The sequence below is a fragment of the Cygnus olor genome, chromosome 1 (genome assembly GCF_009769625.2).
Source record: "Cygnus olor isolate bCygOlo1 chromosome 1, bCygOlo1.pri.v2, whole genome shotgun sequence".
NCBI lineage: Eukaryota > Metazoa > Chordata > Aves > Anseriformes > Anatidae > Cygnus > Cygnus olor.
Genome location: NC_049169.1, coordinates 106491107 through 106563195, shown reverse-complemented (window position 1 = coordinate 106563195; position 72089 = coordinate 106491107). Strand labels below are relative to the sequence as shown.

Here is a 72089-nt window from a genome sequence, read left to right as displayed (position 1 = left end):
TTATTGAAAATGCCTTTGAGTGGTTTGAAAGTCCATTTTCTTTGCAACTTTCCGTCAGGTATTTATAGACATTGATAAGATCGTGTTTCATACTGGTATTCCTTTAAATGCATATTTTTGTTTCTTGAAAGGTGGGTTCTCATAATCCTGCTCTCTTAGGTTATCTCCCACTATGAGATTATATGTGGACAGTCAGTTCAGGGATCTAATGATAATCTCACTATTTTTTTTCTGGGATTTGAAATTTAGGTCAAAAGTACTAACGGAATGAACTGACATTTCAATTTGAATTCACTTCAATGCAATATTTTGTCTAGAACAGTTTGTAAGAGTACCATAATAGCTGATTGATTCCATTAAAAAAAAAAAGAAAGGAAGAAAAACGAATCCCACAACCCTGTTATTAAGGGCTTTCATAGTGAAACCTTTTATACTGAAAACCCCAACACAACCTGGAATTATTCAAAGAGACGTGCAAAAACATAAGGAAGAAAGCTAAGTTACTAGTAGCCAAGAGAATAACATTATTTTTTTATTATTTATTTTATTTTATTTTATTTTATTTTATTTTATTTTATTTTATTTTATTTTATTTTATTTTATTTTATTTTATTTTATTTTTTTCAGACTGACATTAGTCAGACAGTAGTGATTTTATTTACATTCAACATTGGATGGACCCAGTATATGGAGGGCCTCTGTTGTAAACTTGTGAAAACTGTCAGTAGACAGTTGTTTTCTGGTCTTTTGAAGTGTTGGGTTTGAAGTATTTCGGTTTGTGCCCTCATACCCTCAAAAATGGGGAGAATGCTTGGAATTTTCTGATCATTCAGAAATCTTTCAGTTAAGTCTGAAACCTGAACAAATGGAATTGGTGTGACAAAAACAGATGTATTTTGCTTTCCTTCTTTGAACAGACTTCACAAAAACAACCGATTTGTCCCTAGTGAAGTCACTCTTGTTTGAGACTTATGTGCTAATCTTTTTTTGCAGAAGAAACATTCAGCACAGTATCTGAACAGAGGTAATTCAGATTCACTGAGCTACCAAACAGGGAAGCAAGTTCAGTAGTTCTCTTTATAGTGGAAGAAGAAAACTGTTTCTGAAGTGATGTGATTTAAATTCTGTTGAATGCTTTTATGTCTTAATCAGTCTTACTCTCAGTGTAACTATTGCTTTCACTCCGAATTTACTTTAATTTTTTATAAATAAATTTAGATGAGCATGAGAAGGCAAAGCATATTTTATTTGCAACTATATTGGAACTATGTGGATGATAAAGATCCTTGACACTAGCTAACATATGTATCATAATATGTGGACAATGGAATGTGTGTGTGTGTGTGGGGGGGGTATTTTGTCTCATGCTGGATGAGCTTCTGTTCTGGTTTTGGCTAGGACAGAGTTAATTGTCCTCCTAGTAGCTGGTATGGTGCTGTGTTTTGGATTTAGGATGAAAATAATGTTGATATCATGCTGATGTTTTAATTGTTGCAGAGCAGTGCTTACACCAAGCCAAGGACTTTTCAGCTTCTCACTCTGTCCTGCCAGCGGGCAGGCTAGGGGTGCAGCAGGAGCTGGGAGGTGACAGACCCAGGACAGCTGACCCAAACTGGCCAAAGGGGTATTCCATACCATATGGCGTCATGCTGAGCAATTAATTTGGGGGGGGCTGGCAGGGGTGGGGGGGGCTGGCTGCTCGGGAATAGGCTGGGCATTGGTCAGCGGGTGGTGAGCAATTGCATTGTGCATCACTTGTTTTGTACACATTGTTAGTAGTAGTACTATTATCATTATTATTATTTTTTTCTTTCTCTTCTGTCCTAATAAACTGTCTTTATCTCAACCCACAAGCCTTTACATTTTTTCCAATTCTCGCCCCCATCCCACTTGGGGTGGAGGGTGAGCAAGCAACTGTGTGGTGCTTAGCTGCTGGCCGAGTTAAACCACAACAGCTTCCCATCTTGTTTAATGGAAAGTATAAGTCAGAAGTTGTATTTTTTTAGTATTTTTTAACAACTTTTACAGATGTGATCACTAGTTTTTCAACATTTAACAAACTTTATTGAAACTTAGTTGTTTATTTTTTCTTTCTTTTTGAAATGCTTTCATATATCTTAAACAAATTTATTTTAATTTTGGAGATAAATGGCTTAGCAATATACTTGGAAGGGATAAGGAATGTTACTGAATGTTACTGAAGGCAGCATTACCTTTTTAATAGGAAATTAATTTTACCGGCTGTCTATTGTAGGTTGGTATATGCGAAGTGAAAAAACACCATCTTCTTACAATTTTAAATAGAAAGTCATAGACTAGGAAATATTGAAGTCTAAAACCCTTCATTCATTTTTAAGAAATATAAAAAAAGTGATGCAGTGTCAGCAATGTTTGAAGTCTTAAAAGTGTGTTAATGTTTTGGCTTTTTTTTTTTTTTTTTTTTTTTTACTTCATCCCAGTAGCATGAAACAAAGTTAAAAGTAGTTAAATAATTTTACTGGATGGCCTAAAACTGCAGTAAACAACTATAATCCACTCTCAAGCTGAAAATTTATATAAATATATAAATATAATTAATAATGATTAACTGAGTATAATTTACAAAAGCTGTAGGGCAAAACACATAATGAAGTAGTGGGCTGCCTCTTCCTCCTGAACAATCGGATGTGTCTCATGAAAAAATTGTGTGGCAAATGAGGGAAGGACCATGGTAAATGATCAGTTTTTTGTTGTGGATAGCCATAGTAGAGTAGAATTGAATTTTGTACAACTAGCTGATTCTAATTACATTTATTTGTCATGATAAGTGAATGTCTGAACCCTAGCTTGTGTTGCATTCATGCAGTTAAATTTCTAAGCCTGGACCTTAAACTCTGCTGTGTCTCCACATGCTGTGCGCAGAAATCCTCTTTATTCTTTCTGTAATAAAACTTACAAATTGCAGACATTTCTGTGGCAATTTTTATCGCCAATTGTCATTGCAAATGACCAGCTAGAGCTAGCTTTATACATATATATATAATTTTAATTAAAAAAAAATCTATCCAGACAGCTGTTGAAAGGACCAAGGATATGTTACTCAGTGTTGGATATGTAAAAAACTGAAGATATAGATGTCACACTTCACACATACCGCAGCCAATGAATTCAGAGCTGTGTGCAACTGTGGCTGATCTAAGCTATGGCTACTGATAAATGTAAAGACTCATCGTAGGCAAGGTAACAGAAAGCACTTTGCTTCCCAAGCAGGCCAGCTGCTCACAAACAAGTGCTCCATAGGGAAAATAATTCAATTCATATAATCATCACTGGCTCAGGAGTGGAAATAAAAGAAGAGAACAAAGAAGTGATGAAAGTTAGAAATTGGAGGGATTGACAGGAGGTTGGGTGGCTTTGCTAACACCCACAAAGCATTGATGGCACTTGTACATTAGTCTTTTGCTTTATTCATAGTGTTATTAATTTTTAAAGAAGCATTAAGATATTATAGCAGTGAATTAAGATAATATAGCAGTGAAATATGCTGTCATATTCACTCTGAATATGTTTCCCATTGTTTTTTAGCTTTAACCTTGATCTGCATGTTCACCACATGTGGGTATGTATTTGGAAGTCATTAAGTTATTGTCTATGGTAGCTGAAAATGGCTCAACAGTTTGTGAAGCACCTTTGCTCATAATAAATGCTTTTTGTCTACCCTACAATATAAGTTTCAGGGAAGGTGTAGAAAGAGAAGGATAAAGGAGGAAACGACATAAAAAGCAAAACAGCGCAAGCAAAGGCTATTGAAGAGTCTGACAGCAGAATAGAATTGATGAAACCTTTGGGAGTTCCCACTACACAATTTGGAAGGCTGCTACACATAGAGACAATCTTTCAGAGTTTCATCTGTTTTTATTCTGCTGCACAGAACTAAAATTTTACTTGAATATTTTAATATTACATCTTTTTTTTTTTTTTTTCTTCATACAAAATAAACACCAGGTCATGTTTCTCAGCAGGGTCATTAAGAAAACTACAATGATTAAATCTGAATGAATGGTGTCATACTGCAGAAAAAGGTGTAATGATTGAGTAGCTCACATTCTTGATGATATATTACTTAGATATTGTTCCTAACTGGTATCAAAAAAGCTACTGGTGTTGTGATATTACCACCATCAGCTTATGCTGCAAGTCTTGAATGCATTCTGTCAGCAACCTTTATCCATCTGTCAATAGGTCTAGGGTAGGGTTGAAATCTGGGAGCTGGGAAGTGTTAACAAAATAGGTAAGAGCAACAGAAGTTTCTGCTTCCATGTATGTTGTGAAGTCACCAGGAACAGGGAACCACTGCTCTGCAATGTAACAAGATACCCATCATAGCTTCCTGCACACCATCTTGCTTTTTGTTGAGTGACTTCTTTCAGTTTATGTTTGTTCTTCTCAGCATGGATAGCTTCTAGTCTAGGTAAGAATAAAGAAAGGTCAGTCCACTACTCCTGAAAGGCTGATGGCTCCTGAAATGAAATATAGAGATTGCAGAACCTGTAGTCCTAGAACATCTCCAGGTTCTTCTCAAGAATGAGTTGACAACAGTTAAAATTCACTAGGATAATGAATAATTGCATAGCTGCTTATTTAATTTACTTTCATCCACTTCAGTTGGATACTTCTCTTACTCTTCTACTATTTTCTCCCCTCTAAGTGCTTATGATGAACTGGAAAATCATTTATGTTATTTCTTATGAAAGTCTGTGTAACAGGAAGGTGAGAAAAAGTATTTCAGCTTACTCATACTCAAAGAGATAAGATCAACTGGTGATTAGCAGAAGCAGGAACCAAACCCAAGCAATTCAAACAGTTCAGTATGGACCTTCCAAGGAGTTAGAAGAAAAAAGTGGAGACATAGATAGGAGATGTTACTTCCAGGTTTTTACTGGATGCTTATCTTCTGTTTTACTGAGGTTAAGGTGAGGTGCTAAAGGGACAAAGATCCCCATTTACTTGATTGCCAGTGCTGTAGGTGGAGATGGGAGTGGACTATAAATTGACCTCCGAAGAATAGTGTCTAAAGTCTGAAGAACGAAGTGGCTAATGATTACAAACATAATAATGGATGGCACTGCATTCAGAACTGTTGACCCGTTATATAGTGCCAATGGCTTTCTTTATTTTTATGCTTCAGGATATGTTCCTGAGTAGTAAATGGATTTTCCTTTTCCCAATTAACTAGCTATTTTATAGTGATAGCATAATGGGGTGTGGGGACAAACAAGACTTTAATCCAATATATGTGTGTGTGCTACTACCCTTCTTCAACTTTCATGCACTTCAGAATCCCTTAAGATTCTGGTGCAAAAAACCCTAAAACTAAAAGAAACTGAAAAAAAAAGAATAAATGAAAGTAATTCCAAAACAGATATTGTCCAGAATGTTTTCCCAGAGGAACTATAATAGCTCCCTTATTCTGACTGACTGCAGCAATGGATGTAGCAAGAAGTTTTCTAATAGGAAGGAAATGCCTGGAACTTTAAATAAAAGGCCTGCTGAATAAGTGTAACATTTTAATAACATTTTACATTTGGTTTACTTACTGACAAACAGCACATAGGCGTAGGCAACAAAATTAATTAGAATAAAATGCTGCTTTCTTTCCAAATCATGATAAAATATGTTCATTCTGAAAAAAAAAATACTGATATAAGCCAAAATTCCTACTTTTCAACAACAACAACAAAAAGAATCATTTAAATTTGGAAAAGCTGCTGCATCTGTACTTTAGTTTGGCATTAGAGCAGTCTTATGCCAGAGTGGGAAAATTTTACATCCTTGTGGACATTTTACCTTGCTGGGCAGCTAAACCCCTCCACAACAGCCAACAACTTCCCGGCCAATGCAGCAGTGTCACACCAAAGTTGTTCTAGCTACAAGTGCAGAGCACAACACTGTATGGGCCGCTGCAGGGAAAGTAAATTCTATCCCAGCCAGACCCAGTAGAACCCTACTTCTTTCTAAGGGTATTTCAACACTCATCTTGCAATCTTCAGTTTCACCGTATACTCTTATAATTAGATTGGCATTTTATTATGAAATTATTTTTGCTTAGTTGGTCTTGTTGGAGCTTTCCATTTTGTATAAATAACTGATTTTTATTTAGCTTCCCCTCCGAGTCAATATAATCACTGTATTGTTTATATAATTATGACCTCTAAGCTCTGCCTCAAACCTCTTTAAAAGACAGCCATACCTCAAAGGAGCTGGGGGGAGCCACCCACTTGTGAGCTGTGCTGCCTGGTTATCTGCATTCAGCTGCCATTCAGAAGCTGACATTTTGAGGAATCTGAACTCTTACAGCCTCATGAATCGGACAGAGAAGTGATTGAGGTGGATAGGCTCATTTACACGGGCTGCTTCTGCATTTAGCTGAGTTGAAACATCAGACCTAAGAGTTTTTGCTTTTGGAATAAATAGGTTAGCTGGTTTGCAGCCAAGAACTGTGACCTTCTGTAGTACATGCATCTATGAAGTATTTCTGATGAAAACTAGGTATTAACCCTGAAATACTGTGTTTGGTGTTTGAATTATTTCTCATGTATTAGAAACAAGATCTCAGTTAAAGGGATTTATGTTCTATTTGGTAGTCTGCACTTGCTGTTACATTAAATAGCTAAAGCTAGGAATCTAATTCTTGCCTAAGTACTGAAAAGGTGACCTCTTTACAGGGCTGTCGAGTGCCTGTCTCCCACTAAACTCAATAGAGAACTGGTAATGTTCAATGCTTGAACTTGTGTCTGTCTGCTTGATTCCTGGAAGATCTTTAGACACGTAACGTCTCGCAAACATACCTTGAGCTAACTTGGCTATCAGTATTGATGTGACTGTAGAACGAAACAACAACAACAAAATCTCTTATTTTTAGTTACTTTTAATGTTATTGATTAAAAGTATGGTGTGTTTTTTTCCAGAGGCTCAGTGAGTTCTAAAGCTGTTTTGCTGATTACTCTGAAGACAGGTCTCTCCCTGCATTCAGCTCTCTAGTTAGGACATGATATCCATGAGTTTGCTTTTCAGGATAAGCTGGATAGTTGGGTTTGTAGCTAAATGAGTACACATACACACTTTATAATATTTTGAAAATTTCTGTTAATTTTTCTTCTCCTAGGTTGATCTCTTGCTTTGAATGGCAGTTTGATATTCAGATAGACTTAAAATACCATTAAAATTTGTTTTTGACAAACTTTTTTTTTGCATATGTAGGGTATATATAGAGAGATTTAAAATGGTTGTTATTCTGAAAGCTTCTTGAGTGTTCTCTCAATGCAATATTTGTTTCAGGTAACACTGAAACAAATTTGACCATTAAAGTATTTCATGAAAACCATTTCATATAGGGATGAGTATTTGGTAGGGACTAGTAATGATGAGAACTTAAAGAACCAAACTAAAAATGTAGTTCTATTTTTCTTACCTGGTAACAGTGTAGTGTTTAAATAGTACCATTTATTAGCTTCTTCATATTTCTGCCTGACCTTATTCTAACTGCTGAGTTGAATATAATTTACAGACTTGTATTGTGTTCAGGGATATCTATAACGATTAACATGAAATTAGGAGGAGAGAAATGAGCCTCTACAGTCTGAACTAAACTAACACCAATAGTAAATCTACAATATTCTACTCATATTCTCCGTGGGACATCATCAGAATGGCATACATTTCATATTGTCAATAGCCATTCTTCTTAATATATGTGAACTGTCAAATCAATATACTTCAGAGTCTGTTGTGCATGATTTGGCATGGATATTAGCTGAGATAAATTTCAGAAATTCTAATTTCGGAGTATTTCTAATGAGAAAGAAGGCTGGAATCTATGCACAGCAATCTGTGCAGGTTTCATTTGGCTTTTAGAGTTCCTAAGTGATTTCTTTGAAACTGTCTGCCAAAACCTAGCCACTAGGGTGCAGATATGCAGCACAAACCACGATGGGGAATGCATGTAAACGTCTCACCACTTCAAAAGGCATTTTTCTTTAAATGCTACTAACATTTTGACAGTATTTCGAATTCTGAAAGTTTTTATTAGTTCTCAGAAATAAAAACCTTCAAGCTTTCTGTCTACACGTTAATATTTGAATAGGTTTCTGTTGTAAAATGTGTTTGATAACATAGTTTACAGATGCATCTTATTAATGCAATAATAGCGAAAAGCTTTTAAAGCATCTGGACTTACTGCAAAGGCATAAAAGGTCAGGTACATTGCATGTGACATTGTAGTTAAAATTGTAGTGTTATTTTCCTTGAAGCAGGACTGTTGTTTATAACAACATAAGGAAGAGGATGCTGTTGCAGCTTCATTGGTAAAAACAGGGCTCAGGTTTTGTAAAATGGTCAGAAGTAAGAACTGGCAGTGAATCTCTCACCTACAGGTACAATTTTGCTCTGAATCGTTGTTTCATAGTTCCAACTTTTATTTTTGTTTTACTCGTTAGCACTGGAACAAAAGGACTGTAACACTTTCTTTATTGTGTCATATTTAAGATGGGGATGTGTTTATTTCTTGGTAAAGAACCATTATTGCTGCTGCAGAAAATAAAATTAGACAGCCATTTTGTGCTTAGACAGACTCACAAACAGAGAGCAAATGCATTTTTGCCATTTGTAATTTTATTAGTGGTAGTAAACACTGTTATTGATGCCCGACTATTTTTTTTTTTTTTCTCAGAAGAATAAAAAGAGGTCAATGATTCTGGTACAAATGATGCAGTTGGCATGCGCTGTGGATGTGAAATAATGTCTGGCCTGGAGATAAGAATACGTATGTTCCTTGAGTACTAATCCTGTCCATCAGACTAATGTTCTCTTTAGCAGTACACTATCCAAACTGTTCCATCTTTGTTTTCATCATGTACCACATCAGGTGCTCTCTTTATACATTGTTATTCCTTTTCTTTCAACCTGTTTACATTTCTGAAGACCTCATTTGCTGCAGTGTTTTTTTCAGCTCCAGCTGATGCACACTGAAGGTGTGCGCCTGCTCTTCAGTAGACAGTCTGCCTTGGTTGGACCTCTGGCTGCCATTCAGTCCTGCATTTTGTCCTCGCATGTTTTTTGTGATGCTTCCTGCCATCTTGTCTTGTTATCTCTTTAATGACACACAGTATTTGGAGCAGGAAAAACAAGAATTTTATAATTTCCAAAGCCCAGACATACCCTAAAAAGACAAAACAACCCTTTACATATGTTTTACCTCTGATGTGTTTTAGTGTTGCTGACTGGGGAACATAGCTTTCTTAGTTTTCCTTTAGCACATTTGCAGTTTATTTGTTCCTTGACTTGTCTGCTTTGAGTACATACTTTTTCATTTCCATTTTGAATATTTATCCAAAGTTTTTCTCAGACATATAGCCAGTGGTAATGGCTGTCCTGTTTTATTTTCTCCTCTTTCTCTCCTTTTGGAGATTCTGTACACTCCAAATCCTGCTGAAGGAGTTAGAGAAACCCCTTTTACATAGGTTGCAACTCGGTGTCTGTTTTTTATTCTGAGGTGTTCACACTTAGGTGATATTCAGTAAGTTGAGTACTATGGCCTTGACAGTGTGTAACTCAACTTATTTTTGCTGAGATCATAGTTATGTTGTATCTGTGAAGTAACAGCTTACTTGATTGTGCATATTTGGACTGCTAGAAAGAAGTATCCAGCTGAAAATTTATTTTAAAATATCCAGGTATACAGCATAAGCATTGTATCTGCTGGCGCCAAGAGAAAGATATTTTGGTATCCAGTTAAGAGACATGCCTGTAAATGCCTATGTAATTACTCAGTAGTGGAACTAATGGAGTGCTTAAGGGTTTAGGATGGGGTGCTGCATTTGCTGATGCTAGTGATGTCTGTAGAGACAACTGCAACATAAGAGTTTTCTTTTCTTAGACGTTCTTTTTTCTATTGTGTTATTGAAACATTTTTCTATTTCCATTCATGCTGGACACAGGCATGTAACTGATACCTGATAACCTTTTGGCAGAGGTTTGAATTTCCACTCACTTGAAGCTTTGATGGTCACTGAACATGAAGGGGTATCCTAACTCAGTGGCCCTCCGTTTACCAATGCAACTTTCCATGCAAATCCTTGGAATTCCTATATAAGAAGCCAGTATGGAAGAGCTACATCTTTATTTCATCCTTTCATAGTCTTGAATGGGTCTATAGGAAGGATATTGACTTACTCAGCAACCATATCGACATATCGGCATTAGAAAGACTAAGTTCTACCTTTGTCAACAATTGTAAAATAAAGATAGCTAGTTTATTGTGATATTTAGATGTTAAACTTCCAATCTCTGTCTGAAATTTCAATGAATTTTCAAACACCTCATGCCCATAAGTGAAAGAAAACTGGTTAAAGCTCAAATGTGTGATAAAGAACTGTTTTATTATTATTATTATTATTATTTTCCTTCACTGCACCACTGCACTGCAGGTGTATTTTGTTGTTGTTGTTGTTGTTTTGTTTAGTTTTGTTTTGTTTCAGAGTTATAAATTGAGATAAACTCAGTAAATGATTTGGCACTGCTCTTTGATGTATGCTTGCTTACTTGCTTTTTTATAGATTTCTTTTAATCTCTCTGTCTCTATACATACACCTTCCCTCCACTTTTTTATTTTAAGAAATTGTATTGATGTTTGTTGCAAAATGCCTTGTGCAGTAAGATCTCTAGCAGGATATATGACTTTCTATTTGCTGGGGATATTTACATTTACACATTGTTGCTTCTTGATCCTAAATTCTTTCATATCTTTATTTTCCATTATTATTTTTGTGTTGTTTCTTTCATGTATGTTTGTCTGATCATGTAAAAAGTTATATGTTACTTACATTTATTTAATTTATTTTCTGGACTAGAGGTTCTCCCTCTTTTCTAGTGTCTATCCCTCTGCAACCAGTGAAAAGCAGCAATAGCATGCCTGATATGGAAAGGAAAATGGTTCATATATGTGAATAACAAACAAATATATGTAAGGTTTACTCCCAGTTGGTGTGGATTTTGGGTGAGTGACCTTAGAGAGTAATCAGTAGAACTATTACAGTCTAAAGCATTTGTTGGTGCACTGTCATGCCATGTTTCTTGGGCAGAGACTCTGGTGATTTTCACTATTGCTTAAGCAGAACATAATGCAAGTTTTATGATTTCACTAAGACGCTGTAGTTAAGTTGTTTCTGTCATGTATCAATAACATCAACAGAGGATTAAATCAAATTTTCTTTTATGCTACTTTATTTGTTTGTGGGTCTGCTACAGGAATTACCTTGCAGAACTGATTTGAGTTGAATCTTATCTATTTTAAAAACAAAAATCCAAGTCTTTAAATTCAACTTAAATTGATTTCCTGACCTTGTTTATCCTGATTTAGTTGTTCTATTTTACTTGCACAAAAGAAGCAATAGTATAATATTACAATAGCAAAGGTTAAAAGAAGCAGAAAGAGGGGGAGTTCTCACAGACTAACAGGTGAATAGATTGCACTAACACTTGATAGTGACAGAGGCATGCCCCATTCCCATCTTGCACACTTCTCCTCACACATCTCATCAAACCAGATTCTTTTCAAAGCCTGTGCTTTAAACAGTAGTAATTAATTTAATCTGAATAATGTTATTTTGCATATTAATATATTGTTTATTTATTTTTCCATCCACAAGACTGGATAGATCTTTGCGAGCTTACAATGTTTTGTTCATGCTTCTCATGTGGCCGGTAAATGGGCCATTAAGTCTTTTTAGGCCTTTTAAGGCCTCCACATCTGAATAGCAACTGTTTTTATATAGACCAAAAATGCTTGATAATTGTGAAATGGGAGGAGGAGGAGTGTTTCCAGATGCGGAGGGCTGGCTGTTAGTTTGTAATTATAGTCACCCCCTCTGGGGTTTTGAACCTGATGATATCTGTAAAACCAAATCTTCAGGCTATACTGCTTTTTAGGCTTCCCTGACAAGTCCTTTTCCATGTCTCTTCTGTATCAGACTGACATTCCTGCTTCATGGTGCCCTGCCAAAGTACTTTGGGTCCATGCATGTCCATAAGTACCTTTGGGAATTTTAGTAGGCAGTTTTAGAATAATTGAAAAACATTTTTCACTTATAAACATTTTCACAGTTATGATTTTTTTTATTGAATATGTTCCTGGACAGTCCTGTTTGTCTTCCAGCATTGTAGTCACTTATGTTTGTTCTTCTTTACCTTGCAACTTTTTGCTACATGCATGGATCCTACATGCAACCACACATACCCCTGGTGGTCCCATTGCTGACATACTTTTGTAAAATTCTCACACATTTTGCCTGGCTACACTATCATAGTGCATAATTACATAACCTTGTTTAGTATGTCTATAATTGGACTTATGGCAAGCTAATATTAGCTATATACTGATAAATACATTTATAATTTATAGGTGTTGCTAGCCTCTGCCTTGGCTATAGGGCCTTGTTTAGTCAAAATTCAAATATCTCCAAAGATGGAGTTTTCATAACCTCTCTGGGCAACCTGTGCTACTGTTTGACCACCCTCGTGGTGAGAAAGCTTTTCCTAATACCTATTCATTGCCTCTTGTCCTTTCACTCCAAAAGACTGTTAAACGCTGAGATGAGTCAATCCTCTTGTATTCATAACAAAATAAAAACTTTAAAGAAAAAAAAAAAAAGATTTGGTCGGTGTTTACAAAGAACAGACTTCACCATTGGAATCACACTGTGATATCTGCTGGGCTGTATGCTTATTCATCTGTTTAGAAACAATCACAGAAAAAACGAGTAGTTTCTGAATGATTTAGTTATTCTGGGCAAAACATTGAAATCCAGCATTGAGGAAATGCAGCAGGATACTAAGTGAATGGGGAATAGGACACAGATTAAATCTAGTATCAGTAAACACAAAGTAATGCTTGTGGGCAAAACTACTCTAACCATATATTTGCTTTGAGATTCTCCAAATTAGCTAATAAAAATTAGCTAAATAAAATAAAATAAAATATTGCTTGAGCTAGACTCATCTCAGCATTTAGCAGTCTTTTGGAGTGAAAGGACAAGAGGCAATGAACAGGTATCAGGAAAAGCTTTCTTACCATGAGGGAGGTCAAACAATAGCATAGGCTGCTCAGAGAGATTATGAAAACTCCGTCCTTTGAGATATTTGAATTTTGAGAGAGGATAGGAGGGAAAGAATAGAGCACAAATATAAACAGCAAAACACATCTCTGCAAGTCTATTCTGCACCTGTGTCTTTGATGTTGCTAGCACTGACGTTTAACCTTCCTATTGGGAAAAAAAAAAATGGACAGGGAAAGTAAAAAGGATAGAAGATAAATGTAGAGAATGAATTTATACAATCATAGAATCATTAAGGTTGGAAAAGACCTCCAAGATCATCTGGTCCAACCATCTCCCTACCACCAATATCACCCACTAAACAGTGTCCCTAAGCACCACATACAACCTCTCCTTAAACTCATTCTCCTTTTGTGTGTTTGATGATAACAATGTTCACACAAGTGGTTGAACGCTCAGTGATTCCTGTGGTACTGATAACATAAGGAAGCTCTTTTTCAGGAGCCAAACTCCATAGTCCTTCCGATGCAGCAAGACATCATCTCACAAAGAACTTTGTCAGCTATTCTCAATAAGGAAAACAATAAGGAAGTTTCTCCTTTGCTGGTCACTTTTAGTGATGAATGTACACCTCCTGTTTAACCTAATACAGCAATTTTATGTTGATTAGCAAACAGTATGAAATGAAACATAGAGTGCCTTCAGGATATTGACTAAACAGATTAAACAAGGCAATTTCAGTGTTTGAACTAGTCTGTCAATCTGGTACAAATAAAAGACAATTGCTTTTCTAGACCTTCTTTTCAACTTTCGTTCATCATAGCAGGGGATCATTCTTTATGTAAACTAACAGTATGATCCATGATAGTGGAAATGACCAGTGTAACTTGGAGATGGTTGCCCATTAGTAACCCAGTAAATGATATCACAAGTTTTCCCATTAGTACATGGCATTCAGGGGTGACTAATTTTCTTTAGTGTAAAAAGATGGCACATTTTCCAGGTGCACTGTCATGAATTACTTTGTTATGCAGGGACAGAAGGATACCAGAAGTTCGTATTATTACTTCAAAGCATAACTGCAGCCTAGGATATTGCGTATGCTTTATTTATTTATTAAGGCATTGCTTTCTAAAAAGTACAGTTCAGACTTGATAGCATAGAAGAATGGTGCAATCAGGTAAGAGGATAGTTTTGTAGAAAAGAAACTATTCTTCAGAGCTTAAACCCAACTCCCTCAGAAACCAGCACTGATCACTCTAACTCCTCCTCAGCCCCTCCTCAAGAAAAGTAGTCAGCATTTTGCTCCATATAATGCAAATGAAATTACTTTGAAAAATCTTTCCTTTTTTATTTCTTTTTGATCAATACTGTCAATCAGAAAATGAAATATAACAAAGTCACTTAAAAAACCTGTGGAGCTTAACCCTGATTCCACTTAACACTTATGCTTTACAGTATAAAACTGGTGTGATTTTGATAGAGGGATTCTTGATACACATGTTCACTGAAAAGTAGTACGAAAACTATAAAGTTTTACAGCCATTTCCAACTTTTTTTTTTTTTAACTAAACTTCTCCTATTCATAAGGGAAGGAAAAGTTGAAGGTAGAACTCTAAAAGAGCTGTATGAGAGAGGTTAGCAAAATCTGAATTACTCCTTAAAATCAGTCATATTATTGAACTGCTGTTCAAACAGTAGCATTTTGACAATTCATGATTGCTATGATGGTCTTTAAAAAGTAGCTATTTTACTATATTCCAATAACTATAGTGATGCTCTGAAAAATTAAGAGCCAAAAATGTTAAAAAAAAGAAAAGGAAAAAAAAAGAATATCATTTAAGTTAATCAACTTAAATTGTGAAGTTAATGATAAGTATATTTTAATTTTCTCTCCTTTTATCAACTGTTCTGTAGCTCTAGGATAATTCATATAAACCTTGAAACTAACTATATATATTAACTGTTCATAGGTTATTTAATACTGATGTTCAGAACATGCTTAAACTCTAAAACTCAGAATGGTGTTGGAGAAGGAAGTGTTTGAAAACATGGTATTGGTATTGTAGCCTTTTATTAGCTGCAAAAACACACTGCATAAATAATGATCTTGGCTCTTATTTGCCATACTTGTATGCCAGAGTCTGGCTTTATATTACAGTTTATTTAAAAAGAGATTTTTATTTGTTATAATAAAGACAGTAGATAAAAACAATTAGTTCATAATTTTGTGTGTAATATGAAATTTGGCTGACTGAAGAAGTTATGAATATCCTTTTCTCAGCTGTGGATCCATCTCAGGCAAGCTTGGAATGTATAACATCTTTAGATTTGATTTTGTATGTCCTTTCACATCGAAGCTGTTTGCCTACACATGAAATAACAGTTGTCCAAGATTGTGTGAAGGAGGTAGAACCAGCGTGTATATGCATATATAAACGTATAAAATACATAAGTATACATGTTAACCAGGCGATCAGGCCCAGTCAGCATGGGTTTATGAAGGGCAGGTCCTGCTTGATGAACCTGATCTCCTTCTATGACCAAGTGATACGCTTAGTGGATGAGGGAAAGGCTGTGGATGTGGTATACCTTGACTTCAGCAAGGCTTTCGACACCGTTTTCCACAACATTCTCCTCAAGAAACTGGCTGCTCGTGGCTTGGACTGGCGTACGCTTCGTTGGGTTAAAAACTGGCTGGATAGCCGGGCCCAAAGAGTTCTGGTGAATGGAGTCAAATCCAGTTGGAGGCCGGTTACTAGTGGAGTCCCCCAGGGCTCAGTACTGGGGCCAGTCCTCTCCAATATCTTTATCGATGATCTGGATGAGGGGATCGAGTGCACCCTCAGTAAGTTTGCAGACGACACCAAGTTAGGTGCGTGTGTTGATATGCTCAAGAGTAGGAAGGCTCTGCAGGAGGATCTGGATAGGCTGGACTTATGGGCTGAGGTCAACTGTATGAAGTTCAACAAGGCAAGTGCTGGGTCCTGCACCTGGGGAGTAACAACCCCAAGCAGTACTACAGGCTGGGAGATGAGTGGCTGGAAAGCTGCCTGGCAGAGAAGGACCTGGGAGTATTGGTTGATAGTCGGCTGAATATGAGCCAGCAGTGTGCTCAGGTGGCCAAGAAGGCCAACAGCATCCTGGCTTGTATAAGAAGCAGTGTGGCCAGCAGGTCTAGGGAAGTGATTGTCCCCCTGTACTCAGCTCTGGTGAGGCCGCACCTTGAGTACTGTGTTCAGTTTTGGGCCCCTCGCTACAAGAAGGACGTTGAGGTGCTCGAGCGAGTCCAGAGAAGGGCAACAAGGCTGGTGTGGGGTCTGGAGAACAAGTCTTACGAGGAGCGGCTGAGGGAGCTGGGATTGTTCAGCCTGGAGAAGAGGAGGCTCAGGGGTGACCTTATCGCTGTCTATAAGTACCTTAAAGGAGGCTGTAGTGAGGTAGGGGTTGGTCTATTCTCCCACGTGCCTGGTGACAGGACAAGGGGGAATGGGCTAAAGTTGTGCCAGGGGAGGTTTAGGTTGGATATTAGGAAGAACTTCTTTACCGAAAGGGTTGTTAGGCATTGGAATGGACTGCCCAGGGAAGTGGTTGAGTCACCATCCCTGGAGGTCTTTAAGAGACGTTTAGATGTTGAGCTTAGTGATATGGTTTAGTGGAGGACTTGATAGTGTTAGGTCAGAGGTTAGACTGGGTGATCTTGGAGATCTCTTCCAACCTAGACGATTCTATGTATATATGCACATTTTGTCTAGGAAGATTTAGCAAGCCAAAAATGCTACAAAATTACTGCTATTTTAAGGCATAACTAGCAGTGAGAATTTGTTTTGTTTTATTTTTTTTTTTCAGTGTAATCTGGAGCTGATTTTTATATATATTCTTGTTATCAATCAATATTTTGCTGTAGTGTTTTACTATTTTCTTCTGTATGGTTGGGGATGAAGAACTGATTAATAGCAGTGCCAGGCAAGAGGGTAGAAAATGCTTCTCAGAACTGGGGTAGTGAATTGGGCCTAGGGCAAAGGACTGGGACTTAGAATGACAAGAGGCTGAACAGATTGCTTTCTCTCAGTAGTTATCAGCGAAACCTACTGGCAAAAGATAGACTTTGTTCACATTGAGCTGTGGTACATCTCAAATATGGTAATCTATTGTTTCTGCAGATTACAAGGTTAGCTCAACGTGGAAAAGATTCACTAGAATCCAAAGCCTTGGTCTTTGCTCATTATCTCCCATATGATTCTGGAGTTTGCAGATTATGGAGTGACAGATCTTCAGGGCTCGATTTCCTCTCCATTCTTCTTTTTTTTTTTTTTTTAATCCCAGAAAGCATATCAACATAGGGAAAAATGTGGTGGTATATTTACATTGAAGGTTCTATCATAATGTTACAAAAAGAGAAGGCCGATATTATGTTGGGAAGGATTCATGATGCTAGTAGTTTTAAAGTAGTTTGTTATGTAATCCTTGCCTTGCCTTGCCTTGCCTTGCCTTCCTTTCCATTCCCTCTCCCTTCCCTCTCCCTTCCTTCTCCTTTCCTTTTCTTTCTTCTTTTTCTCCAGGTAAGGTAAGGCTTTTTGTATTGTTTAAAAAAAAAATTGATGAACTCTGGTTTTCAATTGGCCTCCCTGGATACTTTAGTTTATGCATAAATTTTCAGAAGAGGATAAACTGAAATATTGATTAAAATGTTATGAAAAAGTGGGTATATCAGTTAACATTTTTCTGTCATTTCAATGAGTTGAATTTTATAATTGCGTTGTTCTAAAATAGCCTATATTTTCCCTCATAATTACTTATAGTAATGAACAGGTTTAGTAATCTAATCAGCAAGAAAATTCAAATGGTAAACTGGTAAATCACAAAAGAGTCTTATACCAGCTAAAAGAGAGGCTGGTTAACTGGGCTGTCCTGGTAAACCTAGACACAGATCTATAATCAGTTCCACTTAGAAGGCACAGTCATTTTGTGTCTGCGGTGTTTCTTCCTCATTTGATATAGAGATTGGAGAGCATACTGTGCCTTGGTTTGGAATGAAAACAGGTCACACAACATACAATGAAATCAGGAAATCGAGTTTCTGCAGTGGTCTGATTAGTATGCAGATATCAAACCTCAAAAACAATTTCAGCAACCCTTTCTTCCCCTGCAATCACTGTATTCCAATGGTGAATTCTAATTCATCACTAATGTTAGTGCTGAAAACAAAGCAGAATAAATAATACCCTCTTGCTCACCAGTAAGTTGAATAAACCTTCACATCTGCAGGAACTATAGATTTCTTCCCTAGTCAATGAATGTGATTGTCCATGTCTAATTTGCAAGGCTTCACTTCCACTGTGCCTTCAGGTATAAAAAATAACATTTCCACTTTGTTTTTTTTCCTTAGTAGTCTCATAAATTCCCTTTAAATGCTTTCATATTTATGTATTTTTAATATAGGGTCTCAAATGACAAACGAACTGAGAGCAGCCCTAACACCAAACAGATTTATTTAATCTTTATCACAAGTTAGAATAGCTAGAAATCTAATGATCATTTATGTGGCTTTATAGCTTAAAAAGTTGTTTGGATATGTTGATGATGGCTAACCATTGTCATTACAGTTCATAACAATCAGGAGACCAATTAACTGTTTGATCCTGTGCACATAAGAACAATCAGTGTTCAGCAGCAGCTAACACTACTGTCTTTTCTTTGACAGTGGCCAGATGAGGATGCCTCAAAGGATATATGAGAGTGCAGGACTGTACAGTACATCCTCCTGTTTCAAGTGATTGGTTAATTAGTAAGTTCACTATTTTCTGAAGGATGGTTATCTATTGTTAAAATGGAAAAAAACATAACAAACAAAAAAACAGCTCCCCCCCCCAAAAAAAAAAAACAAAACAAACAAACAAACCAAAAACTCCAATAAAAAATCCAGCCTAAAAATATCTGTGTATATCTGTGTGTGCCTTTCCATTTATTGCATATGGGACATAATGTAAACAAGAATGTAAAGGAAAGCAAAACTTGCTCTTTTTTTTTTTTTTTTCTCTCTTTTATTTATTTATTTATTTATTTATTGAGGAAGCAAATTCCTGCATTTTGGGTCTGAAAGGCATTACCATCTTGCAGAAAGTTACATGACGTCATTAAAATAGCACCTGACATTAAATTAAAATGATTCTTTTTGTTGTTGTTGTTGTGGTTGTTCTATTGTCTTGTATGTGTATGTTTTGTTGTTGATGTTGTTGTTTTGTTTGTTTGTTTTGCTTACTATGACATTTTGTTTCCCTCTTATCCTTCTATATTTACCAGAAATCATCTGGACTATATATTCAATCCCAACACATGTGACTTTATAATCTGCTTCCAACTTCACTACTGAGATTTACTGCAGTAGAAAAGCAAGTCTACATAACAAATGAACACAAAACTATTTAACTGGATACAGAACTATTTAGCTCACATCCAATCTGTTTTCCTTTAAAATTCAACCATATTGCTAATGATGTCAGTTTCTGAATAAGTTGACAGGTAAAATGTAAACTGGAAAACTAGTGCTTTGGTTTTTATTTTATTTTTTCCCCATCTAAATTTACATTGCAATGAACTTAAAAACAATTCAGAATATTGACATGTAGCAGCTTTTATGGAAACAGAAAAATGGTCTGTAGGCATAAAAATTATGAAACTAAAAAGCCTTTGCAAAACAAAGCATCCATATCACCAAGATGGGAGTATTATAATTTTTTTCACAGAATGTGTTCTGTTAAAAACAACAAAAAATCCCAGATCTACTAGGTTTAATCTCAAATAATATCAAATACATAATTCTTTTTAAAAAGCCATGAGTTTGCATACAATTTATGAGAATGCTTAGGTACCATTTTGGTCTGTCTGCTCTGAATACCTTTAAATAGAAGTTGAATATGAAACTGAAAGTACTAATTTTCTGTATATTTAGACCTGGTATGTTAGATGTTTTGAACATAACATATATTTTAAATATGTGTACAAATTAAGATGCATTTAAATCCTAAGGTTCAGTCATCTAGATGCAGTTCATAGTGGTCACATTCTGTATTTCTTAATTAGACAAAATGGGGAATTCTTAGGTAAGACCTGAGAAATAGATTTAGATAGTTTAAGAAATAGATTGCAGTCTCTATCCCTTATTTTTGACATAAAGCCTGTTTAAATTGCAAGTGTGAGTTGATACATCACCCTGCCCTTTTTTAAAGCAAAAGATTGGACAGCTGCAAAAACTCGCACTGAACAAGACATGGCTGTCTTCCACAAATCTGCTGCTCCCTGTGAGACAGTAGCTCCCAATCCCACCAATTTCGGGCCAACTTGTACTGTGGTGAGCAACTTCATCTTTGAAACAGTGACTTCCAGGTCAACTACACTGCCTGAAGCAACTCTACAGGTGCTGAGAGCAGCAGCAAGGCCAGGAACAGCTGTCTGACCTGGGCTTGCCTTTTTGTGAGATAGGCTCTTGTGGGTCTCCTGAGTTCAGAACTCTGCAGGAGCTGCTGCCTCACCAGAGAGATGTCTAATATGTCTTTTTCTTGCAAATCAGTATCTCCCATTATATAATGGGAGAGAGCCATGAGACCCTCACGTAAAGTATCTTCTTTTTGAAGTGCTGAAGGTGTTGCCTTTTGCTCTCCTGATGACTTGTGAACTTGGTGGGGTTGGAGGAGTCATGTCTTACACAGGAGCAGGGCTGCAAGCTGTTGCTGAGGATGATATCCATTCAGGAGTGGAGTAGGATCACCAGTCTTTCCATGTGTGAAATGCCAAGTTACTGCTTATTAGTTGATAATTCTCTGTATTTATCTTGTGCAAGGTACTGAATTCCCAGGGCAATTTGGCACTGTATCCATCTTTTAAATATTTTTTATCTCAAGTTCAGAGCAATATATTTGATTTTCCAACCATTTTGTCAATAGGAATGTCATTAATAGAGCTACAGAAATTGTCAACAACAAGAAATATCAAAAGAAGGTGTGTGGTAAAAATGTCTAGAAAAGGCCTCACCAGACCAAAATTACCATTGGCAAAATAAGAAAGAAATGGTATCTGAGGAAATGATGTCCATCTCTACGAAAAGCTCCTTGCTGGAATATAACAAGTGCTCATGGGGCAGGAATGCTGTCAAATTCTTTAGTGAATCCAGCTCTCCCCAGGCTAACACTGGTGTAAAAGTCTACACAGGTTCATTCTTATAAAATGAAAGTGAACTATGGGAAAGAACTTTATCAGCTGAAGCATTTTTTTAACTGTTCTCTGTGCTATGTCTATTCCTGTTACCTGTGATGAAACAGTGGCACTAATGGCTATGAACAAGTAATTCTTTTACCAAACCTAAAATCTCTGGGTATTTTGCTAGTGTGGAGAGCAATTCTCAGAACCAACATAATGTCTTGTTTTATGTTTTGTCAGCACTCTTGGCATCTTACCAATAGTTGTGAATTGCTACTTCTTTGTCTTACAGAGAATGCTTCGTTTTCATCCATTTTGATAGTGAGCAGCATTACTGCTTTTTGAGACTCTACAGTAGGTTTTATACAATTATGTATATTTTTATAAATATCTGGTCAGACAGGAGTTGTATTCTGTGCCATTATGTATGTAAGGACAGTTTCTTTTTAAACAAAACAAAACAAACAAACAAAAAAGCAAAGAAGAAACAATCAGAAAAACAACAGCAACCACAACCACAATAAAACAGTTACCAGTTCAAGCAAAATGTTACTTGAACTTTCTTACTTGCCATGTGAAAATAACTGTCATAAGTTTCTGAGTTGTATCCAAGAAAGGTAGTCAAGTGGGAGTCTTGGACTCTGGGAGTCTTGGTGGACCTGCTCTTGACAATGAGCCATCAGAGCAGAGGGCAAACAATGTCCTGGACTGTATTAGGAAGAATGTTACTAGCAGATCAAGGGAGATGATGCTTCCCTTGATGAGGCACATCTGTAATGCTGGATGCAGAGCTGGGTTACCTAGCACAAAAGAGCAGGAACATACTGGAGTGAAGCCAGTGAAAGGCCGCAAACACGATTAAGGGCTTGGAACATCTCATATGAGGAGACAGAGCTGGAACTGTTCATCCTGAAGCAGAGAATGCTCAAGAGGATCTTATCAAAGTTTATAGAGACCTGGTGGGGGGAGTAAAGTAAAAGGAGTCAGACTTTTCTCAGTGCCATCCAATGACAGGAGAAGATGACAGTGAACGCAAACTGAAACATAGGAAAAAACATTTAAACATGAGAAAAACAAAACAAAACAAAACAAAACAAAGATTGTGAACACAGTGGTACACATTGCTAAACAGGGTTGTGGAGTCTGGATCCTTGGAGATATCCAAAATCTGACTGGATGTGGTCCTGAGAAACCTGACATAGCTGACCCAGCTTTAAGCAGGGGGTATTTTTTGTGCTCAATTGAATGCTTTGTTTTTAGTCTTTTTTCCCCTTGCAATTGCATCCTTATTGTGAGAAGGAGTGATATTCTGGGGACAGTGAAGTAACAGAGCAGTAAAATCAAACAAATCATACTGTCTGTTAACATAATGAGGTTTACTGTGTTGCTTAGGAACAGAACCACTTTCAATTGTCCCTCCAATGTCCAGTTTGTACACGGTAATTTTCAGTGGTGTGAAATATTTATGACACCTTGTTTAGAGCTTTTAGACTTTATTACATCAGATCCCCATGATGTTTCACAAATGAATGTGTTTTCTTTTATAAACTTTTTAAAAGGTCTTCCCATCTGGAAATACACTTGATGATAACCTTTTCAGGCTAAATTAAGATGAGTTCATTTTGATAATTTTTTATTTCACTGGTAATGTGCTGTTTAGTCACCAGATAATGGGGCTTTTCATAGATGATGATAACTCATTATCCCAATCTTCTAATAGAAATGCATCTTATAATAGGTGCATGACTGCTATTCTTGATTTCATTTGAGATCATGTCTGACAAAATGCATAAAATATGGTGTCTTTGTTGTCCGTAGGGCAGCTTGCTAATAGACAATGTCCAAATCATTCACTGTGAAGTCCAGATGTGTCCTGTTTGCCCTCTACTGAGAGCAGAACTTTTTATAGTCTGAAATACAAGTTAAAAGTGTATCTATTAATAACAATGAAGAAGTCAGACCTCTTTTATTCCTTACTCATCTGTGTGCACATGCAAGACCAGAAGAAGACATTTTGTCGGAGGTTTATCTCTAATTTTTGTTATTCTCAATTACCTAGGGCTTTCAGCACTTTGTACCTCTTACTCTGTTTGGAAATTCAAGATGGGAACATTTGTCTTAAATTTTGATTTGATGATGGAAGGACTTCAAGCAATTCTAATTTCTGAAAAGGTTTTCATGTAGCATGTGAATATAGCTGAAAAGAAAAAGATCTATCTTCATAAAGCATACAGCAGATAGATCTGTTCTTCTTGAGCAAAAGCAGTTGTTTTGGCCAAGAAAACAGAATTCCTCTAGAATAGAGGTCAGACTGAAATTAGTAGATTTTGGGGGGGGGTGCAAGAGACTTAGTTATGCACTACCCTACTGATATTGCATAATATGCAATACGTGGCATTCTGAACCTTCGAGTTCCTGCAGGAGTTTTTATATTTCCCAAGATTATGATGCTGTGGAGATCAGGAAAAAAATAAATATTGTAATTATATCTACTGCAAGGAGTGCAGGTTGTGGTTTCTACAGTTTTATTTTTTCATTATGTTTTCAAAAAGAGCAGGAAAACAATTTTTACAGAGAGTCTTCCTCTGTAATGGTTTTCTTAGAGTTTCACCAGTCTGAATTTCAAGCAAATCTTCCTTTGCAAAGAATGGCAGGCGTATTTTTGTCTCTATTTTCAGCGCCATTAACTTCTATTTGCTTCAACTCACTTGACTACTGAGTTAGGGTTGTTAGGTTGACATGCTTTGTCAATCAGAAAAAAAGTTGCTGTGGCTCAATGTTTAAAATCAAGCTCCTTGTTTTTGACATGTTTGATAGATATCAATAAACAGAGATCTATGAAGAACAAACAAAAAGTTTGAGGGAGGCATGAGATTTAAAATATATCAATGGAGTATACATGCATTTAATTAAGAAGTTTATCCACACTATTAAACTCAGAAAATTGCTTAGTCTAGACTGGTCACTGGTCTTTTAAAAAAGATTACTTCCTGTTTTTTCTTTGCCAGTATTTCTCAGTTTTATTCCCTCTTTTTTATTTTAGGGGGCTCCCTTTTTTTTTTTTTTTTTTTTTTTACGGGGCATTCTTTTAATTTGTCCAAGATAGACTCACCTCACACTTTGTTCTCAGTGGGTCTAGGTAATTTATGTTGATGTCCACTGCTTTCTAAGCACTCTGACATGATAGGTATGCAATAGGGATGGACTATTTGTAATATTTTTCAGGTATTTGTCTATAAATATTCTTACTCTATCCCTTTAATTTTACAGAAGATATTAAAAGATAAATGTTCTTACAGAAATAAATAACTGTATTATAAACCAAATCACAAGGAAACAGCATCTGTTGCTGCACTGTGCCAATATCATTGAAATCACTTTCATTGTTTGGTGATCTAGTTGCTGCTGCTTTAAGCTGGGCCTGCTCTGAGAAAGAGTTTGGACCATATGACTCTAGAAGTCCTCTGCAGCCTTACATAATACAGGATACCAGGCAAGACTCAGGTGTAAGATCCTGAATTTGTTCTTAAGCATTTTCTCATTTGCCCTGTGTGTCTTTTGCCAATAGCACAGCCAAATTCATATTTGTAACTTTACTTTCCTGTTCCTCTCCTGAACTCTGTCTAGGCCAGGTCTTATACTCAGACAGGAACTTACACTTCCAAATACTGTTCACTGCTCCTTCTATAAAAATAAAGAAGCCATTTGCAGGTTAGATTTAGTATCAGCCTTCATACCTGTCATCTATTCCATCTTTTATCTCCAGGCAACATACTCTTTTATGCTACATTGTGGGAAGGATCTGCTTTCTGGGCTACTCTTGGCACCAGGAGGCCATTTGATCACTCATGGTCCTGAACTTTTTGTGCATGCAAGTACATCTAAAGAACAGGATTTCACAAATCATATGTGCCGACAAGCATTTAATTTAATTTTTATTTTTTTAAATTTAATTTAATATAATTTAATTTCTTCCATGGACAGGAATCCATTTACTTTCATTCAACTGCATTTTCTCTCTCTAAGAAGCTCCAGTCTCCTTAGAGATTTAAGCTTTTTCACATTTCTGCAATCTTTGCAAGTTTCTCATCCTCTTTTTGAAATACAAATCTGAAGCGTTGATTTGGAGTTAATGGAAAGAATTACTGCCTTTTTTCTACATACAGTATAGTTTAATCCATTGAGACTTTAAAGTGTTTCTAATAAATTTGGAAGACATCAATACCTTCCTACTAAAACTACAATATTCTTTACTGGCAAGCTATGACTTAGTAAAGAAAACTCAGAGTTAATGAAGCATGAAGGAGCCAGTTATTTGGTTAAGCAAAATTAGTGCTCACTTAATGTAAAGCCAGAAAAAATCTAAATGCATGTCTGTAATTTAAGTGGTATTTCACTTCTGTAGATATCCTTGTGTTTATTTTTTCTGGGATATGTAACAGGTATAAGTTCCCAGAAAATTCTAAGCAGAGAGGAATTTCTAATGTGATTAAAAGGCATTGCATGGGGTATAAAATATAAATATATGCGTAAGGGTTCACAGCTCTGTAACAGGAACTTTATTGTGTAATATATAACATGTAATATGTCATGCTTGATACTATAAATCACCCATAAATTCCTCTGAGCACCTGTATTTGCCTTCCATAGTAGCACCCGCATGTCATAAAGCTAGAGTAATATACATCTGACACTTTAGATTAACTAGAATGTGTGTTTCCAGGAGACAAAGAGACTGAAGAAGCTCAACAGTTTTAGGAAAACACATTTTGTACATTGCTATTGGCATCATGCTCACTTTTATATCAAAAGATACGTGCAGAATTTTCCCCTATAATTATAAACCTACCTTCTGATTATAATCTTCTTTCAATTAAAGTGCCAATGCTTTAAAATAAAAGATGAAAAAGCCCAACTTTGAAGTCTGTAATTGTGTCTCATCTTCTATTTTATCTAAAAATATATCTGATCTTCATAAATCATTCTATTTTTAATAGAATGATTTTTTATTTTTATTTTTTTTTTTAAATACGTAAAAGTGTCTTACAGTCAGCCAGATTCTATCATGTTTCTTAGTTGTAGCTTGTTAGGTAATAGCTAAATTCAAGAATTTTTATTCTCTGTATATACTTAAACATGGAAACATTTTAATGATATCATGATATCATTATTTTAACTACTTAATTAAAAAAATAACGTCAATATCATTAATCTAAATTTTGTTATTCTCAAATTCTGAAACAATTCAAAATGAAAGGGAAATATAGCCTTTTTTTTTTTTTTTTTAATCATCCTTCAAATGTTCCTATCTATCTTTCTGTCTGATCCTTGACACACTATCTTTCCTTCTATCTGTTTTTCAGGTCTCCCAGAGAGGTTTTGAAGTCACCATTCTTGGAGATATTCAAAAGCCATGTAGATATGGTCCTGCACAACCTTCTTTAGGTGGCCCTGCTCTAAAGGAGTGTTGAACCAGATGGCCTCCAGATGTCTTTTCCAGCCTCAACCATTCTCTGATCTCTGACTCCATTATTGTACTAATGGTTTACCATTGCAGTGTTTGGAGCAGTAAGGACAGCTTTTTATCTTCTTGGACTCTTCCAAACACTGTATTTATTTATTTATTTATTTTTATCTTCTTTTCCTCTTAGTTTTTCTCTGCTTTAACATCAATCTGCTGTGAACATTTCCTGGAAGTGACAGTAACATTCTGCTGAGCTGCTTATTACATTTTTGCTCATCTTCCTTCTGTGGCACTGTGACACTTAAGGTTGATATGTTTTTGTATTGCATGCATTATTGCAGGTCCATGGTCATTCTTTTCAGATTCTTCAGTCAGATTTTGCTTTTGCCATGCAGCTTCCTTTTTTTACTAGCTTCAGTTTTTTACTATTTGGTGGAAAGTCATAGCTAATTTGTGTTTAACTTTAGGTTTTCTTCTATTCAGTGCTCTTTCCGTCTTTTTAGTTTATCCCCCTCAATTTTTAGCCTAAGTCCTGCTTAATCCTCTCATGCAAAGGTTAGTTATCTGGTTGCTTAAAAACTTTTTGAATATTTGGTAGCTAGATAGTTTTAAAAAAAACATCTTTTGGAATACACCTTCAGCTTGTCTGACTTTATTGCTTATATTCCTCCTCTATTTCCTGATTTGGCAATGAGGTCTTTCATGTCCTTGATATAATGATTATAATAATTATTATTACTATAATGATTATGACATAAATCCTTTCTGTTGAAAGAATGCAAAGGCTGCTGTAAGAAAATGAGGGATCAAACCAAGTCATCATGGTCCTAACAGTGACAACTAATAAATGTTTTGATAAAGAGTAGGTAGAGTGATCTTTTCTCTAGTGTTGCAATTCAGCAATCAAAAGTCTGGGAGTAAATGACCAGGTGATCCAAATATATAATAGCTACTGGTGGAATTAAAATCACCTAAATCTTCTCTGACCATACATATTCCTTTGACCTCCATTAAATCTGTTGATAATATTTTCTACGGTTGAATTACACACTGAATAAGAAGGTCCTTTGTGTTAAAATGATGCCAGGCAATTTCAGTGTCTGTCTCTGAGAACTAATCACTCCCTCCCTATTCACTTATTCATCTTACTCACCATATACATTGTAGGTAGCACTACCCTTGCCCTATTCCTGAATTTTCTGGATTTCCTGAAGTGACCTTGGACTTCTCTTGTTACTTTGCCTTGGCATAAATCTTGCTGGATGTTGATAGACCCCTTTACAGTCACCACTCTGCTCTGCTCACTTACCACTGGTGCTGTGGGACTGTGCCCTGTCAGTAGGGACATTGTCTACTTTCATGGTTGTTCTTGGCTCTGAGCTTGCTTTCCCTTAGGGAACACACTGCTTTTGCTATTCTCTGACAGTACATGTAATTAAATGGTTTGCACTATATAATGCAGTATTATGGTGCACATTATTTCGTATTTATTGATATTTCTTTCTAATCTTCAAGTCATTTGAGAAGACCACTCTTTCTAATCAAGAGGAGATGATCCACTCATTCTAATGACAACAAAGAGGCTTCCTCTTGTTAATCATCATTTTTCAGCTGCTCTTTTGGAGTAAGCTGTCAGCGAGCATATCAGAGGATCTGGATTTCTACATGAAAAAGGCAACACTTTCAGGTTAGAGAAAGCCTTCAGAATCAATCCTTTTTCTTAAATGCTGTGAGGGCTGAGCTATCAGGTTGTAAGTTAATGTTAATGTTGTCAGCTTTGTTTTCTCATCAAACCTTAGCACTAGCCATTAAGAAAAAAAACACAAATATAAATATGTGGCTTTCTGGGTTGGAACAGGAGAAAGGAAGTCATACTTGACAGATATTATTTTCTTAATTTAACTTGAATTTGAAAATGTATATTAAGTACTGCAGCAATGACAGCAAGAGATAATAAGACCTAAAGTGCAAGAGAACAGGAGGAAATATATCATGTATTCCTATGAAGTTCTCAGGAACAAAGGGCAAGGAACAGTGATGATATTAGCTAAGAAGCTAGGGAAACTGACTGATGTATGGCATAAAGATGTGTAAATTCTTCAAAGGGGTATGAGACTTTCCCTAAAGTCCTTATGCCTTAAAGGATATAGCCCTGTCAGAATTCCAAGTGTTTTTTGTTTTGGTTTGTTTGTTTGTTTTTGTTTTTAATCCCCAAATGAAGGGAACTTTCATTTTCAAACACCTGAACAAACAGAAAAGTCAGCTTTGATTTTTGATTGTAGCTCTTGCAAAAACAGAACAAACACTAGACAGAAACTGAATGCTGCATCCCTTAGCTTTATTTGTATTGTGTTTTTGTTTGTTTGTTTGTTTGTTTGTTTTCCTCACTTGCTCCACATATTTCTTCCTCCTACTTGCTTATAGGAAATGCAAGTGACTGTGTAGTGAAAGACTTATAACTCTGTGTCAGCTGTTCCCTAGCGTCTCTTCTCTAGTTTCTCTTATTCTTTACATGACAGCTGAAATCTGCCCTTTTAAAACTGTTTAACTAGCACAACTCAAGAAAACAATTTTACCCCTTCCAAAAAATATTGAATATGGATGCAGATGCATAGCAATGCAGGAAGCTAACAAAACCAAACCAAAACAAAAACTGCTGGATCTCAGAAAACCAAACATTTTCATGTTTAGTATTGCATCCCAAATAATTAGAGTAAAACTTAATGGAAGCATGAACGCTTATCCCATAATACTAGATACCAAAGATTTGTCCGTAATGGGTATCTCTGGAATTACAATCATAATCAAAACCTGGCACGGTTAGCAGACTTAGAGAGCCACTTATTTTCTGTTAAGTGTCTTTGTACTGTCAGCTTGGGACATTTCAATGATCAGAAGCCCAAATGTCTCATTTCTAATACACAGAAGCAAGGAGAAATACAGTTTTGAGGGGATGAATGATAACATATTCATTCTGGCATTGTGGTAGGACAAGGACAATTCCTGGAAAGCTTACAATATATGCTTCTGGGTCTTTAGTTCTACTATTTGAAGTTTAAGGAGTTAATAAGTCAAAAGTAATAGGTAAAATGTAAGAATGTAAAGAGGTAATGAGATAGAATTACAAAGATGAAGAAAAAAAGGAAACAACAAATGTTAATTATCTTATTCAAATTGTACTGTCAGTTTATTTCCTTTAGTAATTCTGTTCAATGGGTGACCATTCACTTTTCATGCTCTCTACACAAAATGGACATAGTGTGGAGGGTTCTTTTAGTACAGGTTTTTAAATTCCATTGACAGTATTTGGATGAAATGGCTCAAGAAATTTTATTTGTACTCCTGTGGTAGGTAGTTTTCTTTCCTATCAGTGATGCCCTACACTGACTTCCTGAATTTAAATAACAAACATATCTGAGATCAAGAAAGTGGAGCTTAATAAATAAAATAGTAACTGGCTGTAAAATCCAATCTGTCATCTAGATCTGTTATATGCAGTAAAATATATAAGAGAAAAAAGTATGACTTTACAACCTTATATTTGAAGTTTGATAAGAGGGCAGACATAAAAGTGTAAACCAACACTAAAGGTAGGATTTTTTTCTTTTCTTCTTAAGCACCTAACTACCCTATCTTTCTTAAGGCAGAGTATAAAATTCCATAATCTCTGACAACATTTGCCTAACTTATATAGAAGACTTATTAAGGCAACGATTTTTCCTTGCTTGAGCAAATTAGGACATTCAGCTCAGGAACACTCACATTAAAGAGGTGTTTGACTGGAATGTAGTTATCTATTAAAATGAACTATTTGAAAGATCTAGAACTTTGCAATAAGGGTGAAAAGTGTGGGATCATGATTCCTCATGGTGTAGCCCCAGACACTTCTCTGATTTACCACCAAGAGTCTTGCAATTCAGTATATCACACTTTGATGATATGCTAATAAACATGGGAAAGGCTACTGCTTGATGACAATTAAATAAAAAATTAGTTACATCCATTTCAAACCTTGAATGGATATTACTTAGCTCACAGTGGCTGTACAGTCATAAAACATTGCAGAATTTTGAACAGTTTTTTTAGATATGAAAATACTATCTATGATATCGCTCATCTTTGCTAAGAATAAAACAAGCTTAAAGTATGTACATTCATGGCAAGACATTTATCTCTAGGAGCCAGATTTGGCACAAAATTTCAAAGTATAAAAACTAAGTTTACAATCTACCTATGGTTTTCTTGCAATAAAATTTGTAGTATTTCTTTCTCTCTCCATTTACTTTAACAACTAGGTAGCTATAGACAGTGTTTAACCTCTACATATTCTTTTTATCAGATTCAAGTACTGTAAGATAATTCAGGGGAGTAATGTCTGAGTGAAAGACATCTAATATGTTATTTATTGACCTCCTTTAACTCTGTGTTCCTTGCTTCAATCACTTGATTGTTTTATTTTTCCAACTCTGCATTCCAAAAAAGTAAATTATCAGTCCATCAGTGCAACTTGTTATATTTATCAGCATTAACTAAGACTACCTGGATCATCTGTCTCAGTTGAGGTAGTCCTCTAATTTCTTATTTTCATCAGAAACTGTCATGTTCTTATCAAAGTGTCACAAGTACTATTCAAAATAAATTTGATGTTGTTAATGTACAGGTATTTTCATCAACTAGGGAGGGTCAAATTTGATAGTCTGCATAACAGTTTGGTCTCTGTGTTTATAAAGAGGTTTCCTACTCAATTCTAGACTTTAGGGCATTTATGAGGCCAGATGGACTGTTAGATTATATTTTCTGAACTGTGATCCTATTCCTTGAATAGTAATTTTTGCTGAAAAATAAAATTTGAAGAGGCCAAATACATTTTCAAAAACAGGAAATAGCTACAGGTATAAAAGTTTTTTTTTTTTTTTTAATTATAAAATGTTCATTCATATATTTTTATAATAAGCTATTAAGATAATATCAAATTTTAAAAACACTGAATTAAAGTAAGAACAGAAGGAAAAAGCTGAAGGGTTTACAACAAGCAAAATATTTTGTATTGGCTTGAATTACATGCTTTGGATTGTCCTAAATCTACATTTCTGAAGAGGAAGTGGTGTAGGAAAGAGGAAATCTATTTATATTGTGATAGGAAATTCTATTCTTCACTGAAGTCAAATCACAGACAGTTATATTTTGTCTAATTTAGTTTATCTGGCAGATTAAACGATGACCAGTGTTTGATTAGTATTCTGGGAGTTGTAGTTTGTCTCTTTTGTATTTGAGACATCAAAGGTGAGCATGGACATCTTCCTTTTCGTTTGTTACGGTGATTAATCACTCTCAGTGCAGTGAAATTTGCACTCAGGATATTATTCCTGCTCATTTGAAGGTATGTGTGTGTGAAAGTATCTAACAAAAGTAATGCTTAGTTTCTCTGATGACCTTTCTTTGCTATGTTTAGTTTCTTTGAGGACAGTCAAAACTTTTTACCAATGATAATGTTTTTATCCATTAGATCTTCATTTGGTTCTTAACCATCTCATCTTAGTTTACTTGTTGTCTGTTTTGAATAATTTCAGCCAAAGAATTTACTCAGTAACTCGTTCTACTCCCTCTTTATAATTCCTATTTAGCTGTAGCATTTACCTTTCCAGAACAATAAGACCCCTAAGATTTTTCTCTGGAGATATGATTGCAAATTATACCTAGATTATATTTTAACCTCAGAAAGCTCCAATGCATGCTTTGTTTAATAGTCAAAATATATCAAAAACTGTGTCTGAATTCCAGTTCTTCATAACATTCTTTTCTCTCCCTTCCCAACTCGTTTTTTTTTTTTAAGATCAACTCTTCAGACTTAGATTATACACAGCTTCTGTGTTTTCACTTTCTGCACCTTCTGTTTAAAAACTTCCTCTTGTAATTCCATAGTTCACAACTGCCTGCCTTTTGCTCAGCTAAGATTTACAGCAGTCTGTTCATGGCATATACCCTTGCATTCTGTGATGTATAGTAGCAAGCTGAACACTGTCTAGATGTTATCGAGGTTAAACAGAATTTCAAGAGGAATCCTGAGTATGACTCCATCAGGTCATTGTATATTATTTGCTGGACTTGAATATGTACATCAAGAACAGAGAAAGGGTTCTCTCTGAAGCTATGATGCCTATTCCACGTGTCAACAGTTTGGAAATAACAACAATGGGAGATGGCTCATTGAGTCATCTCATTGTGATTTGACTTGAGTGAATAATGCGGGCTTTTTGTCTGAACCCTAGCAATCATCAAAAGGATATTCTGAGACAGCAGTACTATATTTCAAGCAGATTCTATATCTCATTTTCAGGTATTAGTAATTTTATTGTTCCCTTTAGGAAAGACAAAAATCGACAAGTCGGATTAGATTTGGAATTGTGTAAACCTTTCACTCACTACTTTTCTAAGGCAACACAAATTCAGCAAGTGAAATGTTCCATGCAAAGGATGGTTTTGGATATTGTATTGTATTGGATATTATATCCATATACCAACTGATGATGTACAATAGCAGTTTCAGCCAAGGCAGAATGTGATCAGAAAGACCTCAGGTTGACAATACTAGACCAGTTTATCACAGAAGTGTCACAAATATCAGTCATTCTCATTAGATGGAGTTAAAACCAGTGAAGTATAATTGAAGCATTGTGTAATAAAGTGCTGTGACAGCAAAAGGCAGGACTGTGTAATCTGTCCAGCTCTATGTCCCAACAAACTTGTCATCTCAAAGGCAGATGCAGTCAAAAACTGAACAAAATAAAGTTTGAGCAAGAAGGATTTATTGACTGAAATGCAGAGTACAGAAGTACCTTTTTTTCAGCACAACGTTGTTTAACTCATGAAAGTACCTGTAAGATGGCCATATATATTGCATCAAATGAAAGAACATTATAAAGCCATATTCATCCTTGAACTAGGAAGTGTTAAACATGTCAGGGAGCAGTATGTGAAGCATACAGTATTACCAGAAGAGGAGATCACTGACAGAAAAGGATAATCTATTTATGTAAGACTTATTCAGAAGAGAATAGATGGATCCTGTAATGTGAGAATAACACCAGTGGCTTATAACGGCTGTCTGTCTAGAGGTAAACAAAATAAATTATGACTATTTTGGGATCTCAAAGACACTTTCACTGCAGCACATTTTATTGATGGTGGAAGACAGGAACATTTTTCTTAACAATATAAAGCTGAATCTGATTACCTGTTTATAAGAATCACATAGAAGACTTTCAATGAAAAAGATCTAAGCTGGTCAAGGGATACATTGACCAGATATAAATCTCCATGTAGAGAATTTTATAGCTGGATGGAAAGTGTATCAAAATCCGTTATGCTCAATTTCATGAGATTCCATATCTAAAATATCAAATGCTAAGTAGTGTTTTTTGTTGTTGTTGTTGTTATTTTTTTGCTGCTGCAGATATCCTTATTTACTGATCTTCAAGATTTTGTCCCTCTTGAAAAGAAATCCATCTTTGTTCCTCATCAGCCTGAAATCTGTTTCTCTATCACTAATTATTTTAAGAAATGGTCAGTTGCATATCCCATGTGAAAGCAGAAAAATGAGTTTGGCAATTTTAGACAAGTAACAGGAGAAAAAAAGATAAATTCAAAATGATTAAATTAAAATTTTCTGAGATAGATGTGCCAGGGGTAGGGATGGTGCTTTCACACACATTTGTATGGGTTATTCAGGCTGGATATCAGGAAAAGGTTTTTCACCAAGAGGGTGCACTGGAACAGGCTCCCCAGGGAAGTGGTTATGGCACCAAGCCTGCTGGAGTTCAAGAAGTGTTTGGACCACACTCTCAGACACATGGTCTGATTGTGGTTTTTTTTTGTTGTTGTTGTTTGGTTGTTTGTTTTTTTAGGTTTTATGTGGTCCTTTGGGGACCCACACGTTGGACTTGATGATCCTTGTGGGTCCCTTCTAACTCAGGTATTCTATAATATTTCTGGAGTTTAGCAATTCACAATTGTCAGCTTTAAATGAGAATGACTGTACATTCAGTGAGATGCTCCACAGCTCATCAAAAGATTTATGACAAATGAAAACAGAAAAGAATGTAACGTGACACACAAGCTACTGTGTATATTGCATCACTGGAGAGCTGGTATGCCTGAAAATAAAGGAAGATTGGTCAACAAATAGAGTGGCTTTATTGTCTTTTTTTTTGTTTTCAAGTAATTTGTGACCAAAAAAAAAAAAATAATTAACAGGTATTGGTTATCCTCCTGTACCATTTCAGAATTCATTTTCATTTTTTTCTTTTTTTCTTTTTTAATTGTTATTATTCTCTTCCTTTTGTTTTGTAAATTGTGACGTAATTTCCAGACCGTTCTGAATGCTTGAATATTTTGTACTCCACAAGGGCAGAATGATGGTCTGAAGGGTGCAGAAGGATCCATGATACACTTACCTGGGGTTTAAGCTGTCTAGAAGTCAGACAGCTCTTACCTGATAACAATATTGCTGTGTGAGCACAACACTCAGCAGACAGTACAAGTATCATCACTGTGCACAGTTACATATCTGCTTGGTTTTGAAGTTGCAGCTGCTGCCATGAAAATACTTGGGCTATGGTCAAAAGGTGGCAGAGCCTGTCTTTAAACATTTTGTGTATATACATCCTTTGACTCTTTGCAGACATCTAGTCCCTTTAAAACAGTAGAGAGACATATCATTCTGCTGCTTCTAAATAAATACTTTTGAAACAACTTTGGTGTTTTTCATCTAAGCTACTTTGTATGGTTGAGAAACTGCTTCTTTTCTATTGCTTCTTCTTAAAGCTGACATCCTGCCTCTAAAATATTGCCCTCTTTAGAAAGATGGCATATTACAGCAGTGGATGAGGTATTTGCAGAGCTTCTTTAGGGTCCTTGCATCCTACCAGCCTTAGCTCCCAAACTGCAAAACTAGTCCCTTCCTATTCCCAAAAACCAGGAAAGAAAAAAATACATATTTTTTACTCTTGTGTTATTTCAGATTACACAAGGGATAGAAACTAATAGTCTTCAAGTGATTCCTTGAGTTTGCAGACCTATAGTAATTATTGTAGCCACACAGGAGCTTGACAGACCAAATATTAAATGTTTCTGGATTAGGGCATGGTAAAGTACATGAAAATTGATATTTTCTTCCATTCCTATAGCTTGCTTGTACACCAGCTGTTCCTGAAAGAGGGAGCTTTTGGCCCTCTAAACATGTCTCTCAACTGCTCAATTTCTGATTAAAGGACTTTACAGACAACTATTAAAAAGAGAGAAAGAGAGAGAGAGAGAGACCTAACTATATCAAACATTCTGCGTATCAGATTGCCGGCCCAACTAAAACGTGGTCTGAGTTTTCAGTATCATTGCTTTAATGGACAATGTACTACTAAATTTTAAACAAGCTTAAATGTATTTTTGATCTATGCATTAAAATTATTTATTTCAGTAATTGATCAAAGATTTCTGCTTTTCTCTTTTCATTTTTATTTCCTGAAACAGTTTTGTGTCCAGTTACACTTTTCAATGTTCACGTATCATTTTCTGTATTCAGTTAATTACCTAGCATTATATTTCTCATTCAAAAATAAGTGTTTTATAGGAGATATTTTGAAGGCAAAATAACACCTGAAGAAGCCTATTATGTAATGTGTTCTTTATTTGCCAAGGGCATTTTTCTGATCATCACTGGGATAAACTTTCTTAGAGAAACAGTAACTCTCACATGCACACACACAACTCTTCTAGTTAATTGTTAACATATGCCACATTTCTGTGCTTTGTTGTACAAGCTCTCAATCTTCTGAGATCCCTGCATAAAATTAAAAGTGCCTAAGATGCTGATAAAGAAAGGGTAATATAGAACAGACTGTATTTACTGGGCAGCATTTATATATATGTACTTTAAAAGCTGTGTCAATAATGAATGTTAGCACTGCATTTTCTCATTTTCTTGCTTAACTTTCCAAGCGATACATGGCACAGGTAAAAGAAGGAAAATGCTCATCAAGTGGTGCATACTGGTGGGACGCTAATGAAATCTGATTGTGTTTTTTAGTTTTCATTCCATCATTTTCTTGTCTCTCTTACAGTCTTCACCATACTTTTGTCCTTCGTCTAGAGTGAAATCTTGCAGTTCTTTCTTTCATGCTGGAATTCACAAACTCCTGCCCATTCTGAACCAATGTTTACTTCCCTGAGAGTGTGAGTATTTTAGGAATCTGTTTCTCATCCCTTGAGATAACTGTGACTAGTGGCAGAGTGAATGACAGATGTCTTGACAATACATTTTATTTAAGACTAGGAAGAAACAACAACTAGAGAAAGGCGGACTTTAAAATAATAAAATTTATGTGTCTCTATCATACCAGAGGTATTATGAGCATATGAGTGAACACGACAGGCTTAGCATTTTGTGCTTGATCCCATGGGTTCCTGTGTCTTATGTGTTCTTTCTCTGCAGACTTCCCTCAGGAAAAAATGTGTAGTTAGTAGCTGTGTATGAATTTATTTATCCACCTTGGAGTATTTTAATCCTGAACTTTTTCTGACTTCCTTCCTCCAGTACATTCAGCTAGTTTGCAGGCTTCTCAGAAGAGCAGAGTAAACCCATTAAACTGTTCTGGCTGGTTGTTTCATCAGAACAATCCTAAAGCATTGGAAGCCAGGTGTCTATAAGAAAAAAAAAAAGAATAATCCTTCCTAATAGGGATGTTGCTACCTTGGCAGAATCCCAGCTACAATCCTCCTGACCACCTAATAATGGCCCTGAATTTACATTACTAATTTTTCATGAGCCTTTCTTGAGAGATAAATGAAAAACATTTCTAGGTGGAGTGCCTGTGTTTGCAACTGGTATAATTAAGAAGATAGTAGCAAAATTCAGAGTAATCTGAGATTACGCTGTCACAAGCAACTCATAGTTTTACTTGCTAGTCTTGCACAAAGCAAAACAAGAAGAACAACAACAAAAAAACAGGAATAAAAGTAACAGAAGAATGCAGCAGAAAATACCATTCCAGAAGCAAATTGTGAATGTTCTCTTTCATCTAAAAATTTTATGTGTCTACAGTCCAGTGTCTTGACCAGCACACGGTTGTCTCCATGGCTTCAGTTTTAATCCAGAGATGATGACCTTAAATCCTGCCTTACTTTTTACATTTACATTTACAAATGTTCATGAAATTTCCTTTTCTTAGTAATGCATTACTGCTATATATATTTTTTTTTAGAAATGGAACATGACATAGCTAATTTTTTGATGTTTTATTAAATATCTTAATACTTTAAATAATAACAAAAACCTAAAGAGAAGTTCAATGAACCTCTATTTTAGCATTGTGCACTGTGATTTAATAAATCAGCAGATATAAAACAGCATGATAATTAATATTGAGATATTAATCTATTGTTATGTGACAGATTTCTTTTTACAGGGTGTAAGCCACAAACTGAAGCCTTTTCCTGAGTAATGTGAATTGGTTGTAAAATCCTAATTGTTAGTAATCTGTCAACCCATTCTCAACCTATGTATTTTGAGAAGTGATACCCATTGATAACCATCTATAATTAAGAGTACAATATATTTATATTATTAAGATAAGTTACAGGAAAAGGCTACCTTTTTTTTTTTTTTTTTTTTTTTTTTTTTTCCAGTTAGAATCAGGGCAGGCACTGGGGTCACTTTGGACAATTAGATACTCATAATTAGATAATAGAGATTTTACAGATGCAAGAATACAGCCTCTCTTTTAATTTGAAAACATAAGGATATATTTCACCCTGAAGAGTAGCTGAGCCAAAGGCTTCTAACTCTGAACTTAGGGGGAGTGTTGTAGAAGCTTTCTACTGATCTCATATCTTTTACAGTATCTTTATTTTAGTCTGAAATATCAAAAAGTCTCAGGAGGATGGTTCCAACAAGGAAATGGGAAGTTCATAGAGAAATTCTAATGAAAACACCAAACTATTTATTGAAGACAGTAAGATCATTTTTATACCATAAATATCTTTTTTATACATTATAACACACAAACTAAGGCTATTTCCTTTCAAGGTAAAACCTAGAGAAGGAAGAATAAAACTAGAGAAGGAAGAATGAAACCCAAACAAACAGGAGCTGGTACATTTATAAGTTTCAGTGGGAAAAGCAGTAACCTCTTTGTTCTTCCTTATTTAAAAAAATAATAATTTTTGATCAAAAAATAAAAGTAACATACAATGGTCTGAGAGCCAATGTCTGACACTGTTATCCCCGGCTGATATAAAAGACGCAGAGACTTCAGTAAAGACCCTAAATACATTAAGAAAATGCTTGTAGGAAAAAATTTCTAATCAGAACACCCAAGAACCTAAACAAAGGCCTTTGTGCTCAAGAAACCTGGTTGCTTTTCCTCCAGCTGGTCTGAATGAAAGACACTACACCATATTATAAAAGTTATCTGTCTTGTATCCATAGTATTGCTCTAATCGGACCAACAATATGGAAATGATCACAAGGTTTGCTTGGAATAGGGGGGAATTGGGAAGGATGGCACACTAAACTGAAGGTGTAATTTGTTTTGGAAATAGGCAGGAACTGCCTGCTGTGGACTGCTTTGCAGATAGCTGTTTTTTGTCTGTTTGAGAGAAAATGACACATAAATGTCTGTTTCAAGTGTTAAAATTTCTGCTTCAGAAATTCTTTATTTATACAGTCTTTGGTATTTTTGGTACATCTGCATATGATAAAACCAACCCCTGCAACTCTCACTTCTGAAGGCATTCTAGTGTCCTCTGCTTTAGTCTGGTAGAGTTCTGAAGCCAAACAATAGCTCTATAAATTTGAAAAATCTGACAAGCTTTTTGCAGAGCTCAGTTGCTATTACCAGAGTTAATGGTAGACAAGAAAAGCAGAAGTGTAACACTCACCTCTGTCCTGAGAGCCAATCTGAAGATTCTTTATAACTTGTCTTACTGCAGATGTACATTAAAATGTTAGCTAAAGAGTTGGAGGAGGGTTGTTTTTTCTTTATTCTTTTCTTTTTTGGTTGAGGCAGGGTATGTGTGTAATTTTTCAGGGTCTTTTATCTTCCAGTAAATAACAAAATATTTGGAAACTGACTTGCAGGATGTTTATAACAATTGTAGTTTCAAAATTGGATAAAATATAATGCATTATTTTGGCTGTAATAAATAGGAGGAACTTGATTATTTTGAATTGTTCTGTTCTGAAATACTCTGTTTTGATATTTTCACAGTAGCATATATTTAGTATGTGCTAAAATATTTACTTAGACATATGGAAATTAAACATTTTGATTTTCCTTTTGAAATGACATTTCTTTAAGCTACAACAAATTTGACTTGTATTAAAAATGTAGAAAAAAGGAGAAATAAAACAAAAGAACTTACAATGTTGTTTTGAGCTAAATCTAGAATCACTTTTTTCCTTTACCAACATTTCTAAAAATATGCTGATTTAGTATAAATTTTTCTTTCTCTGTTCTCTGCTCTGCTACAGAATAGAAAAACAAAACAAACAAAAACAAACAAAAAACATGTAGCTTTTGTTTCCACGTTTGATTCTACTAATTGGTAATAGAAAAAGGAGGTGAGAATTTGCAACCTGTGAGTAAATTTCAAATCCAGTAAATTTCAAATCATCTCCCTGGTCACCAATGACAGGATGAAAGAGAATGGCACAAAGGTGGGCCGGGGGAGGTTCAGACTGGACATTATGAAAAATTTCTTTACCGTGACGGCGGTCAAACACTGGAACAAGCTTCCTAGTGAGATGGTTAATGCCCCATGCCTGTCAATGTTCAAGAGGCATTTGGACAATGCCCTCAATAACATGCTTTAACTTTTGGTTAGGCCTGAAGTGGTTAGGCAGTTGGAGGTCCCTTCCAAATGAGCTATCCTATCCTATCCTATCCTATCCTATCCTATCCTATCCTATCCTATCCTAAAGATACTTCTTACTTCTCTTTCTTATCTGTTTGTTGATTTCACAAGTGGTAAGAGAGGCTATCATAACACTTTGCATACATTTTTATAGTTCAATTTCTCAAGTAGCTGAGGCTTGTTGAAAACAAGTGGCTAGGAAAAAATAACTTTAAAAGTAAAGTGCAGATTCTTCTGTCTGTTAGAAAGAAAGAAAGTTTATAAAATTTCTTAGAAACTCTTAGGGGCAGTATTTCTTTATGCTCTCTTTCTGTAGACAAATATAGGTGAGTTTGAGTTGGAAAAAATTACAGATGGGGATTGGACAGAGTTTTTGAGCGTGGAAGCCTGCATATGTGTGAAGAGAAGCAGAACTTCCATGTGTTTTGAAGAAATGACATCTGGAAAACATCTAGAGAAATTTTTCTGTTTGTGAACTAGTTATAGTGAAAGTGAAGTCTGAAAGAGCAAAACGTGATGGTCATGATGAGCAGGGGAACGCAAAAAGTAATGAAAAATACTAAGAAACTTATTGGTGAATCAGAGATGTACGTGTCTGCAAAGGCGAAAGGAGAGGAAGGGAAGGTAGTAAGACAACTGCAAACTAAGATAACTTTGAAGGCAGCCGAGCAATTTTATGGCTCATTGATTAAGGATTAAGTATTACTTTATATGTGATTTGGTAGTACATAGCTTGGATATGTACTTGCATACATCCGATGTTTTGTTGCTGCTAGCAGCTGGTTGGTTGCTTACATACAAAGTGGTGGTATTTGTGCCTTTTTTTTTTTTTTTTTTTAATTAATGCAGTAAACACAGTTTACTTTATTATTGGAGAAAATTTTACCTGGGATAATTTCTCTTCAGTAAAACTGTGACATTCTCATAGAATGCTCAGGTAGAAGATGAAAATAAAATTATATATATATAATGATATACCATCTGACAGAACATTTTAAGCATTACACAATTATTTTCTATAGATTGCATGCCTGCAAATCGTTAGAATTATGGTCAGCCTTTCTGTACTCTAAAGACAACTGATGTAAGAGTCTGCAAAGCTGACTCTTTAGCTTTTGGGTAGCTACAGTAGGAAAAAATGTACAATATTAACAAAGTCAACACAGTTTTCATTATTAAAAAAAGACTATTTTTAAAAACTCAGATGATAAGAACTGATGTTCAAGATCAAATATACATAGAATGTACTGCAAATAGATGACATTAATAGCTAAACCAAAAAAATGTATTTCAAATATTGCAATCATATGACTTTTAGAGGATATTTTTTCTAAAATTCATACTTCTGAGTGTTCACATTACTTATTAAAAAAGAAATCCAAAAATCCTTACCTGAAGAAAAACATTAACTTTCTTTCTCTCCCCTTCACCAGCTGGAGAAAGAAAAATCATATTTCCCTTTCTGATGTTTCATGAATTCTTGATAGATAGATATGTAACTTATATTGTCCAGTTATACAACTGATTATCCAGTTGTCTATGTGGCTTATATGTATATGTATGTGGTGACAGTGTTATATGATAAATTTGCAGAGCCATATGATAAACAAATGTTGTTTATAAGGCTTCAGCATTTATCACCTTAGCAAGAGATTAAGCTCTGGTACAGCTATAAGTGTTATGACTTGGATTGGAATGAAAGTGAAATAAAGATGATGTGACATCCATGAAGTCCTTGAAGAAGGATCAAAGGAGGCTACATTTAAATTTTACACAGTTTCTCTTCACTGTCGTCCTGCTTTTTTTTTTTTTTTTTTAAATTTTGGAAAAAATAAAAAGCAGTGTTATGATGATTATGAAGATTATAAATATGTATTTGAAGATAGAACATCTGTAATTCAGTACATTTTACTACACTGCTTGGAGGGACATGAAATCTTCCTTTATTTTGCATTCATTTCTTCCCAACAAAATTAGAATCATCCAATGAAGAACAAACAAAAGATAGCCCAGCTGCTGCAAATCCTCCAGCCTAACAGTTCAACAATTCTAAACAGAGATCAATCAATGCAATTTTACTTACTTGATTTATCTATAGAAGATCTCAGAGCTTGAGGATCACCAGCCCAAATTGAAAACAAACAAACAAAAGTTTTCGAGAGACTTTCCAGAGATATAAATCATGTTAGTATCATTGTTATCAATGTAAGGTGCAAAAGTATGGGCTATCAGAAACAAGGTACAGAAGTTGATACTTTGAACAATATCCAGTAAAAGGATGCAGTGGTAAAATGGAAAAAAGCTACACAGAGAAATTATGGTCTCTTGTCTAAAACACGGGGAAGATGTAACTGAGAAAATGTATTGCTTTCCCTATAGAGCCAGAGGATCTATACTTTTGTTCAGAATTGCTGGCATGGACAGAAAGGTATACAGAATGAGCTACTTGCTAAAGGCTTTCAGTAGCTCAACTTTATTAGCAGTTACTCTGGGCTTTGAAGCAGCTAATATTTTTTTATGCTATTCTGTGGGTCACTGGAACTTCTGTGACCCATAGACATGTTATCTCATCCTGACTGGAGCCAACAATGTAAAATTGCAGATACTTTGAACAGGATGTAAAATCCATCTCAAACAAGCTAGTTGTATTCATTGTGCTGACAGCTTCCAGCTGAGGTGGTATCACTGGAGCAGAAAAATTCTGGTGCTGGTAAAGAAGATGAGGAACAAGCAAAAAAGAGGATTTTAGTTGGGGTTCTTGAATCCAGAGATAAAGGAAAGAAGGGGAATAAAAATCTCTAGGAAACAAAACTTTTACTTTTTATTTTTTTATTTATTTTTTTTAATTTTTAAGAGAGGCAACTTCTGTGTTTTTTGAAGGCTAGCACTGACTTCCTCATCAAAAATTCAATGATAAGAGTACAATATTCACCTCCTATAACTGAGCCCCCTCTCACATATGAGGAATAAAAGAGAAATTGAGTCAGAAGTGGGGACTCAGGAAATATGACAATTTATATGTCTGCGTATATATATAGATGTACATATTTTTAATATTACTTTCTGTAATCTTTTTGCATAGACTTACTGCATCTTTGCTTTTTGAATGGAGTAGAAATACGGAAGCTTCATGGCATTCTGATACCTGGAAGAACCGTGTATAGAAAAATACAATTTGTTATGCATTTGAAAGAAGTGAAACAAAAATGAATAAAAACGGAAATAAAAGTGTTTGAATGTATATTGCACTCATTACAGGTGCTTGAATGGTCTTACTGTCTCTTCTTTTAAACTGAGCAGTTTTGTTATTTGACTAGACAAGACCTTTGGACCTATTCAGTAATTATACTCATCTTAGTCTTTATATGCATATTGCAAGACTCCTAAATACCTGTACCTAAATACAGAACATACATGTTATCTGAACCTAAAGTAAAACAGAATGCTGCATTGCCCCTGTGACATTTTTAAAAAATAAGCCATGTCACCATGTTACTAGATTAAAAAGGAAAAAATGGTAAAAAAAAAATCATATATAGATAATTCAACAGGAAGTTTGGGGAATCTGAAAACCAAGTAAGAAAACTATGTGAGAAAAAGGAAAAAGATTAGTTTTGTGTGCCATCAGCTGGAGAAGAGCTGAGATGTGTGTAGTCTGGTAAACTAGGAACATAAGAGGAAGTAGTCGTACTTGCATGTTTTTTTTTTTGTATGTTTGTTTTTGTTTGTTTCCTTCCTTCCTTTTGGTTTTGCTTGGGATCAGAAATACCTGCTGGTTTTCATGCCCAGAATTCTGAATTTCAATAAGAAACTAAATAAGCAAATAATAAGGAAATAACAAAAAGGTATTATTTACCAAGAAAAACTGCCTTGTCACTAAGTGAAACCCATGCATTTCCCTGTGTCAGGTCTCGAGCTGTGTCAAAAAGGCAAAGGAGAACAGCAGAAATAATGCAGAGAAGAGCTTACAGCTGAATTACTAATGCATTTCGTTAAAGAGCTCAAATTGTAAAGAGGATTTCATTGTCACATGATGAACAAGTAATAGACATTGCCCTGAGCATAATTTTAATCATTTTTCATTTGTTCTATATTGTAGCTTAAGTTAGGGAACTGGCTCTCTTTCCATATAACATTTGAAGCAGTGACATGAGTTATTGATTTATTTATTTAGAATGTTATATGCCAGAAAAATCTCAGTATAATGAACATATATCAATTCCATCACCAATGTGGGAGAAAACATAATCAGTAGGGAGTAGAAAGAATATTACAGAGATTGTGGTTTAGCAACAGAGCAACATATATTGACATTTATATTAAAACATTCAATTTTCCGCAACAAAAAGTGAAACACAAACAAGTATATCGTGTATTAGTAAACATGAACTATGTAGACCAAACTACGTGTCTTTGAAAATTGTGTCTACACTTGCAGTCTGAGTATTGACTGGCTCAATTTTTTTTTTTTTGTTCAGAAACAGGATTTACCTAATGGCACAAAGCAGCTTTCAGTTCGCTTTTGTGGGGAATTGTACTGGGTCTGGCTGGGATGGAGTCAACTTTCCCTGCAGCAGCCCATACAGAGCTGTGCTCTGCACTTGTAGCTAGAACAGCACTGGTGTCTCCTTCTGAGCAATTCTGGCATCATGTCAGGACTCTCCAAACCCCCCAGGAGCCAGCAGGCTGTGGGTGGGCAAGAGGTGGGGAGGGGACATCACCAGGGTAGCTGACCTAAACCCACCAAAGGGATATTCCATACCATGTGGTGTCACACTTGGCAATAAAAGGTGGGGAAGGGAAAAGGTGTGGGGGGGAGGGGGGCTGTCATTATGAAAATGTCTGTCCTCCCAAAGAAGTGCTACACGTGTTGAGGTGCTGCTTCCTGGGATGTGGCCAAACATCTCTCATTGATGGGAAGTAGAGAGTAATTTCTTTTCTCTCTCTGTGCTTCTACACAGCCTTTGCTTGTTTCTTTTCCCTCTTCATTTTCCCTTTAATTAAATTATCCTTATCTCAACCTGTGAGGTTTTTTTGTTCCCCCCCCCCCCCCACAGCATACTTTCTTCCCCTCTTCTTCTAAGGAGGGGGAGTGAGAGAGAGATTGTGGTGGAGTTCAGCTGCCCAGCAAGGTAAAAATCACCACAAAAAGATATGGTGACAGATGCTTTCTAAAAGGATATTATTTTTTTCCACAGAGCACGTGAGGTTGTTGTGAATGATAACCCTAATACTTAGCTAATTACTTACTAGTGCTAAATACTTAGCACTAATACTTCGTAGAAAGAAAGAAGAGCTGGTCTGAAATTTTCTCACATAAAATGATGTTCATGAAATATGATTGCTTATGAAAAAAGCTTTTTTTTTTTTTTTTGTGTGGATCATTTATGGAACTTTTACAAACAAAACTTCAGAGAGGCAAGAGAGAGAGAAATGGCAGCTAGTCTCTTCAAAGGTGGTATCAGCAGGGAGCTTTCCAATGTTACAAACAAATCTGCCTTGTGTAAGTATAGAAGACAGAAATGAACTTTGGTATTATACCTCTGATGTAGCTGTTAACTTCTCTGGACTATGGAATAGATTTTTTTGTTGTAATTAATATGCACTTAATTAAATATATCAAGTCTCACTAATTAAATTTTCCGAGTGGTATAATTTTTTTTCCACTCTCCAGACTAGTCAACTACCCCATGATTTCTCATACTTGAGATATGGGAAAAAAAATTCAGTTCAGTTCCTGGTTTGAAGACAAAAGGTTTGACTTCCAGTCTGTTTCATCAGGATTCTGAGAGAATGAAAAGAACAAGTTGTACTAAGTTCCCCCCTATCCTCACCATTTTTAGGAGAATTTTTTAAGAGCACTTGATTTCATCCCAATGGAAACGGAGGAAAAAAATAAAAATATGAAAATTTAATGATCTTCTGTAGGAAGAGAACTTTTCCCACTGATCTCTAAGAGTGAGTCTTTTGAGCTCTTCAAAATGAATGAAAATTATTCATCTACAAACAGTGTAGGCATTTCCTTACCATTCTTACAACCACAGGTATTGCAGGATGCCAATGTTAATATGATAGTTTTAACACAGAGATTGAAAGTAAAGAAGTAAAGTAGATCTATTTTACGTCTCTATTATCACTGAAGAAAAATAAAAGTCATATCATCTGTTTAATATCACAAATTCATGTACAATCATTCCTATCAGACATGGTATGCCCAAGAAAAGGCAGTGAACCAAAAGCAGGAAGTAAAATAATTAGAAAAAAATTGACACAATTGTTGTTTTACTCAACCAGACAAATTCATTCAATTAAACAGTTAATGTGATCAATTGTAAGCATCTCTGTTTATAGTAACCTCAGTAGCTACTAATTTACTTTTGCTTTGGGGCTTTTGTTTATGATGCATTAAGATTATGTAGATAGAAGAGTTATAAATTTTCTATATCCATCTGTATAAGAGAGATATCAAGTTTCATATAATAAAAGCCCCTGTACTTTCACAGCACTCATCTGAAATAGATCATTCTGATTAGGCCTTATCTACACTAGAGATTTTTGATGTTTCTAGTACTACAGAAACAACTAAAAGTTTCTATGTTGACATGTATTTCAGAAATCTTTCTAGCCCTAGAAGCTCATTACTGTAAAGAAATCTTTTCAGTATCCTCAGTCACACCCATAGAAACATAAGTATAATGCTTCCCATGGAAACATAACTCCAGTTCTTTAGGTTTCCTTAACTATTTCTTTCCAAACATATTATTATTCTGCTGTTCTTCCTCTTCACTTGATTGGTTAAATATGGTTAAAGGACTGGTGAAAGGAGCAGGAGTAAGGGAGGGGGAGTGTCTCAGAATTGAGGCATATCACTAGTGGATAGATATGTGATAGAGTACATGCTGACTATGAAAAATTGTCAACAGTGGCTGGGCAGTACATGTGTATGGGGTTTACATGGCTAGGTTTTGGTAGCGGGGGGGCTGTAGGGGTGGCCTCTGGGAGAACAATCCAGCAGCTGCCCCATGTTAGATAAGGGCCGGTTTCAGCTGGCTCCAAAGGGACCCACCGTTGGCTAGAGCCAAGCCAATAACCGATGTTAGTTGTGCCTTTGTGAGAGTAGATTTAAGAAAGGGAAAAAAATAATTAAATTGCTGTGCAATAGCAGCTGGGAGAGAGGGGTGAGAAGCAGCCCTGCAGACCCCAAGGTCAGTGAAGAAGGAGGGCAGGAGGTGCTCCAGGCATGGAGCAGCAGTTCCCTCATGGCCTGTGAAGGAGCCCCCGGTGGAGCAGGCGGATGTGGCCTGGAGGAGACTGCGGCCCATGGAGAGCCCCTGCAGAAGCAGGCCCCGGGCTGGTGCTGCAGCCCATGGAGAGGAGCCCACGCAGGAGCTGCCAGGTCTGGGGGGACCTGCCGCCCGTGGGAGACCCGTGCTGGAGCAGCTTGCTCCTGGGGGATGGACCCTGTGGTACGGAGCCATGTGGGAGCAGTTCTTGAAGAGCTGCTGCCTGTGGGCAGCCCCTGCAGGATCAGTTTGGCAAGGACCGCATCCTGTGGGAAGGACCCCACGTGGAGCAGGAGCAGGGAGTGACTGTGAAGGAGCGGCTCAGACAAAGAGTCAGGGACTGACTGCAGCCCCCATTCCCTACTCCCCTGTGCCATTCTGGGGGAGGATGGACAAGAGGGAGGCGTTTTTAGTTTGCTTTTAATTTCTCACTGCTCTAGCTTGTTAGTAATAGGTAATAGATTTTATTAATCTCCCTATGCTGAGTCTGTTTTGCCTGTGACAATAATTGTTGAGTGATCTCCCTGTCCTTATCTCAACCCCTGAGCCCTTTCCATCATATTTTCTCTCCCCTTTCCCTTTGAGGAGGGGGAATGAGAGTGAAAGAGTGGTTGTGGAGGAGCTCAGTTGCCCAGCTGGGAATAACCACCACAACATGGCAGACAAAATTCAGTGTGGGTAAGTGTAAACTGACATCCATGTCGAAAAGCAGTCCTAATTTTACATAGGAATGATTTGTAAAGCTCTAAGCTGTTACCACTCAGAAGGAAGATTTTGATGGAACAAAATTCTATGAAAGTATCATCGGAATGCACAATAGCAGTCAAAAAAAAAAAAAAAAGAAAATCAAATATTATCAGTTAGAGAGGCTGTGTAAAGAACAATACAGAGAACACCATCATTACACCACAGAATCCATAGTTTACCCATACTTTGATTAACAAGGTATGGGTATGTCCCATATCCTGATTCTTTCATCTCAGAAAGATAATAGTTGAACTGGAAAATGTCCAGAGAAAGCTAACAAAGACACATATCACAGGTAAAGAATGTCTTCTGTATGAACAAAGACTGAAAAGGCCATCTCTCTTCAGTCTGGAAAAGAGATGACTTAGAGGGGATATAACATTAAAAAGAATAAGATAAAGTTCTACATAATCATTAGTGGCATTTGGAAATAGGTATTAATTGTTCACATTCCCTTCCTTACAAGTAGTGAGAATCAAAAGAAAATGGATAGAGCTGGTTTAAAATATACAAAAGCTGGTTTGTCACATATCAGAGAATATGTCTGTGTAACTCATTGCAGCAGCGTGACATGGATACTTAAAGTAATAAAGATTGCAAGCAAAGACAGACAAACACATTGAATATTAATCCACAGAGACTTGCTAAATGCCCAAGACCACTCCTGGTTTGGTTAAGTTTACTAAATAGTTGGAGGTGATTTTATTGGAAATGTTGACTACCCCTACCTCCTCTTACTCTTTCCTTGGCTTCCTCTGTTAGCTATTACTGGGGAAACACATGGTACTGGATAGACTCTTTATCTGATCCAGTAAGTTATTATTAATTTTTTTCTTTCTTAAGAATTTTGAACTGTATTGTTTTGTAGTTTTTTCTGTCCTTGTATTTTGAGTTCAGCCTGATAGGCATTTTTAGTTATTTTGTTGGCCCCAACCTTAGCTTCCAAAAATGTAACGGGGAGGTGTCTGGTGGTACACATAATATTTAGGTTATTCAAGGCATCTACATTTAACAGGATTTAGGGAATCAGTGCTGAGTTGAGCAGACCCCATGGTACATGTCATAATTAGCCTGAAGCAGCTAGTTTCTCTGTCTGTCTCACCTGCGGGGCCTCAGAGTACTACTGGTGACAGAGCCCTTTCTGAGAACTGTATTTGCATCTTGACTCTGTATACAGTGTCTTCCATGATATCTTCGTTTCCAAGGGAAGGAAACGTTGGACATATGGATTAGAAGGTATAAGAGGATACCTTGTCATACACCTGTTGATCAATCAATGCATAGATTTGGTCTCTGTTTTCTTTTTCAGCAGATGTCTAGGAAGCTTCAGGTCCATTAAAACCAAAGTCAGTTCTTTTCTTGATTGGTTCGAATGAAAATCATATTGATGTTTTCCATCTACCTAGCAGATATGTGCTATCAATGCCTGACAGCACTAGTCATTAAAGACTGAATTTCTAGGCCTCAAGACATTCATTTTGACAGAATGTGTGGGGAGAATTGATTTAAATTATAGAAGTGTGAGTTACTGAGAAAAGTTCTATTAGACTGGAGGCACTTCACATTAGGCTTAGAAAATACGTGAGTAGCTGTGGCAAATATGAAGAGTTAGTGCAACCTGTCTCATCAAGAGTGTTTGCCTGTCTATTTTTATGTTTAGCATTTCTACTCCAGCATTTGTAAATCTTCTCAGAGATCATTTATTTGGCACACCTGTGACATGCTTCTGCTCTATGTTCACTTCATAAAACTGCTTCTGTACAGAGCTGGTGATATAATACCTGGCAGTTTATGTCTCGCTATCGGTTTTATGTTTTAAGCACAGAACATCCATTGAAGGACTTCTACACGTTTTAACGTACATAGATATTCTGTTAAACTTTTGAAATTAGTTGAGTTTGATCATATTTTGTCTATCTACACAGATTCAGATAAGGTTAAATGCCAGCTTAACACACAACCCCTTCAAAGTGCTCTTACTCATTGCCATTGGCAGCGGTTCCATAGAATTACTTTGTTACCTATTTTTTGGACGGAACCTTTTCCTGCATAGAAGCAGGATTATAGAAAATTTTTGTTTACACAGCAATTATTTATAGGATAATATGTATAGTAAATTGACTGGGCTATGCCACCCCTAATGCAGGCACTTGATGAGTTGATGCATGCAGGTGGTGGCAGCCAGGTGGAGAAGGTAAACTCTGTTGCATTTGGTACTGGCTGATCTGAATTGCTGTCTTCCAGTTTCCTGTTCCTTTATTGGGACTTTTTTTTTTTTTTTAATTATTATTATTTTATTTTTACAGCCACACTTCTTCCTGGAGTCCTTGGCTGTTACAGACCCCTATCTTAGCTTATGTACTTTCTCACAGCTTGACAACAGTTCATTTTATTTCATTTTATTTCATTATTTATTTTCAATCAGCTGAGCCAAAATCACACAGCAATGCTTCACAAAGCTGGATATTGGCTCAGGAGTAGCTGGGCTATGGACTGTCTTCACCCTGGGAATGGGGTAAACAAGTCACTTCTATCTGGGTATAGCTGTAAGAACAAGCTGTCTGAGTCAGTGCTGCAACCTAGGCACAGCTTATATAAAATACATCATATGTACTAAAATACACTAAAACCAGACACACACTCTCACCATATTAAGTGTCAAGCCATTTTTCTCTGTGACTGGGCTTTTGGAACATTACCTTTTCTTCATAAGGGTCATATCTCTTTAGTGGTAATATCACAATTAAGAAGTGATTATAAATCACTGGGGACAGTGTGTTTTCAAAGGTGGAAATCTTTGTTTACAGGATTCTATAGTTAATGCAGCTAACTGTAGCCTAACTCAGAGTCAGTCCTTACAAAGTCATCACCCCATATGCCAAGGCTAGGCTTTTCTCCATGTCTCAGGCAGATTCCCTTCTCTGAATGACATCAGTAAAATCTAATTTGTTTCCTCATATTTTGTCTCTTGATTTCATGTTCTTTCGAAAGTTAACATGCTCTTCTTTAGAAAAATTCTGGTCTTTTCGGTAACGATCAGGTATGATTTCATAGGTTGCTCCAAAACCAGCAATATATTTGCTAAGTACTCACATTTCAATCAGATAGTCCAAAAGTGAGATTAACCAATGCAACTCCATTAAGAAAAAAGTGACAAGGAAGTGTCAATAAAGTTCTAAATGTGTCATTTATCTCAGGTGTCAGTAAAAACATATATCTGTTCAGTAAAATTGTTGCAAAAATTTGCATGTTTATATCTACATCAAAGACCCAAACTATGAAGTCTGTACAAATATGTGTTTTGATTCTGTATCACCTCACCACACCTGGGAGTGCTTGAAAATGAGTACTTATGTAAATTCTCATTGATTGATTTCAAGATTTGGGAATATGTCTTGTTTTAAGAACAGACTGGAATATCCAATTTTATACCATGTATAGAAACTTCTTGGGAAATGTAGAGTGTTTCACACAGTCTCTCCATCAGAATGACATTAGCTAAAGTTACAACATCCTTACTGCTTGACAAAGTTTTCCAGTGGGCATAAATCGGTTTTGATCCCTAAGTTGAGTTGTGGACTATTGGTGTAAGAATTTGCTTCTGCTTCCCTGCCATTTTACTCAAATAGATGTTTGCATTAATGCTGTTTGCATTAAATGGTGTTTTAATTATGCCAAAGATGTTTACCATGTTCATTATGACAGTTCTGCAGTTCTGGAATTCAAGAGGAGTATTTTTTGTCCAATAGTACATGTATTCAAGATATATTACAAGCCTTATACTTATAGTAGTCTTGGAAATAAGAACAATAAAAAACAGTCTTTCTGTTTGCTGACCTAGTACCAGTATTTCCTTAATTACTGTTTATTTCAGGAAAACAGATTGACCATTATATCTGTAAATTCTTGTAGATCCTTCTTTTCTGATTAAACTGAAATATATGTATATGTATATTTTGATTGCTCTTTATGTATAGCTATATTTTAATTCCATCTAATTTAGAAAGATGCATTTTATTTACAAGTATATAGTTTAGTTTATTACTGCACTTACTAACTTGAAGGATATCTAATAAATTATTTTAGAGTCATTAATTGCATTATTGCTAGTAAGTAAATACTATTGTCACATATAAAAATGTACATAAATTTAATTAAAAGATAATTTATGTAAACTCAAATCTTCCAAGAGTGTTTTCTGTGCAATTAAAAAGAGGGAAATATTTAATGTTACAAAATTCATTTCTTATTTTGAATTCTCTTATGTTTTAAAAATGAAGAGAAGGGTAATTGAACTCTAGGAAAAGCTGATCTAATCATTCGTTCCACATCTCTGATTTATTGCTGAAGAGAATCTCCTAATTAGCATTTTGACCTTTATGAAGATAATTTACTGAATCTTTCATTAGTAGTAGATCAGGCAGGGGTTGTGGATTAAAATGCTAACTTTTTCTGATGGTACAAAGCTTAGTTTGAAAAGTTTTTTAAAGTTCCTATATTTACGTAATTTGGTGTTTGGTTCTCAGGCGCCCATTGCTGATAGACTGCATTGCTGATGGAATGCAACTTAAGAGACAATGCACAAAATTTCAATCTGGTTCTTAGGGAGGCTTTTTCAAATCAGATTTCCAAGCTCGGTTGGACAGGCATTGTTTCTTGCAATACTTTTTGAAATAATTGTTAAGTGTATTAAGAATTAATGAGATGCATCAGTATACACCAAAAGCCTCTGATCAGCGTGTGTATGTCCCACTGACAGAGCAATCAATTGTGTCTTTATATGTACCATACACAGAACAGAGGAGGCCAGCTGATATTTTACAGATGTTTGCTCTCTATTTTCATGTTCTAGACAACAGTTAACATGTGTCCAACCATTTCTCCTGATAAGCAGTCTTTGTAAACTAATGGTTGTGATGCCAGGTTCTCAGAGGCTTCAACATCACTCAGATTATTAACACTTGTGGAGGCTCTTCAGCTGATACTTGTCTCAGCTCTACTTGTTGGCAATCAATGTAACACTGTTTCCCCACGCTAGGCTAAAGAGGCTGTGTGAGTGCATATCTTACCACTCCTGAGTTTTAGAGAAGCTCCTGGGAACTAGGAACTACGGACCAGAGGGCATGCCTTCTTTATAGGTAAGATGTCACAGTCTGTCATATGAATTAAGAAAACTGAGAACATGCAGAAACAAGGTCTGTTGGGAAAAGGACATTATGACTCCAGTAAAGGTAAAAACTGACTTAGCCTGCTAAAGTCAGAGCAGACACAGTAAATAAACACGTAGGCAAAGGGAATCCAGTAGACATAATGCAGCTGACTTTGCAAAATAAAACAACATTGAAAAGTTTCCATACAAAACATTAGTGAAGAAACAGAGTTGCTGTGGAAGTGAGTTTGCAAAGTCACAAGGCAGCATATAAACTGAACATGGAATTTTACTTTCAATGCCCACAACACTACAGCTAGGAAGCACTTAATAAAACTGGTAAAATTGACTTGAGACAGATAAAGTAGTTTCACAGTAGACAGTAAACTTGTGGGACTTGCTGTCACAAGAATTTTTTGTGGGGTGACAGCATCAGCAGGTCAAGGAATTAGGCAAATTCCTGGACAACAGGTCCAGAATGAATGCTAATAGTACTAGGCAGCAACATACTCTCTAAAAACCCTAATGCAATTATGTCTGCCAGAGAAGTATGAGGAGGATAGACAGCAGAAGCTGACCAGTTTTCCATGCTCTGTGTATTCCTAAATGTCATCTGCTAATGCCAGATGGAGGGACGAAATAGATAGCCCATGCTTCTGAGACAGCAGAATATTTCTTACATTCTAATTTTGTAGGGAGTATTCCTTCATTTTATGTTCAGGTACCTTGGAGTTTGATCAATCATTTCCTGAGTAACTCTGCTTTGCTGAAGGCCATTTTGTAGCACCTTCCACAGAGCACTCATTACTCTAAAGACGGATTTTTGGCCAGACAGAATAAAAATTCTTTCATTCTGATATGATATGGCACAGCTGTGTCCCTGGAGTCTTTATTTCCTCACTTAAAATATAGAAAGCCTCTCTGAGTTAAAGGATAAACATCATTAGTGTCAAGACACTTCCAGTGGAATGTCCTTGACTTTGTGTGATTCTGACTCTGTAGTCCCCAGTCGAGAGCAATTCTCTTCTTTCAGTCATGGAACATAATCTGTAGTGCACATAATCTGTAAATTTATGCTTTTGATGTATAGAAAAAAAAATGCATATTGACAAAATGCACTGTGTTTTACATTGGAGCTTTGTAGTCATAAGTAATAGGTTTTCTCTCGAGAAGTCTGTAGGCAGTGTGAACTGTGACTTACCTGGTGGGAAATGAGGGTGGGAAATCTATGAGAAAAGTATATAATTGTCCAATTAGTATGTTGTTGGTGTAGAATTTCTTTGAAAACTGCCCATAGGACTTTTTAATTACCACAGTCGTGTGTCCCATATAATGACTGCAAGCCCCAGCAGACAGACATACTTTTCAGCAAACAACCCAGCATTGACTCCTGATCATAGAGTCATGTTCTGCCTACTGATACATCTACAGCAGGATAATGTTTATTCATTATTTTAAAATTATACCTCAGGGAAGAAATCTAATACCTCTTTAAATAGTAGGGCTTTGCAAGTACCCAAAGTGCAGGAGGCTGTGGGAACTGATGTATATCTTGAGTTGAAGTGTGTTTTTACTGACTTGATTATAGCACGTATTTGTAATCCATTGTGGACGGTTACATGGTAAGATGCTAAAGCAATGGCACATTTACTTTTACTGTCAGTTTGACTTGCAGCTAAAAATGACATATGTACAATTTTATGATAATTCTTTACTGATGCTGTATAAAAAGTACCAAAAAAATGACCAAATGTGATCATAGGATAGAGCAATGTATTTCAATGACAACAGAATTGAAGAACTCATGAAAACTGATCTTCCTTTCTCCATTACACGTTCCTGTGTAAATAAAATGGCTTGTGTCTATGGAGGTATGTGAGTTCAGATAGTGATGCTAAATAAACTGGTTAATGTTGGCAAAGGTCTGCTATTCTATCAACTCCTATGCCAGTTTTCTTCTTACAACTGTTTAATCTATTCCTGCATATTAGGAGATTAGACATTTTAGGTTTTTAAAGGTATAGCTTGGAGAGTGTTTGCTGTTTCTTCCTCTCACGCTCTGTCACCTCCCCTCCCACCCCCTAACTACTCATATGGACAGGGTGAGGGAGCACAGGCATGATATCTTTAGAATCTGAAAGCAATGGAAAACGGAAAGTAATGGAAAAATACAGAAAAGTTCTACAGTTAGAATTAACAGCTGTAGAGTAACCTCTACAATAACTCAGCAGATCAATAAGATAGAAAGAATTAACAAGAGGATCTTAGAATGTTTTTCTCATCAATTTCTGCTGTAGTTTGAATTTGTCTAGACAGCTGTGAGACCCTTTTTTTTTAATTTATTTTATTTTTATTTCAGCAAGAAGGTAGAAGCAACCAGAAAAGAAAATATCTCGTTTTAAGCTCTGGGCATGGAAAAACTTACTCTTACTGTAAAAATGTTACATAGATGTAATTCAAACAGTAAGTTAAAGAGTAACAGTTGAAAATAAATTTGTATATATGTGTACATTTTACATGTCAATAAAAATATTTGAAAATGAATGAATGGAAATTGGTTTTGCAAAATCTACTTAGACTTCTGTCTTTGACAGTGGTTTGCAACTGGTATGCTTTGCACCTGAAAGAACAGACTAAAAGGAATTCTGAGGAAAACTGCTGCATTATTATCTCTGAAAAATGCATAAGGGAAGGTAAATGGTGCAAATACCATGTTGTAATGAATGTGAGTGATCCCTTATAGTGGAATCTCAAGCCTGGGAGAAGTGGAGCATATCCTAGTAACAAACTCCAGATGGAGATAGCAGAAAATGTGAAGAGAAATGGCACTTGGAGGGAATACCTCCAAAATATAATTAAGGGGGCAGAAGGAGTCAAACAAGATGAATGAGCCAATATTTGATTTGAGGTCTTGAGACTTTTTTTTTATTTTGAGGATTTGTGGATATCTATGATTCTTAAAATAAAATGATACTGTTCTTGTTTTAGCACTAGCATTTATATTTGAAATCTGTTGACACTTAAGTGCAAGTCTTACTTTATGACAGAATTCCTACATCTATCACTTTTTATTTTTCTGTTGATTACATAATGCTAATTGGAGTATAAAACCATGTTCTCCCAAGTAACAATATCTGAGAATTAGACTGTTAAGTATTGCATTGCATTGCTTTTTTGATACTGCCGTCCAAGTATGATGAAGACTATTTAATGAACCAATGATGAACCCAGGTATTCCTTTTAAAATAGACAAATGCATGAAAGTACAGCCCATTAAAGGTTATTAAATACAAAGGTAATACACCTGATTTAGGAGTGCCTAAACCTCAGGGTGCCTGAATATACACCTTACTGTGCTAAATTCTTTCTCTTGCTTACACACTTCTTTGAGTATGTATGACCATGGGATTAGACCTTTGGTCCTGTATGTCTGTTCTTATGGTTCCTATACACTGCTTTTCAGTTTCCAAAGAGAATAAAAACTTTTGTGCCTACCATATAGAGGACAGAAATAATTGGTTTTAAGTTTTTTTTTTTAGTTTTTGTTGTTGTTGTTCTTGTAACTTTCTAACTAGAAGGGTTGAGGTGATATAAGTAGACAGAGACTTTGGAAAGATTTTCACAGTCATTCTGACATACGCTTTGAAAAATAACCTTCAGTTGCATCGTATTCGGTGGTGTAATAATTTAAGATTGTCCCTTATATTAAATTCCTTGTTGAAGTTTGATTGAAAAATGTAGATAATATCTCTTCATGGATACAAGATCAATAATTAGATGAGACTCTTAATTTACTCACTAGTTTGGAGTTTGTGTGTCTGAGTTAGAAAAGTAAAAAGAAGAGATTTTATTGACAGAATAAGCTTTTTAAAATTATGGTGATATACGAAGTGAAATTTTTCATTCTGATTTGGAAAATAACTTTTATTTTAGATATATCAGGTAAACTTTGCTCTCTGTATATTCATTTCCAATAGCTTTTGAAAGGGTAATGCTAAAAAAACAGCTAACAGTCATATCAATACTTTGTGTGAGCCATGTGGTTAATTCAGGTGGCGCAGATGACACCCCAATATGTAATGCCTGCAAAGTCAAAAGATTGTGTAAAAAATGTAGCACAAGTACAAAATGTGCTATCAGAAGACAAAACTTGGGTGGCGTTACTGAAGGTGAACTTTGCAGATTTAGGGGCTTGGGAGGAGGCTGCAATTTTCCTTCTGATTTTGGAAAAAAATAAAATATATAAATAATTGAATCTCTGTGACAAATTGCTGTTCCCCCCTCCTCCTCTCCCCCCCCCCCCCCATATTAGCAACTGACTGTGATTTACATACGTTGTAAGATATATCACCAGCAGTGCCATTGTACACATGCAATCTAGAGGAAATGTGAATCTTGATGTCCACTTTTTTAGTATACCACCTCCCCAGGAAATATACTTTTTTTTTTCCATAGAAGTAATTTATTCCATTTTATATTAATAATCTAAGGTTCTAGCAAATTCCTAAACCTCAATTTGTAACGTTGGGGTTTTCATCTGCAGATCACAGTTGTTTTGGAAGATAGGATCTACAATCAGCACAAACTTGCTAAATTAGAGAAATGGATTGAATTCCTGAAAAATAAGCAGACTTGCAGAAGAAAATGAGAAGGGTTAAACAATAGGTTAGTTGCACAAATGTAGAAGAGAAGAGCTGTCTAGATGTATCACACAGTAACATTCAGAGATTAAACTGAATGAAGAAGACTTTGATTCAGATATGCTGCATTACGATCATCACATAAGAAAGTGAAGGAAGATTGTTCTGATCTATTATTGCTCAATCAGGAGCTACTTTTTTTTTTTTTTTTAAGAAAAAAAAAAGATCTCATACAAGTCAGAAGACACTTAAAATAATAGTCTTTGAAAAGAAACCAAAGGCCACTACAGATAATGTGAAGACTTCAGAAATATTTGGACTTCAGTGGGTTGGTTTTATGGAAGTGTAAACTATCCATAGAAGATGACCTTTGAGATGGGAGGAATACATTATTTCTATTCATAATTGACATGTTGCAGTGCTGATGATAAAGCTGCAAAATGAAAGATTCCTTATAACTCCTGTGCAGCTGAAATTAGGAAAAATTAACAGGAATAAAAACAAGCAAACTCATTTAATTAAAAGTTTACAAATTTTATAGCAGTTTCTACTTTAAAACAGAAATGAAAACTTTAGAGTGAAAGTTGAGAGGAAGAATGTAAAGAAATTCTGCCTTTCAGACTTCCTTTCAGGATACGAAACATGGAAACAAAATCCAGTTTATATGGGAGTTTAAAAATTATATCATATTGTTGCATTCAATAATTTTTAATTTGAAAACAAATTTCAATAACATTTTCAGTATTCTTGCAGCGTTAAGATTCTATTCCCACTAAGGTTTCCATCTTTTAACATTAATTAAGCAGTAACTCTCATAGAGTATTCCTTATCTTTGTGATGGGTTTATACAACAAAATAAACCCTAGGTCTAAATCTGCATTTAAATCAAGAATCTGAAATTATCTATAGATTTCTATTTTCTTTGGATCTAAAATATGAGATCAACCTGTATTTTACCATGTTGGATTGAGTGTGGAGAAAGCAAGAAAAGGAGAATTCCCCTCTGCCCCCCTAACTACGAAGTGGGTGCTATAGCAGAAACAAAGTGTCTCAGATGCCCCACAAGAATCTGTCATGTGAATAGGGAAAGAAAAAACTCTGCATGTAATAAGTAGTTCATTTCCTATTAAAAATGTGTAGACTTTCAAAGAGAGAGAAAAAAGTTCAAAGGGTACAGAAAGTAAATACTGAGCTCTGTTTTTTTCTGAAGCCTCTGATAAGTCTGAAACCATAAGACTTCTTAACTTTTTCAGAAGTTTTATGATTGCTTTATCTGTACCACAGGATAAATAATAATAATGAAAATAAAAATAACATTTTTTATTTGGATTGTATGTTTAACAAAAGCTACTCTGAGAGGTGGAAGGCCAAAGAATTAGGACAGTACTTTAATCTTCCTCTTAGTGCCTCATCTTTCATATCTCTCTGAACTCAATACTTTCCCTTTTGACAGATTTTGAGCAATAAAGCTTTTCTGTGGCCTGAACTCTCCTGGGTGAGTAAATGGAAAATCAACATTCTGCTAGATTTTATAGATTATTTAAACAGACTTAATGGGATTCTCTTATATACCAGAAAAGAATATAAAAAGAAAATGTAATGAGGTGAAGATACTATACAGTATCATTAAACAGAAAAAAATATTTAATCACAAAAATGACATTGCTCTGATGGCTATTTGTTCTGAACTAATACACTCTGAAAACAAACGGGATATAGAGTGTGAGCTATTGTCTGCAGTCTTTGGAACAGTTTGGCAAATTCATACCAGAAATTCATGTACTTCCCGATGCTTTTGTGTCATAAAATATGCACTTTTTAAAGAGCAAGTACTTAACTAATCAGGTTCATGGTCTTTTGAAGCCAGCCTTTATGATGTTCTTTCTCTAAAGAACAATTTAATTAGATATCAAAATGTCACCTGCATTGAATAAAATCCCTAAATACTTAAGTTAGAGCAGTATGTTATCTACAGAACTAAAAGGCATTGATATTTCTATTTCACCCTGTTGCTTTAGAGAGTAAGAGGGAAAAGTCACAATACTTGTTTAGCGCCAGAGAAAAGTTGTTGTCAGATAGCAATTTGAGTTGCTATCTGTTCATGAGAGAATTTCCATCAATTTCACTGAGTTTTGTATATGATTTCAGGGTTTTTGACTTAGCGGAAAAAATAGGATTATGTTCAGTGATTAATGTTATTAATGACTATTAATGATTATAAATGATTAATGCTGTGTTATTTATAAGATACAAAAAGAAATAGAAGACTAAACAAAAAAAAATACTTAGAATATACCCAAAGTTATGATTTTATCACACAGTAATGAATGTCCTGGTACAGGTGGGAAGACGTTTTTCCTCTGTTAACTCCTTCAACTATGCCTAGATTTTTTAAAATTAATCATTTTTGAGCACAGCATTATTGTGTGTTATTGAGCATTGCAAGATTTCACTGCATGAAATCAAGTGGCTGGGTGGGATATTGGTGTCAACGTAGTTCTACAGTAAACCAGCACGAAAAGCTATTAAGAAGTGGAAATGGTGAATTAATGTATTCTATTTTATGCTTTTAAAAATTTCATCTGAGGGTCAAATTCCACAGAGAGCAGTAGTCTTACAACACGTGCCTAGTAGATAAACCATAGTATTCTCCCTGAAAATTTGCATAGGATAGAGAAGGCAACAGACTTTTATGGTTGTTAAAAAATGCAAATCCTTTAGAAACAAGTAAATCAGTATTTGCTCTTGAATCTTGAGATGGGCTGTCCTGGTTTTGGCTTGGACAGAGTTAATTTTCTTTCTAGTAGCTGGTATGGTACCGTGTTTTGGATTTAGGATGAGAATAATGCTGATAACACGTGGATGCTTAGCTGTTGCTGAGCAGTGCTCACACAGACAAGGACATTTCAGCTCCTCACGCTAGCCTGCCAGTGGGCAGGCTGGAGGGTGCACCAGGAGCTTGGAGGGAACAGAGCCAGGACATCTGGCCCAGGCTGGCCAAAAGGATGCCCCACACCAAGTGATGTTGTGCTCAGCAATAAAAGTTGAGGGAACAAGGAGGAAGGGGAGACTCTGTGTGATGGCACTTGTCTTGCCAGGTAACCATTATACGTGATAAACTGTGCTTTGCTGGAAATGTTTGGATACCAGCCTGCCAATGGGAAGTAGTCAAAAACTTCCTCACTTTGTTTTGCTTGCACACACAGCTTTGACTTTACCTATTAAACTGTGTCATGCCTATGATTTTTCTCACTTTCACCTTTCAGATTCTCTCCCCATTCCTATTGAGGGGGAATGAGTGAGAGTCAGTGTGGGGCTCAGCTGCCCACTGGGGTTAAACCACAACGCAGGGTCTAGAGCCAAACTTGTGGAAATCAGATACCTGTCTCAATAGATCTGCAAGATAGTTTTTAATAAAACAAACAGCTTCATAAAAAAAAAAAAAAAAAAAAAAAAAACAGACTAAGAATGTAATTTTAAATGCACATTAAATTTTTTTTCCAGTTCAAGCAAATGCTGACATTTTTAATCTTACTCGCATTTTCTGTGTATTTTAATTACAGATGTAATTTAAGAGCCACTAAATATAGAGCCCAATAGAATTTTGGTTGGGCAATGAGTGCAGAATGTGTTTCATTGTTAATTAGAGTACTTAAAATATTAACATTTTTGTAAAGGTACAGAATATTTTACCCTTTTTAATAAAGTTCTAGCCTTTTTAAATTTATATATATATATTTTCTTTTCAGGCTTTCTGGATAACAGCTGCATTTCAGACCAAAAACCGTGGCCCAGTTTTTACATTGATGAAGAGGGGATAGCAAGTAATAGCAATACAGCTGTAAATGTTTAAATTACTGTTCCACATACTGTGGGAGGATGTGTGAGGATTAGTGTGTTTGCTGCTGATAATCAAGGTCTCCCTTGTGACAGAAAGAGAGACCAATTCCTTCCTACCATACTGTGTAATTCAGTATAACTGTCCTCTATCAGGACAGGACTGGAAGAATAAAAGTCCAATAAACCATTCTTGAAAGTAGGTGACAAGGAGGCAGGTATGTCACAGCCTGGAGGCCAGGAAAGGATAGCTATAGGATGTATTAAAAACCTCTGATTTTTAATATATTTTGTCCTGCAGTCTGCATTTCCTATATCGCAGCTGCTATATGGATACACCTTCAACAGATTTCCTGTGGCTTTTCTGTGTTTTATTTATTTTATTTATTTATTTTTCCTTCATTTTTCTTGCAGTCTAGAAATCTAATTCACATGGACAGGCTTAAGCAGTGTTCCCAAATCCATTGTGAGTTCCATATCAGCCAGAGATGAGCAGGCAAAAGCCAGGACTTGCTTGTCTGTGATGGTCAATAACTTCAAATGACCCCAGATCTGCCTGCATTTCACTGCTTTCAGAAGCATGTGAACCACACTCCCATACTAATCAATTGCAAACTGCCAGTTGATTTCATTGGCAGTAGGACTGGACCAATACATTTAAAATGTGGGTGGAGTATTCAGTGAAATTACCTGTCAAAATCCATTTGTAAACAATCATTCAGTCTGTAGGGTGACTTGTCACCCTTAGGCATAATTAAATAGATCAAGCTCTTCTCTTTCATTTCATGCTGCTTTTTATTTTTATTTATTTATTTATTTATTTCCAGCAAATGCTTTGTTTAGAGCTTGTGGCTTGATACAAAGTACCTTTTTATTCTGCGCTTAAAATAATTTAATGCAAACACCTTCTAATCAAGGAGAAAGTAAATTTTCTTTTTGTTGGTTGACTCTTCACAGTGAATTACAAAAAGAAGTTAAAAATGTCAGAACACGTATACAAAATCTTGGAAATGAGCCACCCAACTTGTCTGTTTTAGTTGGTTTTCTACCCTCTCCATCACTTTTTTTTTTCCAAATCCTCTCTAGCAGTATTTTAATGAGGCTGTGTATAGCTAAAGGAAAGTACAGATTAGATCAGATACCACAGGGAGTTTGTAAGATCAAAGCTTACCCTTTCAAAAGTCTAATACTGCTAGGTTGTGCTGAAAATCAGAGTTCCAGTTAAATAACAATATTGATTTATCTTTAAGGCACAGTATTTCCTATCTGTTTTACATATATATATATATTTATATATATAGAGAGAGAGATAACATTTTCTATAATGAATATTATATTTATTTTTATTAAATAATATTATGGACACTTTTTTATGGACTTTTTGTCTAATTTTTGTTTTGACAGAAACTAGCAGCAGTCTCCTGGCTGGCAGTATACTGTTTAAAAACATTATTAAATCTATATTCGGAGCAGCTTAACAGAGTTTCTCAGTATTTTTAGGAGTGAACCAGTAAACCAAATATTTCATCATTTTCATTCTTAATAGGGTCACTCTGTTTCTAGATGGCTTTGATCTGCATATTCTGAAAAGTAACCTAACATAACCCTCGATTCTAAGATCTAATTTTAAATGTACACTAAGAGCATCTTAGGAAATCCTCTTGTATTGTAATAAGTTTGGTTTTCTTAAATGGATTTCTGCAATTTCTGCAATAACACAGTATAAAATAGTTATTTGAAAATTTTGGCTTACCCATCCAGGACCATGAAAAAGTAATTTGGTAAAGTACAGAAAATTCTCACAGCTACTCAAACTGTGAAATACAAATGTTCTTTCATACAATAAAAGACCATTATAATTTTAATGGAATCTGCTGCAAGTAAAAATATGAAAGAAATAATTACAAGTTTTATGTACAGGGGACAATCTGAAATAGTAACACTGAAACGTGATTGAAAAGCAATTGTATTATATCATTCAATACTATTTTAACAAAAAGTAGAGAAAGAATAGTGTTAAAAGTTATTCATAAAAGGGGAAGATATTATATAGAAAAAAAAAAACTTTTCACTCTTTCATTTGGCAGTGTATTTCTAACTTCTCTTCATCCTTTCTACCTTTCTAATTTATTTGAAATAAATTAGTTATTAGTGTACATAAATTTAGATTTACAAGGTGAAATAGACTTTTGCAGTCAAGAAAACTGACCGTTCTCAGCAAATTATCTATATTATATATATTACATAAATAAATGGTATGAAAAGAAGTACTTGTGAAAAATGTTTCATATTCCACAATGTATCTTTACAATTTAACAAGTTCCAATGTCAAAACTGAGTGAAAAAAAAAATTAGAAGCATCATTTTTCCCCAAAATTTTAACCACTTCAGAGTCTGAGGTGATACTCATTGATTCCTTTTGTTGCAATAAATATTTTTTAATTCGTTGTTCATATTTAAAGTCAGTGAAAAATATTAAGGTTATTGACAATAACCTGTATTGTACTGACACATTATGCTTTGCCTTTTTTTTTAAAAAATAAAGTCCTTTTAAGATTTCTATTTTATTTATATTTTTTTCCTTTTTATAAGTATCCTAGATAATCACCTGTGCAAAAACAGTGAAATGTTATATAACCTTTGCAAGCTTGTCTCTGTGAATGTATGCTTGTGCACCTGTGTAACTGGACTACTTAGGAAGCAGCTAAACTGAAGCCTTGGAAACGGCAGTCCTCTATTAATCTCCGATAGAGATCCAGCAGGGACCTCCCCTCTACAACATTTCTTAGTTCTAGCTTGAAAGTACCATGTTTGATCTTTATAATTTGATTTATCAGTTTTCTCCTAGTTACTTTGACCAATAATTGTAGCAGTAGATTGATAGCAGGAGGGACTTTTGACTTTTTAGAAATTACAGACATAACCAGTATATTTTATGCGGACTGTGAAGTGGTTATTTCTAATGATCACTCAAACTGCTGAAAATCAAACTACTTGCAGATTAAAAGTATATGTATATATTTATTTTATTTTATTATTTTTTTTTTTCACTTAAGCTGGCTGAAAATCTTTATTATCTACCTCCAGGATTATGTTTTGTCCAAAAACCTACTGATAAAAATATATGCAATCATGTATCAAATCAAGATGATGTTATGGCAGATGCTCCTCTGTCTCCCCTCCCTCCTCCTCACCTCCCACCCACCCACCACCCCCTTTTTTTTTTTTTTCTTCTTAAATTCTATACTGAATGGCCAAGGCAGAAGCATTAAGATACTTTCAGATAGTCCTACAAAATGTTTGGACACTTAAGTTATTTAACAGAACTCAACAGATCATAATACTTCTGGATTTTTTTCTTGGTTTTGTTCATGACCACCAAATATTTCACTAGTAAGAAAGGACAATTATCCTTTCAATTATCTACTTCTCCCATTTGCTTCAAATTGACTGTATGGGCAATTGATGTATTCACTGTCCATTTTGTGTTTTTTTTTTGTTGTTTGTTTGTTTTTTGCAAGGTCATGTTCCTTGCAAATAATGCATAATCTTGATAGCATGCATCCCTCAATCTGTAATATCGAGTTTGACTTACCTTTACAAATTCAAACTCAAAGAAAATGACAATGTGTTTCAATATCGTAAAACACCAATAATATACTGAGGACCTTTATCCTTAGTGATTGTGACAACAAAGTGAAGTCATTAGATCTTATAAATGTTTAATCTCATTCCAGCCTAGTATGGAAACAAAATTATCTACCTTCTGACTTGCTAAGTCTCGTGTAACAACAGAAGGTATGGTGGTGGTGTTGATGGTGGTTGTGGTAAAAGAAGTAAAAAATTGACTTATGGTAGTTACTGGTAGAATTATGCAAAGGAAATGGAAGAGCTCTCTCTCTATATATGTACCTCTTGACAAAGTGGTAAGTAAGGAGTGAAAGATTCATTATAAATTGAGCTGTACAACTACTACAAAAATAGGGTTAAGTGAATATTTGTTTCAGTTCTGCAAAGCTGTTTCTCCAGATCATGTTCCTGCTCCTTAATATTCATTGCTAGCAAACACTCATGCAGAGAAATTTTTGTTCAACATGAATATTTAGGAAATTGCTGTTCTCTAGAAGAATATTTAATTTTACATGCAAAATGCCCTGCATTCATGAACAATTCTACAGATTTGTTATTCATCAGTTACTGTTCTTCTCATTCATAAGTTTCATTCCTTTAGTCAAAAAACAATGAAACTATGTCTTTTTAGCAATCATATGCAAATATTATTATTATAACAAATAATCACAGCAAAAAGATGATAAAAAATGCAATAGGTTAATCTTTCTCTAATCTTTTCAAAACATTATTTACAAAAAACTTATTAAAAATGATATATATATATTTTCCTTTTGAAAGCAAATGGCTGAAAAAAAATCATTTGTGTAAGTTCAATACACTTACTTTAGTTCTGAATGATATATGCAGGGAGCATACAAAACTTAGTTTATTTTTTTAGAGAACTTGCAAGGCCAAAGATAAGACTGAAAGGGTTCAGCTGACCTATTTAGCCCCTTTAAAATCCAGAAGTTTTAGACTAAAGAAAAATCTCAAAAGTCTGATATTATTGTTAAATATTGATTGATAAAATTACTGGATTTTTCTCCTAGGGAAGTGGAAATTTTCATGGAAAAATACATAGGAAATAATATAGAGAATTATTATACCAATTGTTATCAATGGATGGAAAAAAATACCTGTTTCTTTCCTCACTGTTTAAAGCATACAATGCAAAGAAAATTTTAGGAATATGTTTAGAGTGGGCTAAAAAATAATCATACAGTCACTGAATGATCATAAATATAGACTGTTGATTTCCAGGATCACCTCCTCCAAGGTCAAGAACAGTCCATCCCCATGTGCAGGAAGCCAAGCAAAAGTGTCAGGAGGCCTGCATGGATCAGCAAGGAGCTCCTAAGAAAACTCAGACATAAAAAGGAAGCATACAAGAGGTGGAAGCAAGAATGGGTGAGCCAGCGGAAATACAGAGACACTGTCCAGCTGTGCAAACATGGGGTTTGGAAAGCCAAAGTTCATCTGGAGCTGAATCTGGTGAGGTGTGGGAGTGAGGTGTGGCCAGTACTCTGGGGGACAATATAAAGAGTTTTTTAAAATATGCTAGGAGCAAAAGGAGGACCAGAGATAATATTGGTCTGTTACTTCATGAGGATGGTCACCTCACAAATAGGGATGTAGACAAAACAGAGACGTTTAATGCCTTCTTCACCTCTGTCTTCAACACAGAGGCCCTGGGATCCCTGGAGCCCAGATATGGAGGACTGTGACTGCAGGAACAATAATCTCCCAGCCAACTCCGAATTTATGTGGTATTTGCTGCTGCAGCTGGATGCGTGTAAGTCTATGGGACCCAATGGGATTCATCCAGGGTACTCAGAGAACTGGCTGATATTATTGCAAGACCTCTCTCAATTATTTTTCAGTGGTCTTGGAAATCTGGAGAGGTCCCAGTTGACCAGAAGCTGACAAATGTCCCAGTGTTCAAGACGGATAAGAAAGAAGACCCTGGTAATTACAAGCCTGTCAGTATCACTTCAGTACCTGGTAAAGTTATGGAGAAGATTGTTCTGGATGTTACTGAAAAAACCCTGAATTACAATGTGGTCATTGGTCAACACAAAAATGGGTTCACGAGGGGAAAGTCCTCTTTAATTAACCTAATTTCCTTTTATGACAAGGTCACCCACCTAGTTGACCAAGGGAAGCCAGTTGGCTTAGTGATATGGTTTAGTGGAGGACTTGTTAGTGTTAGGTCAGAGGTTGGACTAGATGATCTTGGAGGTCTCTTCCAACCTAAATGATTCTGTGATTCTGTGTAGTCTTTTTGGATTTCAGTGAAGCTTTCAATACTTTTCTCACAGTATCCTTCTGGACAAAATCTCCAGCATACAGCTAGATAAAAATGTAGCATAATAGATGAACAATTGGCTGATGGGTCAGGCTCAAAAGGTTATAGTAAATGGGGTTACACCAGGCTGGTGACCATTTAGGTCTCCATATTTAGGGTCAATTTTCTCAGCGTTTTCATAAATGACTTGGATGCTGGACTTGAATGTATACTAAGTAAAGTTGCAGATGATACTAAATTGGGTGGAGCTGTTGATTCCCTTAAAGGTAGAGAGGCCTTGAGGAGATAAAAGACAAAGTAGAGAGAAAGCTGGGTAAAATATGAAGTTTAACAGGAGCAGGGGTTTGGGCTACAAGATCTCTGGAGGTGCCTTGCAGCGTAAGCAGTGTTCTGAATGCAACATGATTACTTCTCATATAAAATGATCTTCACTTCAGTTGCTAAAACTGAGCTATTCAGCCAAGTCTAATACACGTGAGAGAGGATCTGAGGCTTTAACTATTCTTTTTGCTAAACCATGCAGTGAGGCAGATTTAGATTAATTTTTATAAATGTATCTAACTCCCACATTTGAGTGGGAAAGACACAGCATCAGTCTAAATGACAAGACTATGCTGTATCATGTACTGTGGATGTTCCTGCTATGCAAACCCATGCTAATGGAAGTTGATATCTAAAGCCCCTCTATTCTTTCCAGTATATTCCACAAATTCTTTCTGGATTTGATTTTATTACCTTTCAACAAACTGATGGGTTCAGCACTCCCTCCTCTTGTTTTTGCTCTATATACTTCTGCTTCTGATCCAGCTCTGCTGGAAGTAATTACATGTCACTTTTTGAACCAGTGGTACAAAAGTACCAAAAAAATAACACACAAAGTAAACCGCTCAGAGCCAGCAGCTAACTATACTCATTTATAATTGTTTTACTTTATCAATTGTTTTTACTACCATACTTCTAACAAATGCATTGAATATTTCCATTTCTGTGTTTCTTGCTCCAGAAAAGTACACATTCCCAAACATGTATCCAAGTGAAGGGGATTAACAGGTTTCTGTTTTTTTGAAAGTTGACAGAATCAAGATTTGTGTCCTATACTTCAGCTACAGCAGTACTGGGAATAGGACAGCAGAAGGATTTGTTATCTGACAGCAGTTACATGTACATGCAGACAACTTCCCTGATACTGAAGAACACTGGTAGATTTTGATATATTCAAAAACATACCAAATTTCATCTACAAGTTTTTTAACGAATATTTTCAGTCTGAATTCCTCTTACAAAGTCTAGGTGTGTAGGGAGTTCAGATGAGCAAAACGGAGTACCTACTTTTGTATTCACATTCATTATGAAGTTTTTCATATTTGACATGATAGGTATACATGAACGCCTGGGCTACACATGTATACATTATGTATTTAATACTCCATTCTACTCAAGTTTTCAGACAAGAAAACTCATACAAATTCTCCATTTAAAATATATACCATCTTTGCATTCAGACACACTATTGCTGTATGAGTATTTTCTCAATAGGTTTATAATGTAACATTACGTTATTTAATTTAGTGGTTATTCCAGTCTTTTTGCTTTGAATCATGATAGTCACTACTGTAGATGGACCAGTGGATACAGCAAGGGGCTGCTGTTGTCTTTCAGAAACTATTAGCTTAGATATCCTATTTTGATACAGCACTCTTAAAGAAAAGAAAAATCCAGAAATGAGATAATCTTAAAAAATAACTGATGAAACAAGGAAAGAAAATGGAATGGCATGAACATATCCTTCAAATAAAAGTAGAACCAAGAGACAAGAATGAAACATAAGCAGTCCAAATTTGCTACAGTTTTTGGTTTTGTAGATGTGCATGATCTATTCCCCCTGCCCCAGTTTACTGTTCCATGTGAAAGCTGGGCCCCATAGAGTAAAATATGTTGCTTGCTCTATCATTTATAAATAATGAAAATAACATGACAAGGATTATTAAGCAGTGTAAAGCAAATAAAACAATGGAAGCAGAAATAACTAGGTATCAACATTCTTCCTGAACAGTTATTCTATGAATTATGACAGCATAGCTCAGTACATCTACTTGGTAACAGGCGGAGACTAAAAATATGTGTTTGAGCTTTTACTTTTGCTGAACAGTCTCTTGGACAGGGCAAGAATACCATAATAATAATAGTAATAGAAAATCCATAGATTATTTCTCCTTAACTGAAAACATTCTCTTTTTATGACACTCTGAAATATTTTTTTACTTCTACAGATGATATGCAAATGCATTTAAGAATGCTATTTACAGCATTCAATTTATTTAAAAAGTAGTACTAAAAAAATGTTAATCATGAGGGATTGTAAACCCTTACAGAATGAAACCTGTAACAAAAGTTTTGGAAAAAAAAAATTGCTACCCACCCCCACAAAAAATGCAGTTACCTGCAGAAATGTCAAAGTGAAATTATCTTGTTTTCATAACAATAAGAGTGGAAGAAATTTTCTGGGGTATTTAGTCCAGTCCTCTGCTGATTTACTTGCCTGTTAGCCACTTTCAGGTTCCTTTAGGCAGCTATATCATACTTTAGTAACACCTTCTCAACAGTTAATTCTCAACTTAGATGTCTATATTTCATATCCCATGGTCAGGGTCCATTGCTCACTTTTTTCCCCTCCCCATCTGTTCCCAGCAAGTTAAGTCATCATACTGCAGTGCAGTCCCTGTCACGTTAAAGAAGAAGGTAGGCAGATAGACTTGGTAGGGTAAACTCAGCTGGGTGGGGACCAAAGGGACCCTATGGGCATCCCAACCCTGTGGGAAGTCCAGCAGACAAAGCAGGAGTCAGTTGCCACAGATGTATTTGTTCTGTAAGTCTGCTGCAATTCACTCCATGGCACGTTTGTGGTGAACTTGTGAGAGAAGACTGGAAGGAAATCCACACTAACCACTTTGTGTCCCTGGTTTCTTAGGTCTGGAGACTGCATGTAGTATGTTCACTTCAGTATAGCTATCATGCAATTTTATTATGATCTTTTGTGAGAGAGGTTTATCCCAGCTCATGTCATGAGCCCTATTACTAATTCACACTGCCACTAGCAACTGGGGCCCTGATTCCTTATAACAGGCCAGCCGATCTACAGCATCCTCGGGAAATTAATCAGCACTCTCTGCAACAGATTAGCTCTATGGTGGATTTGGATTTGGATTTGGATTCCGTGGTAGAATGAGAGACTGGGCCTAGACCAAAACTGGAAAAAAACCTTCCTTGCCGACAGGACCTGTTGTTATTATTATATTTATTATTTACATTTGTAAATAATTGGCTGTTGTTATTATTTACATTTCTATTATTTACTTTTTTGCATTGTTGGAATGGTTTGTATAGATATTATACAATTGCTCTATATCTATCCTTGATTCCCAGGTTTCAGAGAGGTTTATTTTTACTGTGGCTATCTTGGTGATATTCTTTCATGATAATGTACAGGTGATGTACATATAGGTGATTCACGCAGTTTCAAAACTACTTCATTTACACTCACCTCTTTGTTCAGCACCTTGTGCTGTCAGACCAAGCAGTCATGTCCTTGTATCCTAATGGATAGAGACCAAGAGACTTACAGAAGACTCACTTTTGGATGCAGATTGTTGCAGGTGAGAATTCACTCTGCTTTCTGCTTTGGACTCCTTACTGACTGACTTAAAACTTTAGTGAATTTTTAAGTAAAATAAATCAAGTTTATTTTAATAAAATGCAAAGATGGGGGGGGGGGGGGGGGGGGGGGGGGGGGGGGTGGGGGGGGGGGGGGGGGGGGGTGGGGGGGGGGGGGGGGGGGGGGGTGGGGGGGGGGGGGTGGAGCA

The 72089-nt window shown here is 35.8% G+C and overlaps 1 long non-coding RNA gene across 1 annotated transcript; it reads left to right on the top strand.

The window, feature by feature from the left end:
- Nucleotides 1-28320: 28320 nt before the first annotated feature.
- LOC121079349 lies at nucleotides 28321-55398 on the top strand. Its single transcript, XR_005824997.1, has 3 exons — nucleotides 28321-28435; nucleotides 53725-53824; nucleotides 55338-55398. It is a non-coding gene; the product is annotated as an uncharacterized LOC121079349 (long non-coding RNA).
- The last annotated feature ends 16691 nt before the right edge of the window (nucleotides 55399-72089 follow it).